We start from the raw sequence: 72,089 nt of genomic DNA, 5'->3' as shown, positions 1-72,089 counted from the left end.
TGTTTATTTTTGTTGTACTTGTCTGGTGTGAAGAAATAGGAAAGAGGAGGATTCCCGAGGGAAGTATAGATTTGCAAGGCTGGAACAAAATGAGTCGTGAAATCAATATAAAATAAGTTTCCTTATTTTATCTATGGTGGCACATGTAGAGGCCAAAGGCACTGGACTCATGCTGAGAGTACCTTTATCTGTTGAGACATCTTGCTTGGCCTAAAATGTTGAAAAATGTATCCAGCACTTTCATAAACTGAAGCTCTGACTTATGTGTTCAAACTAGAAAAATGATCACATATTTTATTCAATAGATGCCTGCTGTTTTGTAGAAGATACTTACAGAAGAGTTGTTAAGTGGTTACTCAACAAAATGTTGACCTTGGTCACTTGACCTAGAGAGGTCAGAAGCAAGGGCTTGCTAATCCTGTTCACTAAGACCTCTGCGGCACTTATGGTACTTTACTTTTATAAACTGGGAAATGTGCTTCCAGTGAAAACTTTAATGGTGTCAATACACTCCTTAGGTTGCAGAAGAAGACAAGGAAGAGAGTGAGGAAGAACTGATCTTCACAGAAAGCAACAGTGAGGTCTCTGAGGAAGTGTGTACAGAAGAGGAGGAGGAGGGACAAGAGGAGTCTCAAGAGGAAGAGGAAGAAGAGGAAGAGGAAGAAGAGGAAGAAGAGGAAACCACAGCTGAAGCCACCAAACATATTAACGGAACTGTAAACTACAATAGCATTAACTCAGATAACTCTAAGCCAAAGACATTCAAAAGCCAAATAGAAAATATAAACTTAACCAATGGCGGCAGCAGCGGAGGGACACAGAGGAGGACGGAGTCGCCAGCTGCCATTCACCCTTGTGGAAACCCCACGGTTATCGAGGATGCCCTGGAAAAGATTAAAAACAATGACCCCGACACAACAGAGGTCAATCTGAACAATATCGAGAACATCACCACACAGACCCTATCCCGCTTCGCGGAAGCTCTCAGGGAGAACACAGTAGTGAAGACATTCAGTCTGGCCAACACCCATGCCGATGACGCTGCGGCCATCGCCATTGCGGACATGCTCAAGGTCAACGAGCACATCACCAGTGTCAATGTGGAGTCCAACTTCATCACGGGCAAGGGGATCCTGGCCATCATGAGAGCCCTGCAGCACAACACGGTGCTCACGGAGCTGCGCTTCCACAACCAGAGGCACATCATGGGCTCCCAGGTGGAGATGGAGATTGTCAAGCTGCTCAAGGAGAACACGACGCTGCTGAGGCTCGGGTACCATTTTGAGCTCCCGGGACCAAGAATGAGTATGACGAGCATTCTAACAAGGAATATGGATAAACAGAGGCAAAAGCGCATGCAGGAGCAAAAACAGCAAGAGGGATACGATGGAGGAGCTACTCTTAGGACCAAGGTCTGGCAAAGGGGGACACCAGGCTCTTCTCCATATGCATCTCCAAGGCAGTCTCCTTGGTCATCTCCCAAAGTCTCCAAGAAAGTTCACACTGGGAGAAGCAGGCCTCCATCTCCTGTAGCTCCTCCCCCTCCTCCACCCCCACCTCCTCTCCCTCCCCACATGCTGCCTCCTCCTCCTCCCCCTCCTCCTCCTCCTCCACTCCCAGAGAAAAAGCTCATCACCAGAAACATCGCAGAAGTCATTAAACAACAGGAAAGCGCCCAGCGGGCCCTACAAAATGGACAGCGAAAGAAAAAAGGGAAAAAGGTTAAGAAACAGCCAAACAATATCCTAAAGGAAATAAAGAATTCTCTGAGGTCAGTGCAAGAGAAGAAAATGGAAGACAGCTCCCGGCCGTCTACACCACAGAGATCAGCTCATGAGAACCTCATGGAAGCCATTCGAGGGAGCAGCATACGACAGCTACGGAGGGTAAGTGACCCCAGATCAGACCTTAAGGTGAAATTGATTCAAAGAATCAGCCTCCATGGATGGATGCTATCAAAGCCACCTCTCCAAATTCTTACTAATCTTTTAATTATTTGTGCATGTGAGAGCAAGCATGCCAACCAAGTGTCAGCATTCGGGGCGGGTACATTGAGTGAGAGAATGAGCACATTTCCATTCCTGCCAACTTATTATCTCAGCTAGGACCATCATTTTACCACACTCCAACATATTGGTTACTTGTCAGAATTTTTTACCACAAAACCACAAGTGATTCGCCACCAAATTTATAAATGTGGATTCCATACTGTGATCATAATCTATATTCAAATCCTGCTTAGGGAATAATGCTAAAGGTAATCCCTATAGGTGGCGGCAATGACAATGATGATTTACTTTAACTTGCCTGTTGCTTCACTGAAAGGCAATGCCCTGTTTTTGTAGGTGGAAGTTCCCGAAGCTCTGAGATAGAACCGCTCTGTAGAAGAGGACCCGGAACTGTTTAGTGGTGTGACCTGAGGTGCATCGTAAGCTGTTTCCAAAAATGCCTTCTTTAATTTGAAATATTCCCCGACTTCAAAGATAGTGTCACTATGGAATTCCAAAGGGAATTCTAAGAAGCATGTTCCTTCTGTAAATATGAAAATAAACTTTTTTTTAAATGTCATAAGATTCATATGGGCAGAAAAGCCTTAGAAGATCTCTTTGCATCTCTGGTTTCTTGGTGACTGAGCTCAAATCACTTAAAGAAATGTGCTATTATTTTTGTAATCCCAATAACCTTAAAGTTTTTTCTTTTTTTAAAAGAAACTAATATTTTTGTGAGTTAATACATCTGCTGGCTGTGTATGCAATATTGCTAAATATTAAAATCATTATGTTCTCACACCAAAAGGGCTCATGCCCTTACCATTTGCCTTCTTTCTTCATGTCCAAGAAATTCTGACCAAATCTCTTTCCGGAAGATAAAATTAAAGAACTTTCTAAAGAGGCTCTTTGGGAAGTATGAGACAAGTTTGGGGAAAGACTCCTATGTGGCCATTTCCCTGGGTTCATTGATACACAAATCAGATGGCAGCATTGGTCCCAGTGTTTTCCTAAGTCCAATTGACAGCCAGAAGTCAGTCTAATCACACCATTAATCAACAATTTCTGGAAAGGATAAGGTGGGATGTTAGAAAGTTTTCTTAGGGAGGAAATGAGAGCTCAGGAAATGACGAAAGGTAAACATGCAGGAACCCTGGCTCGGATTCTGAAGAGGAACTTTGGCTCTCCCCTTGACATCTCTGGCTCCACAAATCTCTGCTTTGTCTTTTTTTTTTTTTTTTTACCCTTACCTTCCCCATGCTCTCCCTCCTAGACTTTGTTTTCTTCCTTCCCCCATCCCTAATCGCCTTTCTTTCCTCTGTCTCTCTTTTCTCCCCATATCTCCTCCTCCTTTTTCTTCCCTCCTTTTCTTTTCTTAGGCAAATTTGAGTGATGACAACATCCACAAAAGTGCACTTGGGGACATAGGCATGTTTGTTCATAATTCAAACTTCAAGCCCATCTCTTCCCATCATCCCAGAGGCATCAGAATGCAAATAAGAGAAACATGCTTTGCAGATCTCCTTCCCTCTGGGATACATGCCAGCACTCCCGGCCTGCAGGTGCTCTGAGCTGTCCGTCTAGTCAATGCTTTGCTTCATGGGCAGATCTTTCAGTTCTTTCCAATAAGACTATCCCTTTTTGCCTTACAGGATCTCTAGCAATCCTCAGGACTATTTCTTCTGCTCATCCCATCTCTTAGTAAGAATAACTGGAATCAAAGAAGACCCCAGAGGCTGTAAGTTTAGCCAGGGCCTGAGATTCACATTAGGAGGCAGTAGATGAAGGTCATTTTCTGAACTAAGCTAGTTAGTGCATATTTCACGGCATTAAGAAGCTCGGAGGAGCAGAGATTAACGTGAAGCTGGGCATCACTAACTACAAAGCCTAGGCTGTTGTGCACTGCTCCTCACTGCTCTTACCCAGATGCTAGTCTCCTCAGGGCCCTTACTCCTAGACACTCAGTGTAAACTGCTGTTTCCTGGGGTAGTGTCTACACTATTTTTACCCTTTCCACTATCGTGCAAAATCATGTTTTATTTAAGGTTAAAGCTGTGTATGTTTATGTTCCTGGGCATATGAATTCAGAAAGGCAGACTTTCCTTTTTCCTGACCTTTGCTTGCAGAGACAGGCTCTGGTATACCAAAGGTAAGGAGTAAGAGGGAAAGGAGAGAAGAGGAATGGGTCCTGATAAACCACACCATTAGTAAGACCACACAAGGCCTTCCTAAAGGAGAGAACAGCTAATAGCATTTGTGTTACCAGGAGATGCTTAGCTTGTGGGGGCTAAGTCTTCTCCCCAGAAGCAAGGGACGTAGTGACAGGTTATTGCTTTGCACTACAAAAGCCCACCTTGCTGGATCTCTGTGAACCCAAGCGTACAGAATGACTTATGAAGTATGCCACAAAAATGGAATGCATACATATGGACCCACAGCTCACAAAACAGTGCATTACCAAGTTTAGAATAAAGACAAGTATGGTGTAGTTAGGTACCAAGTGAGCACATTAATTATTAACAGGAAGTACTTGTGGAACATGTTCTGTCTGGGGCCAGTGCTACAATAGGCAGGGCATGTGGCAGTCACCATTCAACAGCCTGAGAACTCACAACACTGATGTCAAAACTAATTAGCTCATCTTCTATTAAAAAAAAAAATTCAGCTCCCCGAGGGAAAGACTACCCAAGGTGACGTGTTGAGGTGGTGATTTATAGGGGCACTGATTTGCAATGGGGCCAAAATCACCGAGTCTCTCACTGCTTCCCAGGCAGTGCTCCATGGCTGCAGGTGTTTAATAACTCTCTGTCAGCAAGGTCTTGACTTGCCTCTTGCCCTGAGATACTTACTACCAAGTGGTGAGGAGGTAGTAGGAAGACCCTTCCACGTCTACACTGAGATGATCCAAAGGCTGGAGAAAATCAGTATGTTCTTGGGAAGATTTCCTAACCACGACTTCCTTTTGTGAATAAGCCTTTCAGGGTGTGTGTGTGTGTGTGTGTGTGTGTGTGTGTGTGTGTGTGTGTCTGTGTCTGTGTGTTGGTAAGTTAACACAGTCTCTTCCCTTCTATGAGGGTGTAGGGAGTCACCCTAGCCCCGCCCAATAGTTCTGGGGCAGGTACCAGGTGGACCTGGGGACTCGCCCATAAGGGCGTGGTGAAGGAAAGCCGGGATGACGTAAGGGAGCTTCTTAAGGGGCTGCACGTGGGGACGCGGGCCCCTTTTTTGTTCTGGCCGCGCTGGCTGGGTTCTTAACCTAGCTCTGGCCTGTGTTTCACCCTGCTGTCCTCTGAAATAAAGAGACCTTAATCCAATATGAGGGTCTTAAAGCAGACTTTCATTTCCATTAATTACCCAATAACATGATCAAGGATAAGGATTGCTCTGAAACTTCAAATAATGGCACCAACATCCATGCACTTGATTTCCACCAATGTCTTCCAAGTGCTTGCTACATAACCAGACATTCTTCCACACACTGGAGTTAGAAGCCAATGAACTAACACCTGCATCTAGTGTTAAGGGGGCACTTACAGCCTTCCTCACACACTGTGCATTTATGTACCCAATGGGTCCAAGCATGAACTACTCTGTCTGTGCCGGGATATCACTAGGTCAGAAACACCTCTAATTCAATGTGGAAATGCCAAGGACATCAACCCTTTCAAGCCCTTCTTAATTGACAAGTTGTTGGAAAACAGGCATTGGATGACTTTTGTTGGTGAGCCACATTTTACCAAGGACCCTTTACCTAAAACAGACATGGACAGAAGGAGAGCTTCTCAGACAGGATGACAATTTGTATTTTTAAGTACAGATGTTCCCAGGCTCTCTCTCTTTTAAGTGCTTCAGATTTTCTTTTAAAAAATTTTATTTAACTTTTTTTTATGTGCATTGGTGTGAAGGTATCAGATCCCCCTGGAACTGGAGTTACAGTTGTGAACTGCCATGTGGGTGTTGGGAGTTGAACCCTGATCCTCTGGAAGAGCAGTCAGTGCTCTTAAACCCTGAGCCATCTGTCTAGCCCCAGGCTCTTAAAAAAAAATATCACAAATGTTCAATCATGTGGGGTGACATTTCGGTTTGAGGGTGGTATAAAAAGTGGTCAAGATTTTACGTTAATCTATAAAACAACTTGATAAAAAGTTAATGTTTAAGTGGATTTTCCCCACTTAAACTTTAAATGGCAGAGGGGACAGTTCAGTCAGAAATGTGGTTTGGAACTCAGCCTGCACAGAAAGCCTGATGTGGTCATTAGCACTGAGAGGCAGAGACAGGGAGACCCTGAAGGCTTGCTGGCCAGCCATACCAACTGAACCAACAAGTCCCAGTTTGCTTCTAGGAAGATATTCACAAACAGCAAGGCATGAAGTCCAGAGCAAAATCCATCCCTGTCTCAGTTGTTCAAGAGCAAAGAGCTTTGAGCTCCTTGTAGCAGCTCAGTTCCTCACAGTGGAGGTTAGAACGGTACAAAAGGAAGAAAGGTGCAGAGCCAAATCTTGCTTGGTACATCGTGAATGACCTGAAAACAGGTCAGTCGTGTTCAATTCACAAATTTAAAGTTATTACGCTGGTTGAAAAGGATCATGGCTGAAATATGAGGATGTAGGATTTACCCAAAGAGGGTAAAGGCCTATTGACCCCCGTTAAGTTTTCATGAGAGTGCTGCAGAGAGCAGCCAGGTGGGCATTTCTCTGCACATGGTTCAGGACCCTTCTCAGTGACTCCACCCCGCTTCTACGTGTGGTCTAGAGCAATGGTCAGGATACAGCTAGGAAGCTGTGTAGGTTCCACTAGTAGAGCAGGGAGAGACAAGCTCTTTCAACTGGAAAATGAAAATCTTGATCTCCAAGGAAGCCATGCTGAGGTAAGTTAACATAGGCTTCACAGCCTTATGTCTTGAGGTCATTAAACACATTTGCACCTAGTGCTGAGGCTTTTGACACTGGCTCTTCTGCACTTATTTTTTAGAAATAACTTTGTTCCCAATTGAAACACTGTAATAAGCTGGAGGGTAATTACCCCAAGTCAAATGTTTGTTAACAACATACAATTTTGGAATCACACATTTAAAATTTAAAAATTAGGCACCCAAATGAAAAGCATTCCAAACCACTCTCATCAGAGTAAGCAGTTGCTGCTGGCAAGAGTACTAAATTTCTCTTCCTGAATGAAATCTGATGATCCATTACTCACTGTTACATAAACAGCAACAAATGGTCTAAAGTCACTTTAGGTTACAATTTTACAAGTTGTCTTCTCTAAGTTTATCAAAGAATAATCCTCATTCAAGATGGGGCTTGAAGTGCCAATACCCAAGATAAAAAAGCAAAAAAATAACAATATACATATAATAAAAATTAACAAGACCTGAAGATTCAACTAGTAGTCCAATGTTGTCTTTGACCTAGATGGAGAGCTGGAAAGTAAATTAGATTAAAAGAGAAAAGTCAAAGAAAAACACAATTGTTTATATCTATTCGGGAATGTCTTCCTAGAAGTTGACTTGGCCTTCTACAACTTGTGCTTTTTCAACACACCTCTAGTTGGGAGATGTTCAGGCTACAGGAGACCAGCTGACAGCAGAAAAGCACTCAGGAGAATCCAGGCACTATCAACATTTCTTCTCTGGATGTTGCCAAGAAGCCCTGGTGACTCTTTTTAGACACTCAGGACACTTGACTGTAATCTTAAAATGTCAGATCCTGGAATGGATTAAAGTCATTTTCCTACAGAGGGTGTCCCTATGTCCCTAGTAAAAACTGTTTTAAAGAAATACAACCCCCACCCCACCCCCAAAAAAAGCAAAACAAAAGGAGTCCTACAAACCCCCAAATAAACCAAACCAAAATCAAAGCAAACCTTTATGTAAAAACTGGCATTTAGTTGCTTAAAAATATGAAATGGGTAAACAAATTCCTAATATATACTGTCAGGGTTTACTTTAAATTCACAAGAAGGATCCTGAGAAAATTCTAAATAACCAATTATTAGGCATTTGGGATCACTCAAACATGACAGTTACCTAATCTGATATTTCACATGGAAAATGTTTTAATTTCAATGGAGGAGGAGAGAATAGGGGTCAGGGATGATCCAATCAAAGATAAAGTATTTAAAAAAAATTCAAAATTTAAACATTCAGTGGATGGTGGTGGCATTTTAATCTTAGCACTCAGGAGGCAAAGGCACTCAGATATCTGTGAGTGTAAGTCTAGCCTAGTCTACAGAGAGAGTTCCAGGACAGCCAAGGCTACAAACAGAAATCCTGTCTCCAAGAAAAAACAAAAAACAAAACAAACCCAACAAGAAAACAAGGTAAATATTTTACGCAGTCTAATATGGGCCGTCCTAATCTTAGAACTTGCTTTTGTTTGCCATTAGAGGCTGTTGGTTTAAGTTGCATGGCTATAGCATTTTCTCCTTTCTGCTGCATTTTGTTGTTTTGGAAACAGTACAATGGCATTTAACCCAGGTCTTTCTATCTGCAGAAGCATGAAAACCCAAAGCTCCCACATCTAAAGGTACTGAAGTAACATTTTAGTTTCTTAGCCAGATCATTACTGATAGCTAATATTATCTGTGCTAAGGTCCCAAGGCAGTCAAGACCCAGCTTTGCATTGACTAGCTATTTAACTTTGAACATATTATTTAACTTTTGCAAGTTTCATTCACTATGGCTGAAAACAGGTTTTGCCACCTCAAGGATGCTAAGAGAACAATTTACACCAAGAATTATGTTAGCATGACACTAACTTCAATGTATATCTAATATTTAGTGTCTCATCTTCTAACTTCACTAATAAGTATCTTTTTGTCGTTCTTTCTTAAGATCATGAGCACACCTTCAAACCTGTAATTTGCTGTTACTAAAACCTGCTAAAGAGCAGGAAGTAATTAAAAAAAAATGAGACTCAGTAGGCTGGGCGCACGCCTTTAATTCCAGGATTTGAGAGGTAGAGGCAGGAGGATCGCTGTGAGTTCAAGGGCAGCCTAGTCTATATATCCAGTTCCAGGGACAGCCAGGGCTTTGTAGAGAGACCAAGTCTCAAAAAACAAAAGGTCCTCAGTGGGATTAGCATTATATATGGCCAAATGAATTTGATCTTATAGAGCATCAATTCTACTGTGGGTCATACAACCCCTTAAGGGTTAACAACTCATTCACAGGGGTTGCAATCAGATATTCTGCATCTAAGATATTTACATTATGATTCATAATGGTAGGAAAATTAGTTATGAAGTAGAAAAAGAGTAATTTTATGCTTGGGGGTCACCACAATATGAGGAACTGTACTAAAGGGTCGAAGCATTAGGAAGGATAAGAACCACTAATACAGAGGTGAGTACATGGAATGAGAGAATTATTCTGGTGTTCACTCTCAATTGTAGTAACTGTATCATTTTAAATAACTTGTTTCACTAATACTAACATGTATGTTCAAGTACATTTGTCTTTGGTTTAGAAAACATTTCAGACACCTGGGAACTTATAAAGAGAAAAATATGATATAAAATGCTTCTTGATGTCTCTGTTTCTTCTTACTTTATTCACTAGTTCACCATGTTAAAAGGGAGAAGGGGAAATGGAATAGGAAGGATTCGATGGAGTGCAAGGGTAACGTCGAGGAGGGAATATGGGGATAACTTACCACTAAAGTTGTCTTGAGAAAAGCCATATGGAAACCTACTACTGGAGAACCTTCCTAAAATATACACATATGAAGTGGGAGACAGTACCCTAAGTAGATACCATATTCTGCCCCCAACCAAATGCCTCGTACAAATGAGTTACCTGTTTTGAGTTGTTGGCTAATGGGGTCCCATAGACCTCCAAACATGACATGCCAACATACCACCAACACTATTGGAAACCCTCCAAAAGTTGATGGTAAGACCCTATTGCTGAAGACACCATGTACTTGGATTATAGTGAATGGAGAAATTGAGTTCATACTCACCTAGCTCTAAGTGTCATCCCTACTGACTATAGTGTTTATAGTGCTGGAATGTGCTATGTAGGCAATAGAGAAAAGGAGTTATCAGTCTCATAAACTATAAACGATGTCAGTTACAAAAATGCTCAACATGTCAAAGTGTACTCACTGATGCAATAGTGGCATGGATGATACGGGAACAACCACTTTTTGAACTCATTTAGGGCTTGCTTCATGAGACTGAACCCATACATGTATACTGTCAATGAGGCCAAGAACCTGTTAGATATGTTCATGGGCCCCAGGAGAAAACCCATTTACTATTATTCTACTAAACAGACTTAGATCACACATCCCTCCATCCTCATCAGACAAGCTTTTTTTTTTTTTTTTTTTTTTTTTGCAACAGATGGTAACTAATGGGAAAAAAAAACAAAACTCTCAACTGGTCAACATATAGAGAATGATGTAGAATACATACTCCTAAATGGTATGTCTACTCCTACCCCACGAGGGTCAGGGATCTATGCAGAGGAGGGAGCAGAGAGGTGGTAGATGACTTTAAGAAAAACTCCAGACACAACAGGGCAAATACACATATGAACTCAGAGATTGGGATGGCATGGACAAGACCTACAAATGCACACCACTATAAAAGTACTACCCCTAGCCAAGGAGCCACTGGGAGAGGGAAAGCTGGTTTTCAATGCAATGGCATCTGGTGCACTCATCACCCCAGTTGTTTAGTTAGGGTTTCTATTGCTGTGAAAACACCATGACCAAAAGGAACTTGTAATCACCTACAGATTACAGTCCACCACTGATACAGCAGAAACCCAAGGCAGGAACCTGTAGGCAGACCATAATTCCTTTCCATGGCTTGCCCAGCCTGTTTTCTTGTAGCACCCTGAACCACCCACCCAGGCGTGACACTGTCGTCTGGGGGATACCCACCCACAGCAATTAATCAAGAAAATATCCAATAGGCTTTCCCACAAACCAATCTGGTGGGTGTATTTTCTTAATTGAGGTTCCCTCTTGGCAAATGACTATCTAGTCTGTGTCAAGTTGACCTAAGAATTAGCCAGCATACCATGCCCAGGAGTTGTTAGCCATCACAAACTGGACTCAATATATTTTACAAAAGGGTATGTGTGTGAATATGATGTTAGGTTGGTAGGATCTTGTAGTTGGTAGAGGGGCATGAATAAAATTCTTTTCTAGTAAACTCGAAGAACATGCAATCAAATCAGAATGTTCCTTCCCTCAGGAAAACTAGGACACTGTGTTTACCATGTTGTCCCTGGAAGAACTCCGAGTCTTACAGTCCCTCTGTTGATTAAAAATTATCCAGATATTTGCACTTGCAAACTATTTTTCTTTTAGGTCAAGTTTATATAAGAGTTCATAGAATACTTAAGTCCAAGTAAAAACAATGTCTATAAAAAATGAAAGAATTTGGATGTACAATCAAAAGCTCAGCCATATTTCAAGCCGTAAATACCTTGTGATGAGTAAGCTTCCTGGCAATGCAGGGTGACCATCATTATTGAGCCAAAACACTACCACATGTTCCAGGAAAAGGCTGATTCCTTTAGCTTTTGGGGGGCAGAGATGGGCACAGGTGCTGGTGGCTTCTATCAAGTCAGTAGATGAGGAAGATGAAATCTGTAGCCACACACCTACACAATTAGAAGAGTATGTGCCCCATCATATCTATAAAAGGGCTGCTTACCAAATCTTTCTCTCGTGGCTTCCCAGATTTAACTTCCTTTAAAAAATCACTTCTATGTAGTCTTACATGCATGGCGTTTTGCTGCATGTATGTTTGTGCACCACATGAGCCTGGGGTCCAAGGAGGCAAGAGTTTGTCAGATGCCTTAGAACTGGAGTTACAGTTGTGAACTTCTTTGTGGATGCTGGGAATTGAACCCGTGGCCTCTGGAAGAGCCAGTCCTCTTACCTCTCTAGCCATGAGCATTTCTTTTATTTTAAATCCCAGATTAAACAAGTAATGAGAGAAAACTGTACTGTAGAGGGAGATGTGTCAGTCAATGTGAAGTTTCTCAACTCTCCTGCAGAGGATTTCCTGTTGCACAGACCGTTCCTTATCAATACACTTGCCCTCCAGGAACCCCATTCCTAAAGCAGGCACTTCAGGATCTTCATCTAGATAAACACAACAGGGCAGGATAATTCTAAGGTACACTGCGCCTTGAAACAATTCTTCTAATAGTTTTATATTTGTTCATATCTGTACAACAGAAACACTTTCATAGAACAAAGCTCTTGAAGGGTGGCCTGTAGCATTCTACACTCTGGATTCCAAGCACAGCTCCATCTTCAGGCTCCTACTTGGGCCAAGGTCAGTGGAACAAAACATCCACTTACCAAAAACTAAGCTTCTGGTTTAAATGAACATGCCCTCTAATACTGTTTATTAAAAAACTATGTCTCACATAAACTGCTGTTTGGTATTTACTAAACTCCCAAGTTTAGCCTGGAAAACTTGAGCATTTTTGGTCTCAAAGAGTGCTAAACACTGACCTTGCACTATAAATGCTGTTTAGAGGCGCTGTACCACACAGGGCTTCACAGTAGATGCTGAGCAGCTGTCGGGATTCCTAGAAAAGGCTGCAGAGATCTTTTACTCACCATGTTTATTACTTCATGGTGTATTCTACCTCTCAGGGCAACGCAGTACTGTGCACTCTTGGCTAGACTCAACAATTAAAAGTGTTTGTTCTAATGTCTTAATAAACAAATAAGGCACACTATTTTTACTATTTGGGTCAAATTAATTTTATTATGCTCCATGATGAATTGCCACCAGTGCAACATCCTATTCACTATACATTTCAAAAAAAAATTCACATACTAAACAAAATTTCAGTCGATAAATGGAATTGAATGATTGAAAATCTTTATGAATTTCATAATACAATATGTGGCTAGCTGAAATTGTCTATCACATAGCATTTAGATATAAAAGGCCTCATGCTAGTTTGTTAAATGCAAAGGCTACCAGACAATCACGTAGCTGATATATCAGTGAGACTTGCAGATGATGCACAGGTATAGTGCCACCCATAGTGCAAGATAGTGAGGACTGAGACGTACAACTGGTACCTTACTCGGCAGAGTGGATTTACTCTTCATGCCTGTACTGAGTTCCAGAGCTCCTATAATTTAGACTTTGCACAAAAATAAGAAGCAAAACAAAAACAAAACACTTCTTCTGTATGAAAAAAGAATGAACTCAACTGCCTTTGGCAAATAATATAACCTCCCATGTATATGCAACTCAAAGAATTGAGAGTCTCTAGGCAAGCTCCTGGTCAAATATCAAATAAGTTGGAAACAAATCCCAAACTTCTTGGCAAAAGGTAAGGGACATCAGAATTGGCATTATCTCAAAAGACATTTTTAGGAATTTATTACTTTTTATTTCAACAAGAAAAAGAATATAAAAGCTTGATGTTATTTATTTAAAAATAATCTGCTATTTGCATGAACTCCCAATTTTATGATAGGATTGTAGTTGTCCAGCCTCATCCATACCAGTCTCACAGAGCTCAAGCCACGTGAAAATGACAGTAAGCAGAAAAAGGTTCCTAGCAGCAGAGAGCACTGTGTTTTGTTGTTGTTGCTTTTTTTTTTTTTTAACAAGAAACACAAAATTGAGAATCTTTCCAATGTGCTGTAATTACTCTTGCAAGGAAGGTAACGTTCTTTGAATAACTTAACCGTCTTACTGTACCACTTAACTGCTTTCAGCAACTAAACCTTTTAAATTATTCCTGACAATAACTAGATGCATGATCACTAAAGATTATGTGATAAACTGTTAAAATTCAAACCATATCTTGCAGGTCCAGCCTGTCAAGATCATGTCAATACTAGATTTTGGTCGGTATACTTCTAGATATCATAATTTTTAGTTGGATATTGTGACTATAATGAATACATTTGAAGCTACATTCTGCATACAACTCAATATGAGAAAAATATGACTATTTAAATCAGATAATTGTCTACCTAAAATTTAAAGTAGGTAGGTAAGATAATTATCACTATAAATATGAAATGGCCATCTTTAGGCAGATTAGTGTACTGTAAAGAGGCAAGGAAAACCTAATTTTAACACACCATCTAATATGCATAACAAGTGTGCAGGCTGTAAAGTTATTTTTTTAAAAAAATCTATCAAATTAGTTATGTATTCTAAGAAATTTGCCATTGGTACCATCAATCTTTTAAGAAAAAATGTTACTTTTCATCAGATTTTTGAAAAAACCTGGAGAAACCATCAAAAGTAAAAACATACGGTGTACGTGAGGTTTAGCATTTGTGCATACTGTTGCCCAACAATCTGACACTTACAATTTGCATTTCTGAATACAACAATGCATACAATCTACAAAATACAAAGATAACTTCACACCATTTTATCATTGCTTTGATACCACTTTAAGTCAAATAGGGCGTGACTACAATTGTTTATGAGGCACAAAGCAACCTCCATAAATGTTAACTGGAACTACTTTGGAGAGTGATAGCAAAAGCGTTTAATTCTTTGCTGAAAAGAGCCTGTCACATTTGCCACAACATGAAGCCCCTTTGGTCAAGTATAGATGTGTGAGGGCTCACCAGGATTCCTGCCTGCAGATGCCACTGCTTACAATGGCAAGCAATACTACAGAAGAGGTGCCTACTGTTTCTCTTCACTAGTGTCTGTAGTGATTTTTAAGCAGAACATATTGCTAAAATTTGAAAAACTTCATCAGTGTAGTGATGTCTAGAGAACTGTGCAATGTATCAGCTTCAACATTCATATGTGGCATCATATTCAAAATGAAGGGGCTAAAGAAACTAAAGTTTACATCACTTGAAAAAGAATGTAGTGCTATGCTAAATTTTATTAAGAAAATTTAGGTACAGAAAAAGTAGGGTATGAAAATAGTGTTCTCCTTCTGACGTTCTAACTAAATTACATTAAGGTTTGTGTCAGTCTCACACATAATTAAACTCCCTTGTTGATGGAATGAAAATATTCACAAAACGTGAGCATCCTGCTGTAAACTTGCACACAGTAACAGGGAGTAGCTTTGTAGGATTATAACAAACCTTTACAGATTAAATGAGGTATTGCACAGATTAATTTAAAAAAAAAGCAAAAGGCAACAAAAATATACAGCAAATTGGTAGAACATTTACATGATAATTTTACAGATCCATAGACAGAAAGTAGTGTTTAGTATTTCACCTTAAAAATATATATATATAATATATAGATCAGTCTTCCCACTCATCATCGTCCTCAAAATCTTCATCATCATCATCATCTTCATCTTCATCTGAAACCCAAAACCAAGAGTTAAACATACATGAATAAAATGACATAACTCTCCAGTGACTTCTCCAGCTAGCTAATTCCTGAAACAAACATTTAAGTTCTGAAATCTAGTTACTAAGATGGTTTAAAATTAATCCAATGAAGTCAATCTACAGACATGGATGGGATCAAAGATGAGATCCAATTCTTAGGTTTTAGCCCCTCAGTACCTGCTTGTTTTAATGTGTCAAATGAAACTTCGGTTAGCTTTTCAGGAGTTTGGATTTACAATTACTTTTACATTCTTTACATAAATCTGTAACCCTGGAACTTGACTTTTTTCCTCTTCCCACAATCTGCTTGTCTTCATCTTAATGACATCATCTTTCTCTTAGGTTAGCAGGCTTTCCCTCTCCCTCCATCAAGTGCCTTCCTTTCCACCACAGTCCATACCTACTGTCAGGTTTTGCCTCAAGTACTGCTGTTCTCCAGGAAGGAGGTTCACCTCAGAGAAGATGGAGAGATACTTAAAACTCTAAGTTTAAAATGTCATGTTCTTCCTTCAAAGGCCTCCTGTGGCTGGCTACTGCTGCCTGAATGTACTCTGAACTCCCTCTGAAACATCACACATGACTTGTCCAGCCCTTCTGCCCTGTTCTAAGTCTCCCACCTGCCCTGTCCCTCCTCTCACTGTCTTTAGTACAATCGTCTCCCTTTCTGTCCCTCCCCCTCACCCAACTGGTTCCTTCATGTCAGAGCATTTGAAGTACTCTTTCCCTTTTCTGGCCGTCTCATCATTTACATCCCACTCAGAAATCACCTCTTGAAAGAGGCTTTTCCTGCCTATCCTGTGTAACCCTTCTCCAGAAGTGGGAACTGTCTGTTCCATTCCTCTTTCCTTAATTTTTCAGAATGCCTGTAAACTTAATGTATCACACTAGAGTACAAACCCCACAAAAGCTGTGTCTTGGTCTGTTACATACCATAGGATCCTGAACAGCAGGAGTTATGTGCAGAGGCTGTTCAATCATTATTCTGAGTGAATTCAGGGTTTAATGTCATCTAATTCTACCAGTGAACATTCACATTCTATCAATTTTCCATGATATCCATACCTCACAAAAACCTACCACGGCCAAGTATGTAAACAAAGATGGTGTTTAATACTTATGATTACAATGATAAAGAGCCAGAAAGTAAATTGTATGTGACATTATATATGTAGGCTAGATAAAAACAGAATATCTTCTGTTCCCTTATAAGACAAGTTTCCTATAAGGAACTATTTCAGTATTAGTATCAGGACTTGAAAAGTAACAGAAGGTAGAGAAAAGTGAAAGAAATCTAATCCCCTCTCTCCAGAATTCCATGTTTTAAATTAAGGAATTTTGATCTAGTTTGAACTGATTTTTGTGCAGGGTGAATGAAAGTAGTTTAACTGCATTCTTCTGCAAGTGGATATCCATTTGCCAGCATCTTCATTTAGTAGGCTGCCCTTTTTCTCAGTGTGTAATTTTTGTTCACTACTGTGTGTTTATCTCTGAATTCCCCTATTTTGTCCTATTGGTTTGGGTGTCTATTTTTGTAGCAGCACTACACTGTGTTGTAGAGTATTAGTTGAAGATGGGTTACATTTATTTATGCTGTGGAACATTTGTTTAATGATGTAAAGATGTGTTGCATTCTTTTATTTTTTGTTTAACTCTGCAAGCTGTGTTACTTTGCCTATCTAAAACACCTGATTGGTCTAATGAAAAGCTGAACGACCAATAGGTAGGCAGGAGAAAGAGGCAGGGCTGGCATGCAGAGAGAATAAATAGGGAGGAGGGAGAGGAAGGGAGGCAGAAGAGGGAAGGAAGGAAGGAGGGAGGGAGGAGGAGGCCAGGGGCCAACCAACCAGCCAGACACAGAATAAGAAGAAAAAATATACAGAAACAGAGAAAGGTGAAAGCCAAGAGGGAAAAAGTAGACTAGATAATTTAAGAAAAGATGGTGGAAAATAAGCCAAGCTAAGGCCAGGCATTCATAAGAAGGCGTAAGTCTCAGTATAATTATTTGGGAGCTAGATGGCAGGCCCCTCAAAGAATAAAAAAACCAAGCACAACACTGTTTTGTTACTATAGTTCTTATTACTAGAATATCATAGAAATGGTACCGAGAAATCTCAAAGTCTTATTTAGAGGCTGTTTGTCAATGATTCTATAGTGTTTTCCAATACAGAAAATGAATTCATCACTTTTTACAAATTTTTTTCTTCTTGTTTCTGTATGGCTGTGGTGTCCTGGTATCTTTCAAATTTTAGGAAGACCAGTCATTGAGGACACAATTTGATTAAATATGCTGTAAAAACTCTTACCAGTTGCTAGTACTCAGGCATCTGTACTGGCCTGTCCTTGGGGTTCTGACAGGATATGCCCTCAGCTATAGTCACTAAGAGCACCACCTGTGCACATTCACTATGTTCCCTTTTAAAAGGGCCTGTTCTGTCCTGCCAACCTCCCATTTTCCTCTCTTTCTTTCTCTGCCTGTTTCTCTGTCTCTATCTCTCTCCTTCTCTTTCTTTGGCTGCTCCTGTCCCCATCCCCCTTTCCCATTCACTTTTCCCCAATTAAAAACCCCTTCACCCAAGCTCTGTCACATGGCATCTTTCTCTCAAGCTCTGCTTTTTAAAACTGCAACACCAAATGAGCTGCATAATTATCAGACAAAAATGTAACAAAGAAAATCATAAAAACAAACAGAAAATGCAGAGCTTCACATATCAGGTAGACACACTTCCACCCCTCCCAGAGCACGTGAGCACCTGAGGAATGAATGGCTTTGCTCCTTTTCTGCATCACTTCCATCAGTGCACCCACAATCCCTGAGGTGGGAGCAGGTGCGGGCGGTGTGGACTCTTGGCCATCAGACACCTTGGAGAAGGAAGTATCATAACTCAGTTAGAAATCCTTAGCAAAGAATCTGTGTGCACAGGGGAAGGCTCAGAGGGCAGAGGACTTGCAGTAGAAGCCTTAGGATCTGGGTTCTGATCTCTACCCCACATATAGCAAAGTCCAAGAGCTCATCTGCAATTAAGGTGCAATGCGGGGAGTTAAAAAGATGAAGAAATGATGAGAAAATCCAGACTTATAGACCATCACTGTGATGAATTCTAGTGTTGGGACCGCTTTCACTTTTCTGTGGAGTCTGATTTTTAATTTCCAAATACAAAATTTTAGTGTTTAAGAGTATGCTTCCATTTTTGTAAGTTTACTTGTTTGAACTTACCAAGACCCTGAAGCTGCTTCCAAGAGGGCTTTTTAAAATTCCCTTTAGTTTATTAAGTAGTTTCTTTAAAGAATCTTTTATTTAAAGTCTAGAACAATAATTATAAACATATTGTAAGATTCCATCTTTGTGATATTTAGAATATACAGAAGTATCACATAGCAATCAGATCATGAACTGTTGGGAGGAAGCACAAGGCAGCTTTCTATGGCGACAGATATGTCACATTTTTATACTAAGTGTGGACTACACAGCTACAGAGTGTACACATCCAAAATGTGTATATTTCATTGCGCATAACCAACATCTTAAAAATTATAAAAAGAAAAAGAATAACCCTCAAAGTTAGACATCTTATAATGGGGTATGGTAAAAGCCTGCAGTGCTTAAAAAAAAAAAATCAAAATGAAAAGGACACATTACTTACAGACTTCAGTTGAATGCCCTGCCGTATCTGGTCTAAAAGCGCATCCCTTCCTGAGCAGGACGTGGGCCGACTGTTCTGCTCCACCTTTTTAAGCTGAGCACCCTCTCTAATTTGATCCAAAAGAGCTGCTTTGTTTCCGGAAGGAGCGGGAACTTGATGGTCACCATCAGAAGGCAGGCCAGAGGGAGGAGGTGGCCCTGGTGGAGGCGGAGGTGGGGGAGGAGGTGGTGGTGCTGCGGTCCCTGGCATAGGTGGAGGTGGTGGTGGGCCTGAAGGTGCTGAAGAGGGCAGGGCTGGTGGTGGCGGAGGGTACATCCTGTTTGGAGGGGGTGGAGGAACAGTAACACCAGGCCTGGAAGGAGGCGGAGGGGGAGGTGCAGCTGTGGGAGCTCTTGAAGGTGGTGGGGGAGGAGCCCCCCTTCCCCGGGCAGGAGGAGGAGGAGGGCCTGAGCTATGAGGAGGGGGAGGAGGAGGTGGCGGCCCTCCCCTTGAGGGTGGAGGAGGTGGTGGTGCTGAAATAAGAACAGAGAAAAAAATGAGAGCATAACATATTAATAAAACAATTTACTTTAACACACATAAACCCAGTATAAACCAAAGAGCACAATCAGGAAAACTTTGCAATATATTTTACAAATATGTGATTGATGGGGGATGTCCTCCTTTCTCTATGCTGTAAATATTGTTTCTCTTATTGATGAATAAAGCTGTTTCGGGCAATGGACAGGCAAGATGTAAGCAGGCAGGAAGTATAAGTGGGGCTAGCAGAGTAGGAGAATACTGGGAAGAGGAACGAAGAGAGTGAGTCACCAGCAAGATTCCATGTAGCCATCAGGGAGGTGGGATGCCCAGGCATTCTCAGGTAAGCCAAGACCATGTGGGGATACACAGATTAATAGAAATGGGTTAATAATTAAGAGAGAGCTAGCCAGTAAGAAGCCTGAGCCATTGGTCAAACAGTTCAATATAACCGTCTGTGTGTTTATTTGGGACTAAAAGGCTGCAGGACTGGGCAGGACAAAAACTTCTATCAACATATGAGCATAGGTGGTATCTTACAATTTTATTTGGAAACAAATATTTAGCTTAAAGATCACCTTCCTGTTGTCAATATACAACAGAATCTAGTTATGAGGACTCATTATCTGTCCTGAAGCTATAAGAAAAATACATGGTTGGACAGACAGCTCAGGAGTTATAAGCCATGCTTGCTTTTCGCAGAGGATACCAGTTGAGTCCCCAGGACCCACATCAGCCAGCTCACAACTGCCTGGAACTCCAGCTCTAGAGGTCCCAACTCTGGACTCTGTAGGTACCCATATATGCACGCACGCACAAGAAAATACTCTTTTTTTTACAGTTTATATAACAATATCCCCCCCCCCCCCCCCCGACAGGGTTTCTCTGTATTGCTTTGGAGGCTGTCCTAGAACTTGCTCCGCAGATCAGGCTGACCTCGAACTCATAGATATCGGCCTGCCTCTGCCTCCCGAGTGCTGGGATTAAGGCGTGAGCCACCAATGATGTAATTAAACACATTGCTTGTAAGCATTATTGTACATTTTGATAGCAATAATGAGTATCTCCCCTTTAGAATTAAACATGTTTATATTTTATATAAAAACAATTTGGAAACATTTTATGGTGTGGCAAAGCTTACTAGAATTTATTAACATTAATCAGAGTTAAACCCCAACATAATATACTTTCTGTCAAAACATAAACTTTCATCATCTAATTTACATACGTCCTTCTGCTTTATAATACAGTGTTTTACATTACCCACAACTGGTCAGCAGTTGTAGTTAAGAGAGGGTGGTTTCTGGGTTAAATGTTTGTTTATTTAGATCTGAATTATTATAAAATAGTTTTTTTTTTTAACTTACAAAATTACAGTGCAGTTAATAAGTTAGTATTACCCTATTCTTAGTCTACTTAGGTGAAGACGTAAATTACATTAAGGAAAACAAATCCAAAAGATTATAAGAATATACTGGGGACTATGAGTTAATCATTTAAGGATTAAATCATGTATTTCTGGAGACATGGTTTCACTAATGACATATACAAATCAATGTAACATTAAGCACTGCATCACTTCCCATTTGTTTAAAGATTGATCAGAGAAACTGACTTTTAGGAGTACACAGAGATCTTAGAACCCATAATAACTATATTCTTAGACACTGAAAATTTACATGGTACCGAGTAACATTATTAAATTCACTGTTACAAATATCTGCCTTATTACAATGGTACAAAAGGAAAAGAACACTTACACTATTGGCATTTCTATTTTCTTTTGTTTTTTAAAAAAATATTTTGTTTCATGTGTATGAGTGTTCTACCTACATGCATATCATTCATACACAAGTGCCCAGGAAATCCAGAAAATTGTTGGATCCCTGGAATTGGAGTTCCAGCTGTGAGCTGCCATGTGGGATGCTGGGACTCAAACCTTAGTCCTCTGGATGAGCAGCCGGTGCTTGCTTGCAGAGCCATCTCTCCAGCCCCAGGACTTCTGCTGTCTTAAGTGACAGCAAACTTCACTGTATTTTCTTAAAAAAATAATCTCTTACCAATCCTTAGCTTTTATCATCTGTATGCTAGCTAACACAAAGAGCACACTACATCACAGACAAAAATGTGGAAGAATTAGCACGGAAGAGTAAATGACACACTGTTTGGACAGTCCAATGCTCCAAGATGCGAGCCAAGCAGCTCGCATGAGAAGGACTTTAAAGAGTCATCACAAACACCAGAAGGAAAATGACAGCTACTTGTTAATTTTTTTAAAAAGTAACAGAGGAAAACATGAGAGATAAAATTTATAAAAAAGGATACTTTTATATATATATAATATATATTAAATATAAGTACCCTTGGTAAATCTACAGGAATACTGAATCTTACAGAAAAAAAAAAAAACTCTTATGTTCATGGTACATAAAAAGGCTAAGTTATTTGAAAATTACCATTTCAAAGAAGTATCAATATTATTAAGAATACCAATAGATAGTTACATATCCTGTATATAATTATAACCATAAGAATTATAAGCAAAAACTATTAAAAAGGCATATAGTATTATAGAATTCATAAAACATTTAGGGACTGATATCGTGTTCTCTCATGAAAATTTAACAGACAAATGTTATCTAATATAATTAAATTTATGGGAATACTGTCAAGTCCCTAAGTGGACATAAGACACTGTGCTGACTGACATTACTCCATCCTCCTTACCCTAGTCAATATAAACGTATCTTACACAGGTTAGTGAAAAACAAGGCATAAAACAAACATAATCAATCATTATCAGTGAAAACAAGATGAAAGCTGTGGGCAATAGGTATTTCCTAATAAATATAGAGAACTTCAATAAATTAATCTAAATTATAGACAATATTTATGCTCTGACTCACAGAAATATATATATTTCTTTACAAATGAATTTTAATGCTCAAAACATTAGTTTTTGACAGAAGAACATATGAACTCTAGCTACTCCAAAAAGCAACACAGCAAATCATGCAAAACTCAGGGCAGCGGTTCTGATACTGCTCAGCATACATACCACACACACCACTCCACTGTGGTGGACCTAAAGAACAGATCGTCGTTAAGTTAATGGACTTCAAGAGCTACACACAGAGATACGGAAATGACAAATTTGTTTGTCTTTATAAATCTTTTTGCACAATTTTATAAAATGACACAAGATTTAATTAAATAGGTTAAGACAAATTTCACTAACATCCCCATCTCTGTGTTTTCCATACTTTTGAATATTAATTTATGTATGTGATCTCTCTAGAAAAAAATCTGTTAATTAGAAAAAAAATTAACAGAAAATTTATGTTTTTGATCTTACTTAAAAAAAAAAATCTATCTGGGTTGGAGAGACGGCTCATTGGCTAAGAGATTGAACTGTTTCAGAGGACCTCAGTTCAGCTCCTAACCCATGCTGAACAGCTCACAACTGACTGATGAAACTCACACACATAACCACCCCACTCCCACCATATACAAGTTTCTAATTACAAATAAAATACAAACAAAATCTTTTAAAAAAAAACTTACATAAAACCATCTTTTGATGCATAGTAAGTTCCACACTGAAAAAGTTAGGTTCTTAAAACATAAAAATCTTTATCTTGACATTTTGAAAGCCTGACTTTTTGTTTTTAGGCTAACAATTAAGGAAAGGCCTTGTCTGTCTTTAAAATAGCTGTAATAAAGTTTAAAGATAACTCAGTCTAGTTAGCCTGATCCTCTTTTCTTTAGGCATGAAGGACACAGGAGAGCAATACAGCCAATAATGCTGAGTGTAATTACACAGAGCTGAGTAGCCCTTAGCACCAGTGGGCGGGTCAGAGAGCAGTCTTCAAGACCTTCCTTCACCTGGACCCAACTAACAGTCTTCATGAGCATACACACTTAAAATGACACTGTATTCATAGTATGCCTTAACCATCCACCGCATCTGAAGTGTAATTTCTCTGCTAGGAAGATAAACTACCACAATGCTAGTTTCTATTGAACTACCTCTGGTTATTCAGCAGCAATGTGAGCCATAAGCTGTTTGCTTCCACAGTTGGTGCTAAAGACTCTAAGACCTTACTGTCTATATCATTTGGAAGAACATATCCCATCAAAGATCAGTTGAGTGTCAGCAGTAAAAATGTAGACAAAGGTAAGTTAAATACCCACTTTCAAATGACAATCAGATTCAAGAGCACATAACTGGAGCTTTAGCTCAATTACACTGGTGTGAGCCCAAAGAGCAGGAGAAGCTTGGTTCCAACTGAGATGGTGCTGAAATGGTGACCATGACTGCAAAGGCTATCTATGCACCTGCCTGTCATAAGTGTTGGGAGGCAACCAAAACACAAAGTTCTTTAAACTACCCAACCATCACAAGGCTGGAAACAGTGATCACAGGAACCAAAAGAAAGTTTAATATTTTGGACTAAACAGAGAAAAAAAAGATTTATATTTTAAAACAGAAAGTTTTTACATAGTTTATATCCTAAACATGTTTTATTACAGATTACATGACTTTTTATACTAATAATCATGTCAAACTATTGTCCACTTGTTTTAAAGACAGGGTCGCACTATGTAGTTATCTATATAGCCCTTGAACTCCACATAGACCAGGCTGGCCTCAAACTCACAGAAATCTGCCCACTCTGCCTCCAGAGTACTGGGATTAAAGGCCATCTTACCATGTCTAGCTCAAAGCTTTAGTCTTACCAAAATAATGAAAGATGTAGTGATGCTGGACCAAATTTGTCATCTATAAATTTAAACATTCTGCTCAAGGAACGATGCACAGTTGTCCACCATAAGGTTAGAAAATTCAAAAGGAAAAATACAGCCAAGTGCCAAAATAGATTAAAAGTTACCTTGCCTTCGGAGTTCATTTTTAACAGCTTCTACACCTCCTGTCTTTTCAATAAAGTCATAAATAACTTTTGATGTTTCTCTGTCTTTAAGTTGGGCCTCGGAGATCCCACACATATCAAAAAGATTCTTCAATTCTGGATCCAAATTATTGAGCTAAAACAGATAAAACAACTTTTAATTAGGCAATTCTGTTCCAAAACATAAACCCAGTAAAACAATTTACCTGTGTCTTTCTGAAGCTAAATTCAGACATTTAAAATGGTTATGTAACTTAAATGCTAACACAACATTCTCTTTTATGAAAAGATAAGAACAAGAGAGATTTTTCTATTTCATCTCATCTTTTCCATGCCTTAAAAGAGGGCGTTCTAGTCCTATTTTTTCTTAATCTACTTAAGACTAGATCTTGTGTTCATCTATTCCAACCTGTCCTAAACAAGATTTGGCTTTAATCTTGAATTACCGATTAGTTTGAAGATCTGAGGGCAAGGACCTCTTTGTGCTGTCACAATGCTAATCAAATGAGTGACAACAGGGACTCAAAGAAGAACCACAGTTTAGAAACAAGCTGGATAATTCTATATTTGGATATTAACAATTTTGTTATACTAGTTTTCAGTAATTTGGCATACTTTCCTAAAATTATTACTTTAAAAAATAACATTTTTCTCTTTGCATTCAAAACACAAAACTATTTATTTAGCACATAATCAAGGAATACAAGATTTTTTCTTAAGGACTTAGCAACTGTGACAGAATAATACTATGGATTCAAACCTCAGCAGCACACACAAACATAGCACATTCAAATTCTAATACATACTAAGTTTTCAAACTGTAAATAAAAATCCAAAGATAATCCATAGCATTTCTATGTATTTTTATACAGCTTAAAAAGATACTTACATCAAACCCTGTATTTGGATCCCAGCCAACATGTCCAATGTGCCTAAGGTAGAAAATAGAAAAAAAATTAGAAGATTAAATGCATAAAAGGGCTTGTGCAAAAATGCATAAAAATACTTGAAATCTATTATATACAGCCCAATTTCTTTTGCTTCTAGACAATTCTTGCAGGCGTCTTCCATATTATTTATACATCAAAGTTAAAAGAAATCATGCTCAACAATTAGTTGAATAAACAAATAATTACATCTAACTTTTCTTTTCAGATGGGCAGAAAAAGTAAACTGTCAGATTCATGGAACAAGCCTGGCTTGGTAGGTAGTACCTGCATGCCTGGACACTTGAAATTCTAGGCCAGCTGGGACCACAAAGAAGATCCACACTGTCTTGAGAAACAACATAAATACTACAGCAACATCTCTAACTTTTAAAGAGATGAATGTGGGTATTCTTCCCTGGAAGCCTTACCTACTCCTTTGGAGTTCTTTCTCATTTTTCCCTAATAAATCGATTCATTCCCATTGTTTAAGTCAAAACCAACCAACCAACCAAAGAAAAAACCCAGTGAATATATACATCCTTCCTATATAAAATATATACATATATTTTAAATATTAAACCCCCCCTCCCCGCCACCTCCCCCGTTATAGGCTCATGTATTTGAACACTTTGTTCCTAGCTAGTGGTGACATGTGAAAAGTTGTAGAACCTTTGTGAGGTGGAATCATGCTAGAGAAGCATGTCACTAGTGACAGACTGAGGTTTATAGACTGGCCCCACTTCCTCTGCATCTACTACACTCTTGCAGCCACGACGGCTTACATCCCCTCTGGAGAAGTAAGCCAACGCAAACACTTTCTCTTCTAACTTGCTTTTTGTTGGGATATTCTACCACAGCAACAGAAAACAAATATTACATAGAACACCTCCAAACCAAAATTTTCTAACAAGTTAAAAATCAAGAGCAGCACAGTATACCTAAAAAGAATGAAGATAAAGTCAGGTGTAGTAGTGCACACCTGTAATCCCAGGTACTGCTCTGCAAGCTGAGGCAGAGGATCCTAAAGTCAAGGCAGCCCAGGCTATAGTAGAGCAAGAGCTGTCTGTTTTTAAGTGAAGAGAAGACAAAGGAAAGAGCCTTACTGGAAATTGCTTGGTGTTCCAATATCTGCCTTGGTCAATCTCTTCTTTTTAGCCTTCCCTTTCTTCTTTTCTTTGGTGTGGGAGATGTTGTTGACTTGTGAACCATAAAACCTATTTGTTGTGATTTCTGGATTTTTTATGTCAACTGTAGCCATGGGTAGATTGGGACCTATAAAGCGAAGCCAAAATGGTATGAGAGGGATATAATTTAAGAAAATAATTTTATACAATCATAATTTATAATTTTCTGTATTTTATTTTTTTAACTTATGCCTGCTTACTTATATTTCAACATTAAATATCACTGGTATCTATAAAATTAAATCAATCTGATTCAATTCTGGTAAAATGATATATACAAAACAACACTTATAAAAAAAAAGTGATGACATCCTTAATCCTGTCTTGTTTCAACCTTATTTATCCATAAGAAAAAGATACTTTACCACCTTCCCTGCAAACTGCCAGATTTAATTCCACTAAAATTTTCCCATTAGTATATATGTAAGTTGGCTATGAGAAACACCAAACTCAAATACTTAAAGTGGAAGAAATTCTAACACTCATAACCTCCTGCAAAGATCCAATGGTAAAGGTACCTAGGGTCCTTCAGATATCTGTCAAAAATATCTGCAGGAGCAACACTAAATGATGTATCCCATAACTTGTGTACAATAAAAGATATGCTAAAGAAATGAAAGTCTCAATGCAACGGATTGAATTAAAAATTCTTATGCATCTCTGAACTTAAAAGTCAACACATGTTCTTTCAACATCCCATTTTAGCACACAATTCTCTAACAAAACCTCCTCTCACACCAAGTTCCTTTCCGATCATTTCATTAACAATTTCCAAAAAGTATCAAAATATCACCACTACTTATACATAAAAATCAAAGCTTGAGCCGGGCATTGGTGGCGCACGCCTTTAATCCCACCACTCAGGAGGCAGAGGCAGGTGGATCTCTGTGAGCTCCAGGCCAGCCTGGTCTACAGAGCGAGTGCCAGGATAGGCTCCAAAGCTACACAGAGAAACCCTGTCTCGAAAAACCAAAAAGAATTGAAGCTTGAGATATGCATGTTGGTTTGAATGAAAACGGCCTCCACAGACTTAGGTTTGAATACTTAGGTGGAACTATTTGGGAAGGATTAGGTGTGGCCTTGTTGGATGAGGTGTGTCACTGGAGGAAGGCTAAGGTTTCAAAAGCCCATGCCATTCTCAGCTCTCTCTCTGCCTCTTGCTTTTAGATCAAGATGCAAGGTCCCAGCTACTGCTCCAGTACCATGCTGGCTTACTTGCTGCAATGCTCCCCACCATGACAGTCATGGACAACCCCCCCACCCTGCAGTTGGGCATGGAGTTTTATCACAGCAAGAGAAATGCAGTAACTCAGACAGACAAATGGCATCTTAGCTAGTGGGGACATAAACTTCTTTCCTGAGAAGGTGGACTCACTATGCCCAAGCTTTGTGCCAACAATTACACTTAATATTGCATTCTTCATGTAGGAGGGTCTGGACTCATGGTTATTGGCTGTGTGAAAACACAAGCATTGAATCTCCAATGGGCTCTTCTAATGAGTCTTTCCTTTAGACAACACTGCACATACTTCCACAATTCATACTGGAAGATACAGCCCACTGTCTGTGGCTCCAGAAGGAGGCCTATAGAATTCATCCCTTGCAGCTTTCTGTGCTTATTTTGCTTGTTATCTCTTCACTACACTGGATATTTTCAATAAAAACAACTACATATCAAGTCTCATGAGTTCTCCTAGTGAGTCCCTAACCATGAATATTGTCTTGGGAATCCTCAACAGAATTATAAACATCAAATAGAAATCCTAAGCCAGGCTGTGGTGGTATATGCCTGTGGTCCCATCACTTGGGAAGCAGAGACAGGTAGATTTTGATGAGTTTGAGGCCAGCTTGGTCTACTGAGTGAATTCCAGGCCAGCCTCTAAAGTTACAAAGAAATCCTGCCTCAAAAACAAAACAAAACAAAACAAAAACAAAAAAAGTCTCAATAAATTATAACAGTGGTTCTCAACCTTCCTAATGCTATGACCTTTTACTAGAGCTCCTCATGTTGTAGTGACCACCAACCATAAATTTTCGTTGATACTTCTTAACTGTAATTTTGTTAGTCCTGAATAATATCTTTGGAGACAGGTTTCTCAAAGGGGTCTTGACCCACAGGTTGAGAACTGTTGAATTATAGGCTGATATACAACAAGTGATCACTTAATGTCAATTTGACTGCAATTCTTCAATTATGTTGAAAATCTCCATTGTACTGGAATTATTAAAGTTATCTGAAAGCCTGGTTAAATCTAATTTGGAAGGGTGACAAATGTATTTCTGAAAAAGGTTTAAAAATGAACAGGAAGCCAGGGAGGGCAAACCTGGCTACATCTTGAGCCAGACTGTTCTACATGAACAGTAACAACAAACAAACAGAAAAACAAAAGTAAACAAGTGAAGAGGATAGGAAGATACAAACTACCCCTTCCTAATTCAGGACAACTGTCACAAGAAAGGAGTCTCACAAGAAAAGGGTTTTAAGTATTCTTATAATAACAGATACTTCATTTTAATTTTAATCTTAATTTCAAATTCAAATCTAAAAGAACTCAAGTTTCTTTTTAATTAAAATGAAAGAGAACTACATACTAAGGTAAGATACTGAGAAACAGGTGACACAGAGGCCTACTGAGGAAGAGAAGCAAATTACATTTTAGGGATATATGTAACTCCTATATAAAGTGTCTTTTTAATAGTTACAATTTGGAAAGGTCTGATAAGCGGACGCACAGCAGACACAGGCCATGGCTAAGGTGTCCACTGCCACCTAGTGGTGACACATCAAAACACAGTAAGCTGTAACTGAACAAAATTACTACTCTCCACACAATGGACGGAGCAAGACTGGCAGGACTGGAAAGCCAAAAACAATTAAAACTCTCATAACATATCTCATCGCTCACTACTATATATGTGATATATAGGTACACTTATATATTTTTATAAATTGAAAATTATGAATTGAAAAGTATGGTAATATTGGATGCATAATTTTGCTATTTAACAATACTAATAAAAAAACAGCTTCCCTATTTATTTAATGAAAACAAGTTGGACTAATACAACACAAAACTAAAAGTATAAAACTAAAGATTACCAAGAGCAACCTTATTCCCAGCACTGGAAGGCAGAGGCAGGAAGACCTCTGTGAGTTCGAGGATAGGCTGGGCTACAAAATGAGTTCCAGGAAGTCAGGGCTGTGCAGAAAACACAAAAAAACAAAACAAAACAAACAAAAGACCCCTAAAACAATCACCCAACTTACCAACAACTCAAACCTGTCAACCAAAACCAAGAGCAATTCAAGAAAGACAAGACAATTGTGAGCAACTCAGTACGAATATTAAAACTGTATCGTGGATCTCTTGAGTTCGAGACCAGCCTGGTCTATAAGAGCTATTTCCAGGACAGGCTCCAAAGCTACACAGAGAAACCCTCTCTCGAAAACCAAACAAATAAAAGAGACAAAATTAAAAGGTAATCTATCTGTGTCAAGGGTACAAACCTCAATAATCACCAATTGTTTATGCAAAGCTCCCTGAACAGTCTTTCCAGTTCTGAAGGGAGGATGTGGAATGCATTTAAAAATCGGCAGCTAAATCCCCTCTTCTTGGAGCAATAGGATTTTACTTTTAAGGTTCACATTTGAATGTGACAAAGTATTGGAGCTTCTCTCCAGAAAAAAGAACATGGAGGACGACGACGAGGAGGAAGACAGACAGTAATTATTTATCACATTTAAGAGTTCATTATCAAACTCTAGAGGGCTATGTGCATAATAGTTAAGACACATGTAAAGACTTAAGAAAGTGTGTCATGTAACACATGACAAATATTAAACATTAAATGCCATAAAGGAAGTGTTTTAAAATGAAAAAAAAAAAAAGTAAATCTTGGAAAGAAATGAACACATATACCAAATCAAATGAGATACTCTGAGGAAAGTCTTAAGCACATGCACTTTCTAAACAACCAATTGGGAGTACAGAACAGAATAATACCCACCTTCACACTAGACTTTCACTCCATGTTAGGAGACAAATTAAGAATAGTAAATGCTTAAGTTTTGCCTATCATTCCAAAATTTGAAAATAAGAATAAATTAAACTGTAGCATTTGATCACAATTATTAAGCATTAACCCATGGTACACATTTCTATAATAACTCTAATTTGAAAACTTTTTGGTCAGTAATTACCAAAAACTTACCATTTGGAGCATCTCGTCTTTTTTCTGTTAAAAAAAAAAAACAAAATATTTATTAGGTACATAAAATATATTATCAAAAAAAGACACATATATACTTGATAAAAGTAAAATCTTGATAACATACTAAACATAAATTTTTACTCTTGAGGTGATATGTAGACAGTTAAGGAATCTTTCTGAAGATTAGATAATTATGCAGATACCCAAATAGAAGATAAACTAATCCAAAAGTTTCAGATTATAGTGTAAGGGAATGCCATGATGACTGTACTGGACTGGGCAGAGACAATCAACAGGCCAGGGATTTATCATGGATCCACCCATAGTGGAAGGAAGGTGGCAACTGAGTTTACTCAGCTCACGACAGAAATCTACCAAGTGGTAGGACAAGTGACATAATGAAATCTACATTTAAAGTATAGTCTCACTGTGTGTAGAGATGGCAGGGAAGAAATAGCAGCACTGGGAAATCTGGATATTAACTGTGGATATTATCAATGATACACAGCTACCATCCATACACAGAGGAACCAGAGAGGGAAGGTGGAGTAAGGGATTAGAGGGAACAGAGAGATCTCATTAGAAGAGCAAAATATAATACATATTGATGAATGGATGGGTGGGTGGGAGTTACTGGGAGGATAAAGAGGGGATAAAACGGGGAAAGGAAGTCCTGGAAGGGATCATGGAGAACGACTACTAAAATTAAGAAGCGTTTGAGGGGTATACAAGTGAAATTGCAAAATAAAGGGGAAGATACAGGACCACCCCTCTAGAAAAAGCAGTTTAACAATTTTTTGTTTATTTGTTGGAGGCAGGGTCTTTCTAGGTAGCACTGGCTGACCTAGAGATTGCTATGTAGGTCAGGCTAGTCACAAATTCAAGGACAATTCTCCTGCATCTGCTTCCCAAGTGCTGAGGTTTCAGGCATGCCCCACCATGACTGGCCATGTTTAAAAGACTATAATTTCTACATATTTTTCTAATATAAACTTTTCTGAAACTGTAAGAGAAACATTAATGACTAATGTAGTAAAATAATAAGCTAATAAATAATAACAAACCCATTCAACTAGTGGACAAATTAAAAATCCTACCAATAGGGACCACAGATGTAACATTCCACCTCATGATCAGATGAAGCAATAATTTAATCATTTAAAGGAAGCAATTTCTATACTGTCAATCTTTTAGTTTTCAAAATGATATTAATCTCTGTATGCAGAGTGGTGACCACTTAAATATAAAATATACTGAGGTAAATAAAAGGTTCAAAATGTAAGTTTTAAGAGCAGTTCCTGAAGAAATATATCCGTGGCCAGAAGCCATTTATGTAAAAAAGAAAAGAAAAAAGCAGAAAACTTTGCCTGAACAGAGAGTCTGAGGCTCATGTGAGACACTTGCTAAAAATATCAACAGAACGGTGTGTCTGAAGTTTGGGATGTTTTAGTATCATTGGACTATTCATACCACAATGTGGAGTACTATGTTCAATACATACAAAAAAAAAAAGATATAACCTAGTGAACTGCACGCACAGTACACAGCATGATTCAGTCTATAAACTGTATAACAGAACTACTTTAGAAACTTGGAACCAGTAAGACTAACAATCCTTAGAAAGTATGTAATAAAGGGCTACAAATGGTTTATAGTGAGGGAAAGAAAACAGATTAATCTACTGTTACTCATCTGTGTCCTTAATGTCATGCTCTCTGTGCAACTGAAACATTTTACCTAAAAGTTTAGATAGCCACTACATGCAGGAGAATTCCTATATGAGGTAAAAGGCATCGTGAACTCACCTGTTTCAAGTAAATTATGTTTAACAAGTGCTTTGCACTCCTTTTCACTTCAAAAACATCACTTGTTCTGACTACAAATTTTCCCAAAAGTCCACTAGATGACCATCACAAAATGTCACTAAAAATGACATCCAACGAAAGGCCCAGACACATAGGACTCAGTGGATAACTCCAGTGGATAAGCAAATATGAGGCTTGGAGTTAGAATTCCATAATTCATGAAAAAGCTCTGCAGATGTGGACAATAATCCAAACATTCAAGAGGCAGAGACGGGGGACCTCAGAATATGCTGGTTAGCTGGACTAGCCACAACTGACCAGCTCTGGGTTCAGGCAGATACCCTGACTCAATAAAGAAGAAAGTGATCAAGGAAGACACCCAAAGTCACAAGACACCATTTTCATGCCTCTACACACCAGGATCAGAACACTGAATGCTTTCTGAACCAGAGACAAGAAGTAAGCAGGTCTTGACCATACAATTGCAGGGCCCTCATTATCTTCCCATTTATTCATAAATACAAGATAGAGTGAAGCAACAGTTTGGTTACTTCAACATATTTTTTTTAAAAGTTTTTTTTTTTGTGTGTGTGTGTGTATATGTGTGTGTGGGGAAGCGGGGGGTGGGGGGGCATGAGCATGTATGGAAATTAAAGGACAACTTGTAGGAGTTACTTCTTTCCTTAAACCAAATAGGTCTCTTCCTTCCTGGAACTCATTAAAGAACAATAAAAATACATAAAATAGTGTGTTCATTTCTATTGCTATTTCCAGATTCAATGCCTTCCTTAGTCTATTGCTAAACACCTTATCTTCAATCTGGGGTAACATGTACCCTTATAAGCACAAAGATGTTCAGAGCGGCAAGGCATCTGCTCAGCTGTCATTCCTGTGAGTCCCTAAGACTGATACACTTAACAGCCTTTATTTCACACCAGCAAGGCTGGGGACAGTTGCCAAACGATAGTTCTATGCTAATTATCCCGGATCACTTTCTAACTGGCATGGATATGTGAAGAGTTGTTTTATGCATCAAATGAAGCTCAAGACTGCACAGTGTACAGCACTGGAACAAAAAGACAAAGCAACATTTGCAAATTTAGTCTGCCATTCTGCTTATTTGTTCTTAAGCTTCTTAAAAGTATTCATGTGCAAAACATAAAAGTACTTAAATTTGCTTAAAAAATGCCACTAATAATGCAAGTTTCAGACTCAGTAAACATGGAATTTTATCAGCAAAAAAGGTTACTGGAGTAAAGATATTTCTTTTGAGGAAGGTATCACAGAGCTCTGCTGCGGAGAGGGCTAGACAGTAGATACTTCAGGCTTTGATGACTGTATGGACTCTGTTACAACACCTCAACTGTGATGTGACAAAAACTAGCCACAGCTTGTATGCATACAAACGAATGGAGCCAGATTTCTACAGTTTATAAGTAACAGCCAGTGATTCACATCTGCTCGGTAACCAGTTTACTGGCTCATTTTATGTACAGAAAGGAAAAGGAAAAGCAAAGAGGTGTTTACCAGATTTCCGTTGTCGTCGGCCCAACAAGTCTGTAACTGCCTTGCGGAACTTTTTTGCTTCTTCTTCATTGGCAAAATTAAGAGCAACTTGACAAGTCTGAAGTATTTCCATCAAAAATAACAACAAAAGTACATGAATTTAGCCTATGTAATAACAATAATGGCATAATGGCAACCCACAGAAATACTTAAAGGAGGAAAGTTTTGCTTTCTGACAATTAAAAAAAAATCACTTTATTATTTAAGTAACCTTTTTCCTTTGTTTTGCTTTTTTTTTGAGACAGGGTTTCTCTGTGTAGCTTTGGAGCCTGTCCTGGAACTTGCTCTCACCAGGCTGGCCTCGAACTCAGAGATCAGCCTGCCTCTGCCTCCTGAGTGCTGGGTTTAAAAGCATGCACCACCAGTGCTCAGCTATGATTTAAGTAACTTTTAAGCAAAAAAAAAAAAAAAAAAAAAAAAAAAAAAAAGCCCAGAGAAGGTAAAGTGAAACTATTAGAAAAACTTCTTTACATGGCAGAAACTTAAACAACTGGATACTTTAACTTCAGAAAAAAAAAAAATCATCAAGATTGATTTCAACAGAGCTTTATAAATAACACAGATTGAATATGGGCAATTGTCGCTGGGCAGTGGTGGCATATGCTTTTAATCCCAGCACTCGGGAGGCAGAGGCAGGCGGATCTGTGAGTTCGAGACCAGCCTGGTCTAGAAGAGCTAGTTCCAGGGCAGCCTCCAAAGCCTCAGAGAAACCCTGTCTCGAAAAACAAAAAACAAACAAACAAAAAAAAAAAGGGGGGGGGGCAACTGTGGTGGTTTGAATAAAAATGTCCTCATAAGCTCATAGGTTTAAATGTTTGGTCCCCAATCAGTAGAACTGTTTGGGAAGGATTAAGGAAGGATGGCCTAGTTGGAGGGGCTGTGATACTTGGGGTGGGCTTTGAGGTTTGTGTCATTTTCAGTTAGCTCTTTCTGCCTCTTGCTTGTGGGTCAAATGTAAGCTCTCAGATACTGTTCCAGAGCCATGCCTGCCTGTGGCTCCTGTGATCACCACCATGGACTCGATCTCTGAAACTGTAAGCTCCAAATGAACTCTTTCCTCTATAAGTTGCCTTGGTCATGGTATCACTTTATAGCAACAGAAAAGTAACTAAGATGGCAGCTAGTAGAGTTATTATCAAGATGAAGAGAAAATAGGACTTACATCTCCAGCAAAGGTATGAAAATATCCTCTAGGACTATTATATACAAAGTTATTGTATAGCTCTTGTTCCCACAGTAATTTCCCATCCTAGAAAAAGAGGAAAAGTTAAAACTTACAAAAAATACTTCTAGGACTAAAAGCAGACAACTCATTAAAAGAACTGTTTCTATAAACAAAAACTTTTAGGGACATATATATATATATATATATATATATATATATATGTAATGTACACATAACACATTCAATACAGTATCATACAACTTAGTGAACCCTGGATATAAGGTGGTTTCATTCAACAGGACAAGCATTTCCAAGTACACCACTTAGCCAAGTGCATAACTGACTCACTGGATTACCAGCATCATCAGGAGCAAATGCAGTGCTCCATTAGCCATGTTTTGTTAAACACTGCAGTAGTATCTTTTCTCAATTTCCAGATGCAGAATAATCAAAGATATCTTCTCTGGGCTGCTCAATAGTAAGTTTAAAAAACAGATGAGATATCCACATAATACAGCCACAGCATAAGAAATGTATTTATTCTTCACGCCAAAGGTGACTAATTATGAGTAGTAAGCAATGGCTATCTTCAATCAGAATTAAGTAGTGAGAAAAATGTAATCATCGCCCAATTCTGAAACCCAAGACTCAACCTATATTATAAATTTAAAATATGAAAAATCGACCACTTGGGTTGGCCAGCACTAAGGAGCTTTACTCATGTATATACATCACTGCTTCTAGATGGAAAGTGCTGGGTTTAGCAGCTGCAAGCCCTGCCAAACCTCAGGCTAAGGAGAAGAAGCTGCTGAAGAAGGCAGGCAATGCATGCATCATTGAAGAAAACACTGAGGACATCTCATTAAGGCCCACAAGGAGTACATAAGGGCGCTGGGATTTAAGATATGACATGGTGGCCTACTTTGTGAATGAACAGTCCCCGAAGAATGAAGATTAAATATTTTGGAAGTTCTCTGATGACTTTGATAAGTGGAAAGTATAATTTGTTAAAAAATAAAATGAAAGAAAAAATATAATATATCTGCTATAAATACATTATGACCATTACAATGGGCATTTTTTTTTTCTTAGTATAGTTGTATAGTCCTGTTTTGAAACAGTTCTTAGTGTTGATAAGAAACATAAAGCTACTTTCAGGGAACTACTACAGTCTACTTTACAGGGGAGGTACACAGTCTCAGACATTCCACTCGTGTCTGGAACCTATGTATAGCTTTCCCTTATAAAACATACTTACAATAATGTTTAATGATACTTAAAGTATAGGAACAACTGTAATAAAACAGACCAACTACAGTAAAGGTCTGTAATAAGTCATGTAAAACTAATGAATTGCTTGCTTCAGGATTTGTTTTCTCACTTTAAGACCATGCATGACAACAGATAACTTAAGGACAGACAACAAAGCCATAGGCAAGAGATGGGTCACAATATCCTTATCTGGGTTCCCACTCAGTTCCATTATTCTTCAGTGTCTACGATGAATTTCACTCTTCTAGTTTATCAATTTCAACATACACAAGGCAATCAGAATTTCTAAACTAAATTATAATCAGGGCAGATAAGCACCTACAAGTTAAAATGAAAACAAAACTTACCTTAATGTCAAATATTCTTAAAAAATAAGACCTCTGAGGATTGTCCTTAACAAGACAAGCAACGCCACTGCACTTCTTTGACCACATACAGTTTCGATCAGCTGCATATAACTGCACCACTGCCGAGGACATAGTCTGCAAAATACCAACAATGCCCACCCATTACCTTCAAAACAACTAGACTCACAGTCCTTGTTGATTCTGACTGCAACCTCCCAAAACACCAAGTCAGGACCACCCAACTGCTTCCAGAAACAGAGACAAGGAACATTTCATTATGTTAGTTACTTCGTTTTGAAGTTATAACTAATATAATATCCATACCAATAATTACTGAAAAGTAACATTTATTAATTCTTAAAATATTTCTGGCAACATGCACTTAAAAATACTAACCCCATGTAATCATTATTGCTATTCTAAATTCACGTTACACTCAAGAACAAAACACTAATGAGGAGGATAAATAACGTGTCTGATAGTGCTAAGTGAGGAAGCTGAAATTTGTGACTTTAGATCCTATATTTTCACATCTCCTTAATTAACTGCATTTTGAGGACACGAACATTTAAACAGTGGAACAATCCTATTGGGGAAAGCTGACTTCCATAAAATAATTGACCCTTTATAGCAAAGGAACTAAACCAAACCTGAAGCAAGATTTGGGATTACTACTACTAAGTGTATCAAGACAGATGATCATAATCTTTTAAAAATGGTAAAGCAATGGCAATGATGTAAAGTGACTTGCAAAGGTAGTACAGGGATTAGAAAGGTTTTCTAAGGGTACAAAAATCAATCTGACTGACCACTGTCTGGATCTCCCATGAACAGGACACCGTGGAGCTCTTAGATGACAGGAGAGGAGTTACTGAATCACTTGCAAGGGACATCTTGGGCTGACAGGTATTCCAGGGCACCTGTTGCCACCTTTCCTGTGGTTATGAACCACTGCAAACTCCCACTTATTCTGAATTAAGTTGTTTTTTGAAAGCACCTATTTAATCTATTTCTCTTAAAGTGGCACTCACAAAAAGACAGAATTAACAAGTCTGAAAATAACAATTATAGTTTAGAGACCACTAATTGCATTCCTAAATCAGCTACCAAAAGAATTATTTTTCAATGTAAATATAAAAGTAAATTACTTCCTGAGTCATTGTTTCAGTTTTAATTAGCACGTATCATACACAGTAATGGTTTTCATTATGGTATTTTCATACAGGCTCATAATGTATCTTTATCCTATTTGCCTCTTATAGTCCCTTCTTGCCCTCCTCATCCCAATGACCCTCTTCTTTCCCACCAGGCCCCTTCCACTGTCACGAGTCATGTGATTTTAAACATGTTCAATCTAAATAATCAAAATCAGAATCCGATTAAGTAATTATGATATTTATGCTCAATAAAATATGGGCACTGTATAAACTTAGCAGACTATATTAAGACTTGGAGGTGTGGTATTTTGGTGTCATCTAATTATGGCTGGGGAATGTCCTCTGGCAAAAGAATTCCTTTGGAACTACTATATAAATAAACCTTTAATTATTTCAAAATCAGGAATGTGAGATCAGTATACTACTAGGGACCAAAAGTTCATAAAGACATTCTGGGTTACAGTGTTCAATGTTGTATTTTTAATAAAAATTTTTTTCACCTGAACTTCATGCAGGGAACTGGGAAATTTTCCACAAGAAATGCTAGGGACATGAAGAGTATGTGCTCTGGGACACTGGTTTAAATGACAATACTGAGGAACAGGAGTAGACACTGGCCCAGTGAACACATGCCTGGATTGCTGTGTACCATAATTACAGGTTGACAAGTCCAGCGGTAGCCGCTACATCAGCAGTTCTAAGCCACGGACACTTTGAGGATCGCATCTAATGTCCTGCATATCAGATATTTACATTATGACTCATAACAGTAACAAAACTACAATTATGAAGCAGCAACAAAATAATTTTATGGTTGGGGTCACACAACATGAGGAGCTGTATCAAAGGGTCACAGCATTAGGAAGGGTGAGAAGCACGGGCACCTTCAGCAAAAACAGAAAACTTCAACAAAGAAAGGAAGCACCAAATACTACTTGGTTGGTGGGTGGGTGGGTGGGTGGGTGGGTGGGTGTGTGTGTGTGTGTGTGTGTGTGTTTGTGTGTGTGTGTATGAAAAACAAAACCCAAACCAAAGAAAAAAATACTAGAATTTGTATTCTAATGAAAATTTATAGAGGTTATAGCCCTTTGATGTAGTGCTGCCCAGACATATTTCTGGTGGGGGGGGTTGGGGGGGACACAAAACAAACAAACAAAACAGGATACTAAGACATTTGACAATCTTTCTATTTTATCTGGTACCAAAAAGTATTAGAAAACTAAAAAAGAATCTTCTTCCTAGAGGTTTGATGGGGGATGTCCTGTATATATGTTTCTCTTACTGGTTGATGAATAAAACACTGTTTGGCTAATAGAGGCAGGAAGATAGGCAGGGCTAGGAGTCGAGGAGAATTCTAGGAAAAGGTAGGCAGAGGGAGGCCATGAGAGAATGCCATGTAGAGACCAGGAGGATAGGACGAACCAGGAGTAAGATAAGGCCATGTAGAAATACATAGATGAGTAGTTAGGGGTTGAGAATTAAGACAGAGCTAGCCAATAGGAAGCCCCAGCCATCAACCAACAGTTTTATAATTAATTTAAAGTCTTTGTATTTATTTGGGGTTGAAAAGGACCTGGCGGGACAAGAAATAACCAGCAACTGAAGCTGAAATCTACTTCAGAACCCTTTACTGAAGCGTCAATACTAATACTGCAGAACATCATCTGGATGTGTATGCAAACACAAAGAAAATAATAACAAAAGTTTAAATACTGACAAAACTTAAAACATCTGCTTATGCAATGAAGACTTAACTATGTTATAATTTTCCACACAGAGTTTCACACTATATAAAACTAAGGAAGAGCCAACAATAAGCAATTTTCAGAAATATTTTTAAAAATGTGCTATAAGTATCAATTTATCCACTCCATTTTCTACTTTAAACTGTCAAAGGTTGAAAAGACACATTATAGCATTTTATAAAGCCTTTCTGGAATAATTTACAATAACTACAGTATATGCACAAACAGCTTGGACATAAAACATTAATATATACATTTCAGACAATAAGATAAATCACCAAGTATTCCTTAAATTAGATTGACAGTGGCTTAATTAAATTTGCACAAACATTCCTACCATTCCTTTAAAGCCACTGAACTCAATCAACTGTATTGCTCTTGTCTTTTATAATCAAGAAGGTTTTAACGAAAAACAACCTAGGGACAAGTGCTTTGGAACAGAAATCCATTTCTTAATAGTCCAATAAAAACCATGAAGCTGTTAAACAGGAGACAAGTGTACTATGATGATGGTTACCGAGCTTGTGCACGACAGACTAATCAGCACTGAGACTCAGCCATGCCTACCCGCCCGCCCTCTCAGAATGTCAGTGTCAGAGGCATTGAGGGGGAGGTATATCCTGGGAGGTATACACTGTCACACTCCAAGGCTGGCTTTACAGGCTGCCACCATTGCCTGCATGATCTTCCTTATGCCTCTCCAGAACTTTCTTGTGTAGCTACTACTTGTTATATCACAGTTCTCAATCCAAGATAGATAACTTTCCATACTGATTTTTTTTACTTGGTAAAATATTATAATTTCCCATAGCACCTGAAATACTTTTGCAAACCTGTATTTACAGTCTAGCCATACTCTGTTCACAAACAAATACTTAATTAAAAAATGCATGTTTTATGGGGGAGGGCCTAGGCCCTATCCCAAATGATGTGACAGACTTTGAGGATTCCCCCATGGAAGGCCTCACCCTCCTTGGGGAGCACAAGGGGGATGGAATGGAGGGTTGTGGGGAGCATGGGAGGATGGGAGGGAGAGGGAACTGGGATTGATACATAAAACTGTTTCTAATTTAAATTTAAAAAATCTAGAAAAGAAAAAAAATTGCATGTTTTGATTTTGACACTGATACTTTGCTTGACGATTCCACATGAAATAAACTCAACATTGTTAGGAATGAAATTTTACTCTATGCAGTATAAAAAGCAGAAAAGTGAAAAATACAAAATATTTGGTTGAATTCTTAGAATTTTGATGTGATCTCAATAAAGAAGTTTTAAAATAACTACTTTTGCTCAACACCAACCTCAAAACAGAATCTGGAAATTTAAAACATAAAAACAAACAAAAGTAAAGCTGAAGCTATGGTGGGGAGAAGCGGACATCATCAGCAAAACTGACAAGTAGGATTCCAAAGGAAGAAAATGGAGCCGTAGGAAAACAGCCATGAACTTGGAACCAGACACAAGGGCAAAGAGATCTCCAACCATTCAATCACAGCATATTAGCTATGTTAAAAACTACTGTGGAAGAATACTGAGTTAGCAAATGTTTATTAAGTATCTACTACATACGAAGGATGGTAACAGGAATAGGTTAAGGCAAGACTCAAAATTGAGAAAAGAAATGAACTGAGCAGATTGGTCTTTGTGAAGCCTGTAGTCTAAGAGCACTGAATTGTTCCAAAATGATAATACAAGAAAAAGATAAAAACCTAAATACCACAGGATTTCCTAAAGTATTACTTTACCCCAAAGATGAAAATAGATGGATCAGGGAAACAAGGCACTTTGGAGCACCTTGTGGGGTTGGGAAAAACTAAAGACTTACTATTAAAATAACATCAAACTCAGCTAACTCCATAGTTCTGACTGACAATCAGCCATACACAGTTTGGTAATCTTACTGGAGATAAGAGTATTGTAATGGCCCCTGGTGCCTCACTAGTCAAGCTCCCACCTGTCTTCCTTCATGATCACTCTGTAACTGTCCGTATCACTTGCTTTGACCAAAAGTACGTCAGCAAATAACCCAAAATTTAGAAAGTGTTTGTGCACTGTGATCTGTTTTTCTCAAAGGCAGTATTGTGCTAAAAACCTGAGATCAAAGTCTAGATGCCACCAATCATGAGCTTATTTGCCAAATGGTGAGAAATGGATTTCTGTTGTTTCTGAGAGGTCTGGGGAGCCAGACAAGGGCCATGATAGCCCTCCCAGATACCAGGCCTTAGTTTCAGTTTACTGGAACTGGCTGGAGCTGAGCCAGTTGGGAAAAGCCGCAACCCAGGGGCAACCAATCAGAGGGCACCCCACAGCCTTGAGCAAGTTTAAAAGAATTAAAGATAGCTTCTCCCACCCTGCAGCTGAAAAGCCCCTAACTACTGAGACACCAACCAATCCTATAGTAATCTGTAAACTTTTGTTTGAACCCACCAACTAGCCCCCAGACTAACGCCCCCTTCCCGGAATTCTTCTAATCTTGCTTTAAAGGAGCCTGTAGGCTTCTCTCCTCATTGCCATTTGCCACCCCAGCATGTTGGAATTTTAATAAAAAAACTCTTGTTGATTGTATATATGATGGGTGGTCTTCTGTGGGACTTCTTGTGGACCCTAATATTTCAAGACATAAAGCAGTAAGGTAACTTGTTTGTGCAATGGGTCACTGACACTGTTAAGACTGCTTACACCAAAGAACCTATCACCTGAAACAGGCAGTTATAGTTTTTTTTTTTTTTTCCTGTATTTTAGTTATAACAGACATGTACTTTAAACTGGCAGTGAATCATAAAAATTTTTGGCCTTACTATCATTACCAGAAAAGCCAGGACTACACAAAGAAACCCTGTCTCAAAAATAAAACAAAATAAAAACAGACAACCAGCAACAAAAAGCCCCAAACACTTTACAAAGTCACACTGACAGGAGTATACTGAGTGGATCAAGGTCACTCAAAAGTTACAACCCTTACTCAAGTCTCAGGAGGTGCCTAAAGCACAGTCATCTTGCACAGATTTTTAGAATTATCTGAACTCACAATGACGGTCACTGTAACTACAAATGGCAAGGCCTGCTGTGGTCTCCTGAGCTTCCCACTAGAGGGATAGTCATCTGTAGACACAAGTGAGCAGGGCACTGTACCCATTAGACTCCAGGGCCTCTCTGCAGTGGGTGAGCTCAGACACTGCTAAGGTGCACAGGTACAGATACTGGGTGCTCTTCTCTTGCTCTTTCTTTCCTGTAACTTAAACAGATCTGTCTAAAAAATTTTTTTCATCTGTTTCCTCTTCTGCCTTGTCCTTGAAGTTTGTTGGGTTATGGAAATGCTCAATTTGGATTGAATGTTTCAGGGAATGAAGGTGGGTTTCCAATTCACCAATGGCTAGCATTACCAGCTAGGATTTAAATCCTGGTAACATGGAAGGAAAAAGGCTTACAAAATGTAACTACTACTGTTTTTCCCATGCATTCCCAGTGGGAACAGTTGGGACAACAAAATGGAAAGGCAGGCAGCATGGGGGCTGGGAGGATTTGCTTATTGCAGAATTCCAAAACTGTTTGGTATCATTTCATCATAAATTTTACCAAGTACATAAGTCCATTTCTATTTAATAAGAACAGTGATATATTAACGGGTTTAACCCCCTCAATTTTGAATTTGTTTCTTATTTGTTCTAATTGTTTCTTATGCTAAATAAACACTTTATATTTAACTTGGTACCTTTTCTTGAGATTAGTCCCTCCAAACTATATAAACTTCAAGACATGAAACCTACATTGGCTTAAGACAAAAATGATGCAACCAGAAAAACAGAATTTTGTATCTAAAGAAAAAGCTGAATTACTATATTCCACTTTCCAAAGCACACTTAATGAAATGACTCTTGGCACCGAGTGACCTCACCCACTCAGGAAAACAGCGGCCAGCAATTTCAAAATCAACTAGACAAGGACAGACAGGAGCCACGGATGGGTGTCTGTAGGAAGGGATTGACTCTTCCCTACTTGTGTAAAATCTTTTTAGTGATTACACTGCAGTTGCTTAACTGCTTGATTTGTATCAGAAGGAAAATAACTTTCTGTTTCAACAATATGAGTAGCAGGTTAAGTTAGAAAACACTTACTATTGAGTCTTTAGTTGTTTTCTTGGCAATCCCCACCCACAGACATTATATTCTTTATTCCTGTTTACATTTCTATAGAGCATCTGCTCTGTGACAGGAGTAGTTGCCGAGGCTTAACAGTCCTCCTCTCTTTACAGCATGTTTCTTATTGTGCAGGCGATACATGTGTTATGAATGAATCCTCTACCAATCTGGTGGTCCTTATTAAAATGAATTTTCATGTGTCTGGTAAGCACATAGTACGTGCAAAATGATAAGGGAAAACAATTAGCACCCAGTCATAAAAATAATTTTATGTTGCAGTCCCATTCTAGGATGCAAGAAATTTTATCAGGGGTCATCAAGGGCCTCTCTCATGTTCTGATCTTTCCTCTCGAGGTATGTGCTCCCAAATGTGAAACACATACCCTTATGAAGGCTGGGAGATTTGTTCTCTGTGCTCCCACAATGCCTAGCATCATCTTTATTATACAATCTACCTGCTTAGGACTTATTACCAGAGTGTCATCTCCTGGAAGATGGGGGCCCTACTGGTACACAGCATGCAATTACACAAAGGTTTAAGGAAATAGAAAGAACAAAAAGCATTAGTACTTTTGTTACACCAACATGAGCCTGTCTAACAAGACAATTTAATCAGCTCCAATCACAAAACACCAGAAAGTTCTGCTGCAGCCCTTGTGTGCTGCTTCCTCTGGTCTAATGAGCAAAGACACTCAAGACTGACTACTCCCTGCTACATTAGTGGCCAGTAAGGAGCGCAGTAACCTCAACTCTCTTACATTTCTCCTGACTCAAGCCTAGGACCACCTGCTCCTGTACATGCCTGCCACCACCCCAAGAGGTGAGTGATCTGGTCTCCTCTAGGAAATGTCTTCTCTACCTGGAGATATTTGAGGTGACAACCCATCACCACGAAGGCTAGGGGCCAGAGTAACTGCAATATTCTAAGCTTCTCTGTTACACAAATAATTCCTATAGCCCTAGGACCAAGTCTCTTTTAACAGGCCTTTCAGTGGCACTCCTCCCTTCTTAGTCTGGTGGTTTAAATAAGGAACATCCTCCACAGACTCAGGTGTTTGAGGACTTATTCTGGATCTGGTGGCTCTGTTTGGGCAGGCAGAGGTGGTGCACCCTTGCTAGAGGAAGTACAGCACTGTTGGTGGGCTTAGGGAGTACACAGCCCTCTTGTGTTAACACTTCCGGTGAGCTCTCAGCTCCCTGGCCAGCCACCACCCTGCAGCTTTCTATTATGCCTCCCTGCCGTGAAGGACTCATCCATCTGAAATCAAAGGCCAAAATAAACTCCTCCTTTAAGATGCTTCTGGTTATGGTGTTTTATCAGGCCCAGGATTGGTGGCCGAGACACTTCTCTGGTAGGATCTGAAAGCCTGACACAGGGTGGCCCTCTGCTCTTCACCTATACAGAAGGGCTGACTTATTTTTCTCTGTCAATCTCTGTTCTCACTGTGCAGACACTTTTCTACACCTGATCTGGTTTCATTCCTATTGCTGTGACAAACACCATGACCAAAAGCAATTTAGGAAAAAGCTTTACTTGGCTTACAAAAGGTCACAGTCCACATCTGAGAACCCAGGGCAGAATCTCCAGCAAGACTATGAGCAGAAACCATGGAGGAACATTGCTTGTGGGCTTGCTTATTGGCTCATGCTAGCTTTCTTAGATACCCCAAGACCACCTATGTTGAGATGTTACTGTCTGCAGTGAACAGTGAACCATCCTCCAGCAATTAACAATCAAAGACAATCCCCTAGAGGCATGCTCATAGGTCAGTCTGATCTAAGCAATTCTCTCAGATGACTCTAGGCTACATCAAATTAACAAAACTAACAAGGACAGCGGCCTACTACAATGTGTGGAGTGAGTGTACTCCAGTATGAATGAGCATTCATGACATGAGCATTGCCATGTCAAGGATGTCAATGCCTCATATAGGAATGGCAAGGCATTCCCTGGTCCTAGTATAGATGTTGACAAAGAGTTGCCTTTTAGCTAAACTCAGAATGTGATGGAACCAGTTTCCTGGTCCAGAAGACTATGTGGTCATGTTCTCCTGAGGCTATTTCACCTAGAGAAAACCCCCACTAAGATTACCTAACCTGCTTTTTTATTCATGTAAGCATACTGAGTATCCAAGCAGCTAGTACATCTTCACCCAAATGCATGGCCCACCAGATCCCAGCTTTATGTTACTTGTATCTTTCTTAATCTCCTACAACACCCAGAAAGGTGTCTGTCTTTCTTAATCTACTACTACTCTCAGCACACTTTCTAGACACATCAGCTAGAGCACTGTAGTTTCTCTTTTTCTTCTGGCCAGCACTCCTGAGACTGATCTTGCTCATCCAAGTTCTTGCCCAGGATGGGCATCATATAAGGTTCAACATTTCCATCTCCAGATGATGCTTTGATTAGCCTGTTAAGTCCCACCATGGGAATTCCTAGATCCCTTAAGTTTCCTGGGCCAGCTAAGAAGGCATTCTACTAAAGTATAGTTCTTTTTTTTCTTTCTTTTTTTTTTTTTTACAGATCCCCATAGCCCTTGCCAAAGTTAACAAATGACAGGGAGGGATGGCCCTGTGTTGCCCCTGCTCAGTTCCAAGAAGACACCAAAGAAAACACCTCCAATCAGCCTCCTTAAATTGTGCTCAATACTCTGTTGGAGGGATGGAGAACAGCAGCTGCAAATGGGCAAAACAAGAACAAACCCTCACCAGGAAGTTTCCATCTGCGTTTGTCCAGAAAGAGTCCCTAAACACAAAGCAGGCTTCATTACCACCAACTCTGAGCAGCTGAAGATATAACCATGACCTGTTATCACAGAATTACCCCGTCTCTGCCCCCAAACAAATGTCCACCCATCAAGACTGTCCTCTTTTTCATGGCAGAGACTGTATTCAGGAGTTGCCTGGTGGACTTTCCTAAGCAAAGAGGACAGTTCTTACCCATTCTCTCTCAGAGGCAGTCCTGCTATGCCTTTGCCCCTACTTTCTTGCAGCATACTCAAAGAAGGGGAGGGAGGAAAGGGGGGAGAAGGAACACAATTGGAGAGGGGGAGTTCCTCTTTCCAGGGAACTAGGAAGGATTAGGATAAGGTTAGGCTAAATTTTTAATGGGTAGGAAATATCAAGAAATAGATGAGACAAAAAGTTATCATAGAGAAATAAACATACTCAGAAACATAACCAATTTCATTTGGGGAAAAATGATGATCACTGCAAAAGCCAGCCAGGGTTTTCATACTGGGAACACGGACACTAGCAACTTCTGGGAACAAGGTACAATCAAGAGCTTGTTGCACCTTACAGCCAGGTCTAGACTTCAGAAAACACAGGCAATCATGCTCCAACAACACTTGTTTTTATAGGAAAGCAGTAAAACTACAAAACACTTGAAATTGAGGCTTCTGAGAGATGAGAAATGTTACACAAGCAAAATAACATACAGTATATATAAAAAAGGGTTGTGACTGGCCACCAAGAACCCTAAAAGGCAAGTCATCATGGTCAAAAAGGAATAGACTCAAAAAACACCATGATAAGACAGTTTGTGTCCTAAAATAAAAAAGGACTTTGGATCAAGTAAATGTTTTATAAAATGGATAGTATCCAAGTATTTACACAATGTAGTCTTATAGAAGTGTTAAAATGAGTTCAATGATGTGGTCTATTTAAGCAAGGGTAAATAAAGGGTAACCCATTTTAGAAAGATTTTTAGCAAAATCATTATGGATTTAAAAACCTTACACCAATTTAAGTCCTTAAACCTTAAAATTATCCAAAATTATAGATACAATGGAAATTTTCCCTACCACAAGGAAAAATATTTGCTTACTCCTTTAAACATACCAGTTTAGTCACAGAACAGGATATTATATAGTGACAAGGGAGGGAAGGAGGGAAAGAGGGAGGGAGGGAGAGAGGGAGGGAGGGCTTCTTAAATAATGATAAAGGTGGCTATGTGAAGAAAGGAAGATGTGAAATAAGAGGCAAGAATATGCTAAACAATGTAGAGGGGATGAAAGAAGTCACTTGTATTTGCCCAAAGTAAGCATAAAGGTGAAACACCTAGTTCTAGGTGCCACCTACCTAGTCCTTTTGTGTGTATATGTGTTTAAAGAGGGGAAGAACAGACAGGAAATGCTGACTAATATAAAAGAAGCTTTGTTAAATTTTACATAACTATTTTTGCTTTTAAATCAGGTGGATATTTTAGCTTTCTAGAACTCAATGACATGTTAAAGTCACATCATGGTATTAGTTTTGGAAAAGACCATCTTTCTGACAGACTGCAATCTAGGAAAATTTTAAGTAGCTTTTAAGCTGCATCCTTAGAAATTAAAAGTGAGGGTTCCTTAATACCATGCTGTGTAGCCACAGGACGTCCAGTCACATGCAAACTTTGTCTTCCACAGGGGAAGGCCATCTACAATGAAGGCCAGTCTTTTCAACTCTTAAATGTGGCTAACCAGCACGGTTAAAACTGACTGGCTTTGTATTCCAATTCTGTATTTGCCATTCTATGTTCTTTAAGGACTATCCAAGCCCTTAAAGACATTACAGACACGTACCTATGTACTGTATGTACAACCATGTTTAATTTGTTGGCCTTCCGTATAAACAATCAAAGCGGGAGGCCACAGAGAAGTATGGTTAATCTAAACACAAATAACAAAATCAGAGACTCACTAATGGCACTGAATAAAGGTAAGGGTTTGCTTTCTTCACCCCTTTTCTTTCTTTCCGTCAACTCAGTTCACCTCCTACGAACTTATTCTAACAGTGATGGGTTTTGGGAAGTGACAGAGGGAACTGATAAAGGTTCCCTGATTCTTACTGTTTTGTTCACAACATCCTATACTTTGCTGTTGCTGAAGATTTCATTTCCTATTGCTTTATTTTGGATTCCATGAGGTCCTCTGGTGACCAATAAATTCCTTTTTGATTAAGCCAGTCAAAATCAGTTTCACTATTTGTTTAAAAAAATACCTTACCTAACACTACACTTCTTAAAAGACTCCCTCAAGTACACACATTCTTTTACTTCTGAACTCTTGAAAGAAACCAATGAGAACAAAACACCTTTACATTCCCTGTCTGTGCTGCTTAACTTTACTTCTATTTAACTAGCAGCCCTAAAAAGAGCAAACTTCACACAAGAGGAAATTAAAACAGATGTTTAGTAATTTGCTTGTTGTCATAGAATTACCAACAAAAGGGAGTGGATCTGACATTCAAACTGCCTCATGATGGAGCCCACAATGCTGAGCACTGTTCTACCTCAACAGACATTATCTACTGTCCTACTTTATAAAAGGGAATTAGGAGAAAATTTCAGGTCTCCCCTAAGCCGAATATCACTTATCAATGAGACCTGAAATTTATACTTTCTTTTTCCAGAGGTATCATAATAGTCCTTCCAGAGACACTCTACTTCTAATTTATTCTGCTTCATGATTTCCTCTTGCCCGATACCTATTAATATACAGATTCATGTTAAAAAAACAACAACAGGTATTATATTTGATAACAATGGGTTTAAAGGAAGTAAAGGAATTAAATGAAAAACATGTCATTTTTATTTTCTTCCTGTGGTGCTGGGTATTGAACCTACAGTCTCAAGCCTGTTAGGCAAGTGCACTGCCATTGAGGGAGGATACAAACCCAGGTACAGAAAGTGAGATTTATATCCTGTTTACACTTAGGAAGCACTGTTTTTAATTTACTTTGGGGTATTTCTAAAAAAAAAAAAAAAAAAAAAAGAAAATTAATAATAATAAAAGAAGCTACTTCTTTGAAATATGACTTTCTTCTCTACAGAATCCCAAATAAAATTATTTTTTTTGCAAAGAGGAATTTTGTTTTATTTAAATTAAAAACAATCTTATTTTACATACCAATCCCAGTTCCCTTTCCCTCCCATATTCCCATGCCCATTAACCCCCCCATCCACGCCCCAGGGAGGGTGAGGCCTCCCATGGGGGATCGTCCAAGTCTGTAACATCCTTTGGGGCAGGGCCTAGGGCCTCCCCTGTGTTTCCAGGCTGAGAGAGTACTCCTACATAGGGAATGGGCTCCCAAAGTCCATTTGTACACTAGGGATAAACAGTGGTCCCACTGCCCGAGGCCCCATAGACTGCCCAGGCCAACTGAAAGCCATCACTGGGACAACCCAGGAAGACACCAGAAGTGCACACTCCTAAGTGCCGCCATATGTTCAAATACACAAAGAACGGCTATAAAGCATTACAAACAGCAGGCAGGAAAGCCCAAATGGCCAGTAGCCATATGACAGTGGTCAACATCAGTTGTCCTCAAGGGAGGACAAATAAGAGTCATTTGAGACCATTCCACATTCACTACTAGCAACCAAGTCACAGCCCACACAAAATGCTGAAGAGAAATTAGCTCCAAGTCACTGAAAAGTCAAAATTGGCAGGAGTTCTTTAAAGATAAATTCACTCCAACCCATTGATAATGCAATTCTTCCAAGCATTCATTGGAAACAAAAGATGTGCATACACAGAAGAGTGTAACAATTATGTCAGCCTCTTCTGTAACAGTCAAAAACACTACAAGCAACCCAACTCAAAACTATAAATTATTCAAATATGAGAATAAATATATCATAGATTCATCAATATTACTGAGCAAAAAATGAAAACCAAGGTATTAACATAGATGAGTATCAAAATATGCTGAATGAAAAATGCTTAAACAGCCAAACAAAGTGATAATGACAGAAAAAGAAAACAACTAGATAGAAACACAAGTTGTTTGAGATACTCATAAGCTTATTGTAAAGGTAGTGGTTATATATCACTTGTCAAACTTAATATTTAACATCTGCATATTTACCTTACATAAAGTATACCTAAAATAAAATTTTGCATGTGTGTGCAGTGAGCTCATTTGCACATGCATGCACATAGACACCACAGGTTGACATTGGGTACCTTCTTCAAACTTTCTCCAGTGTATTTAATGAGGCAGGGCCATTAAATACCTTGTTTGCCTTGGGGAACATGTTTCTGCTATTTCCATTCCTCACTTCTAATAATACATACCCACCCACCTACCACCCACCACCCACCCCCACACACACCCACCACCCACCCACACACACACCCACCCACCCACACACACACACACACACACACACACACACCCTCCCTCCTTCCCTTCCTCTTAGGAGATGGAATTACTGACAGGCCAGCCCAGATTTCATGAGAATAATGGGATGGTGTGGAATATTAGTTTAAGATGTGTTACATTCATTTATGCTGTGGACTCTTTGTTTATTGATACAAAGATGTGCTGCATTCTTTTATGCTACATTTGCTTAACTTTGTAAAGCTGTGTTACTTTGCCTGCCTAAAACACTTGCCTGGTCTAATACAGACCTGAACAGTCAATACTTCGGTAGGAGAAATAGGCAGAGATGGTAGGCAGAGATAATAAATACAAGGAGAAATCTAGGGAAGGGAGAGGGGAGCTAGAAAAGGAGGAAGACCCCTGGGGCCAGCCACACATCCAACCACAGAGTAAAAAGGAAAGAAAGATACAGAAAAAAGGTAAAAAGCCTAGAGGCAAAATGTAGTTAAAGAGAAATGGGATAATTTAAGTTAGAAAAGCTGGCTAGAAACAAGCCAAGCTAAGGCCAGACATTCATAAGTAAGAATAAGTCTCCATGTATTTATTTGGGAGCTAGTTGGTAGGCCCCCAAAGAGTAAAACACCAAAACAAAAAATCAAACAACAACAAACCAAACCAAACCAAAAAAATACCCAGGTCCTTTTTTTTTTTTTGGTCTTTTGTTCTTTGGAGACAAGGTCTTTCTATGTAGCTCTGGGCTATCCTGGAACTTGCTACGTAACCAAGGTGGCCTTGAACTCAGAGATCTGCCTGCTTCTGCCTACTGAGTGCAGGGATTAATGGTGTGCACCACCATAGCCATCTTGTACATCTAACCTTTAAAAATGAAAGGGTTAAAAGCAAATCACAGAACACGGACCACTTCTTTGTTTGATACATCATACTTCAAAGTAACTAATTTAAAGAAAGTTCTTTTTAACAATAAATATTAATTAATTGATTTTTATTTCCTTTTTAGGAAATGTAACTCCTCACATATCAGAAAAATGTACAAACTTGATTGAAAGTACACTGCCATACTCACCTCATTTGTTCACTTTCATGTTAAAATTAGGTATCTCTAAGAATGCTCAGAGGAAGCATTTCTGGCATTTAGTAAAATGCCTTAAAATGAAGAACATTTTAATAGAATAAAATAAAAATATTGGTCCTTATATTTGCTTTCTATTACATGGGGCTTAGGAATTACCAACAACCACAAAGGACACACCAGGATGTCACTGTAAGAGGCACAATCTATCATGTAGTACAATTTGGCAATGTAAAGCCAAATTTTAAAAGTTCTTTTCCTTTAACTAGGCAGGCCTATTTCTTGGAAATTACCATTGTAAAATAGTCTGTCACTGGATACAGTGTTACATGCCAACAATCCCAACAACTTGAAAGGCTGAGGCAGGAGAGTTATAGGTTCAAAACAGCTTTCACTACTCCCTCCCACCTCCCCCCTCCACCCCAACACACACCACACCTCCCTATAACCCAGCACTGTGTTTGAATGTATGGACTTAATGTTTTCCCCAGGAAGCATTAAGTCCACATATTAATTATGACTTTGTTAGTGACATGCTCACTGACATGAAACAATGCCCATAAAAGAATGATGACTGTACCTCCAGGGTGTGCCATCTGAGAATACATGTATGTGTGGGTAGTCACTTATTTAGTAGTTGATGCATAACAAAATCCATTAATAAGATTTGCACAAAATATAGTACTATTTCTGCAGCAGAGTTCACAGGTTATTACTACTTAGATCTTGACTTTACTTTGTGACTTACCTAATTATACACTGCTCAGTAGAAATGGCATAATAACAGATTTCAAATGTTTAAGTAGTTACTATGTAGAGTAAGCAAAATGAGTTTTAGCAAACTTTATTTAAATAAAATAAAAATTCCTAAAATGTTAGCATTAATCAAGTGTAATGATATAGCATGATGCATTCTTTCTGTCTTGAAGTCCAGAGCACATTTCATCTTACTCAGCATCTCAGTTTGAATTAATCACCCTTCAAGTGTCTAACAGCCACACGGCTAGTGGCTACCAGATACTGTATGGTCATCACAATAGTAAATCTTTAATACAGAGCACTGTTTTTAATAAGATTAAAATAAGACACTGCACTGCTATCAGAGCCTTTCCAAAACCTCCCAGCTGTGTATTACGTAACTTTCTGGATTACTTTAAGCTGTTTCCTAGCACTCTGTGAGGAAGCTTGTTTTTAGAAATGAACAGGTTGGGCTGAGAGAGCTTATGGAACAACACCAAATGTCAGTTTAAAATGCTACGCTAACATGAGTCCTCTGGTGATGTGGAAGTACATGCACGAAACTAATTCTGATCTCCACATATTCCAACAGTGGGTTCCTGACAGCAAAATTCAATAGCCATTGGCTGGGCACAGATTATGAGCATAGCTTTGGGCCACAAATGAAATTATAGTCAGAATACAATTAATCAAAGAAATAAAGTCTCATGAAGTTCCCTGTATCTTTCTCAAAAAAAAAAAAAAAGGAAAATATAATGATTATTGGATAGGCTCAAAAGTTAAGAGTTCCTTAAATATGCTTCAAATAATTGTAAGAGTTCACAGTGAAGAATGTTGTCTCATGCGGGACAAGGACAAGAATTACAATGAACTGTCTTCAGAAATCAGTAAGAATAATGGAAGTACTTATGTTAGGGAGAAACTTCCCTAGAATTCTGTATCCAGCAAACTGTTCTTCAAACTCAAATTAAGGGAATTTGCCACCAGTGGGAGTGACTTACTTTCGAGGAGGAAAATAATAGGACCACTGCGATCATTAATTTTGACTGTCAACTTTCTGGGACTTAGAATCTCCACAAAGGGCTGCCTAACTGGCTCCGGGGGCTAAAGGCACCTGCTGCCAAGCCTGAGGAGCTGAATCCCACCCCTGGACCTCATCCGGTAGAAAGAATAAACTGACTCCCTTATATTCCCCTCTGACCCCCAAATCCACTGCAGCACACTCACCATGTCCCTTCCCATCCCCCAACACAAAGTAAGTCAATGTAAAAATTAGTATCTTCATAGAAACATGTCTCTAGGCATGTCTGTGAGGAGAAAGACAGATGAGCAGTAGCATTCATTGTGCTGCTTTCTGACTGAGATGCAACATGACGATCCCTGCAGCCATGACACTTCCCCTTCAATGGTAGGCTACACCCTTAATGGGATGAGCCTTTTTACATAAATCACTTATGATCACAGACATAAGAAAAGGAACTAACATTGAGATGTATAGATTTTGAGTCTGGGCAAGAGCTTGTTTAAGTAGCGACGTTAATATAGCTACATGCTATTTTTTATTTGTAAATTATTTTCAATAATGTGACTCATTTTTTTTTTTTAAAAAAGGAACCAAGACAGACAGAAATCCAAATATGTACAAAGGATGCTAAATGGAATTTGTAACATAATTTTTCTCATTTTTAATTGATATAACAAAAGATAATAATTTGATTAGTAAAAGAAACATTCAGTGACTACAGCTTTTGATCATAGCTTTTAAGTAATTAAAAATAATGGCAGCTGGGCAATTTGAATAAGAATGCCCCCCATAGGCTCACATATTTCAATGCTTGAACCCCAGCAATTGAACTGTTTTGGGAAGGATGAGGTGTGGCCTTGTTGGATGTATGTTACTGGGCGGAGGGGGGGGGGCGGGGGGGGGGGGACGGGACGGGACGGGACGCGACTTTGTGGTTTCAAAGATCAATGTGAGAATCTCAGTCTCTCTCCCTTTCTGTCTTCAACTTAAGATGAAAGCTCTCAGCTACTGCCCCAGCGCCATGCTTGCCTGCCTGCTGCCAAGCTCTCCACCATGTTGGTCATGGACTCAACCTCTGAGACTATGAGCCCCCAATGAAATGTTTTCTTTTATAAGTTGCTTTGGCCATGGCGTCTCTTAACAGCAACAGAACAGAAACTAAGACAGCAGCAAATTTACATGGGGATGATAGAAAAACTCTTCATGGGATCTCCACTGCCCATGAGGCAGTACAGCGTTATGTGAAGCAGGACTTAGAAGATAACTTGTATGCTGTTGTCGAATAAAAACCCAGCACAGCAGAACTCTCTCTAACCCCACTAGTATGGGCATGAAGGCATGAAGACAAGCTGATCCCCCAGAACTCACTGTCTTGTCAGTCTACCTGAAATGACGAGCCCCTGGTTCAGTGAGAGGCCTTGTAAAAACAAGGAAAAAAGTGACTGAGAAAGACTCAAAGTGACCTCTGGCCTCCATACATACAGACACTCGCATGTACACAGTATATGTGAATGTGTAACTAAAAATAAATCATCGAAAATTTAAGGCTAATTAAATGTTCCCAAGCATGCAAGAACATAGCTCCACAGTTAAGACAAGAGCTAGTCGAGAGAAATTGGCCTTAGGATACAATCAGTAAAGGACATCACATTGCATTCCATATATTAATGCTACGACAAGATTAGACGTGTTATCAAAACATGGAATAAGAACCAAATTTAGCTTCCATATATAAAAACAATGTCTGAAATGGCAAGTTAGAAACTACAGGTGAAATATTTGTTGCAGACATAGTAACAGCTATTATGCAAAAAATGTGGGGGGGGCAGTGATGGGGGGCAGAACAGCAGTAACGTGCAGGACAACCTTTAAGCAGTCCATGACATGTGTAAATTAAGTCCATCAGGACAGGGTGGCGTTTAAAAACAAAACCTGGCAAACTTCCAAAGTTGACAAACCAGTTTAAGTCCATATACCCAAGAAACAAACAACAATCACCCAGGACAAAAAAAAATCAAGCAAACTATACAGAAATACACCATTATCAGGTCCTTTAAAAATACAACTAGTAACAGAAAAATCCAGAAAGTAGTCAGTAGAACAGATATTATGTGTGGAACAAACCACTCTTCCACACATATTAAGGATAACTCTTAGCATGCCCACAGGAAACACATCAGGATGAAGACACCAAGGTTGAGGATGGGAGAATACAAAAAACTATAACTCCATGCTAAAGAAAGCTACAGTGGTTATATTACCTTCAGACAAGGCTGATTTTATAGAGAAATATTATGAGGCACAAAAGAGGTCACTTCACAATAACAAAAGAGCCAATTCACCAAGATGTAACAATTAAATTCCTACTAAAAAAATAATTATTTTATCTTATGTATTTGCCTGAGTGCATGTATGTGTACCATGTGCTTGCAGAAGTCCAGGGAGGTCAGAAGAGGGCACTGGATCCCCTAAAACTAAAGTTATAGGTAGTTATGAGCTGCCATATGGGTGCTAGGAATTGAACCCAAGTCTTCTGCAAGATGAAGTACTCTTAACTGATAAACCAGCTCTTCAGCTCTATACTTACGTTTTAAAAATAAACATTTATCAGTTTAATAAACATACACCAGTTTAAAAATTGCTACCTTATGAAAACCTGGGAAATGCAAATTAAGCATGGAGAAATAATAGGACCACAACAGAAATTAACAGAAAACAACACTGTAAAAATCAATGAAACTAAAAGCTGATTATTTTAAAAGACAATCTTAATAAATCTTTCACCACAATCACTGGGTGAAAGACATATGATGCTGAAGAGTCCCTTTAAAACAATCTAGGGGACACACAGCACAATCGAGACAGGCCATCTGTTGACAGCCATGGTACAAGTTAGTTTTGTTACTCTAGCCTACTTTTCTTCCATTTAAGACCCCAGAACACAAAAACACAAGATAGATATAACTGTTCTTCACAAAATCTTTAGATAAAATGCAGATACACATACACATATGTAAGTATACACAAGAAAGAATGGGATGCAAGCCACTTAGAAGAGCTTAATGTGGAACCTAATCATACTAGGGAAAACCAGGAAGAATCCTGTTAACCCTGGCAGTGCAGTGTGAGCATTCATACATACATGCATGTTTAAATATTATTTAAACAAGCATATCTGAGCAATATTCTTGTACTTAAATGGCTAGTGCCTAAAAAAATTATAAAACTGTAAAGGAAATTCAGAGTTTTAATTATCAATTTGGCACAATCTACAGTCATTTGAGAAGAGAGTCTAGATGAGGAATTATCTAGATTGGTTTGGCCTATGGACATGTCTATTGCAACAATCTTAATTATGTTAATGGTATGAGAAGATGGTCTCAAAGTAGGTGGCACCATTCATTCTCTGGATCTGGGTCCTGAATTAGGATAGAGTAGAAAAAGCAAGAATAGTTAGTTTGCATGCACTTATTTCTTTCTTTCTGCTCTTTACTATGGATCTAATGTGACTAGCTGCTTTAAATAACTGCTGACTTGACTTCCCTGCTATGATGGTCTGTAATCTAAACTGTGAGCTAAAATACATTCCCTTTCCTTAAGAATGCTTTTTGTCACAGCAAAACAAAAAAACAAAACAAAACAAAAAAACAGGAAGCCTCACTGTAGCAATTCCTAAGTAACCCTGAATCCAATGCTATTATAAATCAAAACAACTATTTTGTGGTAATGGATAGTTTACTGGGTACTAAAAACGGACAAAATAAAGTAATAGGAAACACTGAGGTAATAACAGCCTTACTCTAATCCAGTTGCATCATCACTGTAAAGCTACACACGGAAACTGTGCACTAGACAAGCAGCAGGCAAAAGGACAAAACAGAGAATGTAAAATTGGCTTTAAGAACACCTGGAAACTCAAAGTACTATTTTCAAACAGGTAAAAGTATAAATTAGTAAATATATTTAATTAATCATTTATAAACTTGATATAACAAAAAGTTCACCCCAAAGTCTTAGATCTGTGTCCTGTTTCAACAGTGTTTCTATACAACAGACCTGGGGACTCCCTCCTAAACTTTCAACTGCCTTCCAATCTTTCCAGCAGCACCTTCTTGTCAGCCCCAGAAACAGCCACCATCATCTATTTGTGATTATCTCCCACACTGCTGATCACCCATGATCAGAACTGGAGGCTACGGCAATCTGCCTGGTTATTCTGAATCTTCAGGAACCCTACAGCTGCTTCTTCTCTCTGGGCAACTATTTCTTTCAGGCAATGTAGTTCTAGATGGATGGGTCACTTCTTTCTAAACTTCTGAGAAGAAGAGATGGCTCCAAGATTGTCTATACACAATGCAAAACCAACTCCATAGCTGAGCGTTTCAGGAGGCACAGAAGCTTTCTCAAGATTGAGTGGGGTAAAACCAGAGTCTACGGAGGTGGCCCTGGGGAATATTAACCTGAACCAGGGCTTTCTGGATCTTCTTGTCCTAGGTTCTGCCCTAAGGATCTCTTATCTTTGTGGCTTCCATAAGAGCTACTTCCAGATGAGGAGTTGAGGCTTATTAAGAAGACAGGGTTGGCCGGGCCCCAGCTGTCCCTGGAGAAGTTTGAGAAGCACACTTTGAAGTACTAGCAGAAGTCCTAGAAGCCTACCAGAGGCTCCTCAACTCTGTAGCAGTCCGCTGATACTTGAGCCTCTCCTGCTACTGAACAACTCTGTAAGTGTCCAGGGATCCCTCACTTCCAAACCTTGAACTAAATGAAAATAAACCCTTTGAAACAGATGGAGGGGTGGGGATGGTTAACAGGCTAATACCCATAGGAAAATTTAAGATTTTTTTTTTTAGTTTTTCGAGACAGGGTTTCTCTGTGTAGCTTTGGAGCCTATCCTGGCACTTGCTCTGGAGACCAGGCTGGCCTCGAACTCCCAGAGATCCACCTGCCTCTGCCTCCTGAGTGCTGGGATTAAAAGCGTGTGCCACCAACGCCCGGCCTAAATTTAAGATTTATACAGTGACCACAAACATAAAGATCATTTTAGCAAAAGGTAAACAAGTTTCCAAAATACTATGACATGAACTATTATCCAGTACTTATAAACAGTTCTTCCAAATAACTAAAAGAAAAATAAATGGCCTAAGAACAATATGCATGCTCAACAGATATGAAGCTGTTCAACTTTACAGAAACTACAAATAAAACAATGTGGCTCTTTCAGCAGTAAGACATTTTTTAAATACCCAGTGCTGATGAAAGTGTGGTTTGCAACTACTGTTTGGGGGGCAGTCAGGCAGTTATCTACCCACATGGCACTTTTGATGCTTGTGTCCTCATTCTACATAAATACTGGAAAGGACACATTTGAATGTTTATCACATTACTGAACATTTCTTTTGAAAAGTCAAAATACATACTGGTATTAAGCTGAATCGTACCATCCAGAAAGGCCCCTTGAAATCCTAACCCTCATACCTGTGACGGTAATCCTACTTGGAATGGGGATCTTTGCAAATATAACAAGTTAAAATGTGGTCCCAATGCAGTGTCTTCATGAATGGAGAAGACAGAGTGAGCACACCATGCCATATTATCTGTACAGGAAGAAGACTGGGTCAAGGAACCAAATGCACTGCCAAGCTGCTATAAGCTAAAAAGGGAGGTATGAAATAAGAATCATTCTCGGTTTCTCCTGAAAGGAACAAACCCTGCTAGTACTTTGATTTTAGATTTCTAGGTCCAGAACAATGAGAGCATAAACTGTTCTAAAGACTACCTGGTTTCTGGTATTTGTCATAGCATTTGCAGTATTATCAGTACAGACTAATAAATTACATGTAACTGTAACTTCATATCATGTGGTAATATGGCATTAAATGCAAGAATAAAAAGAATGTAATAGGTATAAATGGACAAGGAAATATACTGCTAACATAAAAAATGTAAGTCACGCCGGGTGGTGGTGGCGTGTGCTTTTAGTCCCAGCACTCGGGAGGCAGAGGCAGGTGGATCTCTGTGAGTTCGAGACCAGCCTGGTCTACAAGAGCGAGTGCCAGGACAGCCTCCAAAGCCACAAAGAAACCCTGTCTTGAAAAAACCAACCAAACAAAAATGTAAGTTGTACAATATATAAAATATTGCTTTTTTGGTAAACTAAGCATCTCTCCTCCTTCAACTCCTTATGGAAAATGACTTATGATTGCTAATCTTCACTGTGACCTTCACTGGATTTGGAATGATTTAGGAGGGACATTCTGGGCATAGCTGTGAGGGCATTTCCAGATAGGCTTAACAGGATAGGGAAGAACCATACTAATTGAGCAGCAACATCCAAGGGGACGGGGATCCCCAAATGAATAAACGTGACAGAAGGAGAAAGCAAGCCAAGAAACAGCATGTGCACACCATTCCTCTGCTGCCACCGCTAACCTTGCTCTGACTGAAGCACCTTCCTCTGATGGGCCAGAACCTCACACTGCTAGCCAAGGGAAACTTTCTGTTCTGCAAGGTATTTCTGTCAGGCATTTGTCACAGCAAACGGAAAAGGAATATGCCATCGTTCTCCAATTTTGGCCAAGTCAAACAGGGAATAGTCAGCAGTCCTCAGTCACCTTGAAACCGTCTATACATCAACAATCAATACTATGGAAAAGATTTATTTTTAATTTGGAACTACAGGTCTGGTAAGTACTCTGCCTGCAAATAGCTCTAGCTTCTTTAAACCTAATATAAAAATTTAACTTGTTAATAAAGAGACTTTTAAACTGTTACTGAGCATACAGCTTTGTGATAATCCCAATACATTATCATGTATTCCTAGACTCCTTTTTTCATTTCCCCTTTGCTTCAAACTAGCAAATGGTCAATGAGCATTTCTTTTATAGATATGATTCCTTTAGTAAATCTTCAATGACAAGTTAAAAATAAGTCTTAATGAATTACTACTATAAGGAAATCCTAGGGTGTAGGATACTGAATTAATTGTTATGATAATTAAAATTCAAACTTACTAGGTAACTTTCACTTGACCCTACGTTCTACAGTGAGTTTTCCTGACGATTTTGGCCATCCTAAGAATTTACAACCTGCCATATGTTAGGCAAGTTACCACTGTGTCACACACTTGCAACACACAACTAAAAAGCGAGGTTGGAATTTTTTTATTTTTCACTATCATTTATGTTACCATTAAAATGATGGACTCATCCACTACTTCTAGGATGATTGACAGTGATGCAGTCAATAAATATGAGATTTATTTTGTTATGTAGCAAATATGAATATAGTTGAAGATGTCAAACAGCTTCTAACTAATAACTAGTAACAGTTAAAGAATTAGTATTTTAGGCTGTTTACAAATAGCAGTGCACTCTTTATAAAGGTAAATAAAATGTTGCCTCTAAAATCTTTACAGTAAAAATGAAGTGCATTCCTAATACTAGGTTATCACATGTGGGGGGAAAAGCTGTGACTTCTAGACTTAGAAAATAACATATCACAAAGCCTAACTATCTGCTCTTTAAAATTATTTTCTACTTAAAACTGAAAAGGCTAACATCATGCTTCCATTATTTATTTATGTGCAATATGGACAGAAATAAAATGAGATACTGCCAGCATGTTTCATCTGAAGCTTACTTTTCCCACTGTTTTTTTTTTTTTGGGGGGGGAAGGGGTTCGAGATAGGGTTTCTCTGTGGCTTTGGAGGCTGTCCTAGAACTAGCTCTTGTAGACCAGGCTGGTCTTGAAACTCAGAGATCTGCTTGCCTCTGCCTCCCAAGTGCTGGAATTAAAGGTACTCATCATCACCACCCAGCACTTTTTATAAACGAAATAAATTATGCTTTACCCCCCCCCAAAAAATTAGGGTATGAATGTACTTATCAGCAATCCCATAACTCTGGAGCTGGAGGCTTGATCAGGAATTAAAGTCCAGCCACACCTACATTGCAAGTTTGAGACTAGACAAAGACCTTTTCTCAAGAGATACATACTGTTTCTGAAGGCTACAATGCTGGTTTCATGACAGAAACTGCTCAGCAGCCCTACAGGGGAACTCTTCTCTTTAGTCTCCAGCCAACAGATTCTAACATGGGTGATAATGAAGGCCCTGGCCAAGCCTGCTTATTATTCTAGAAGACTTCACTTTATTGTCAGATTGGATAAGCTGGTATTAACTGTTAAGTAGTATTACAACACTAAATAAAGACTAACCTTTGTAATGATATATTTTATATAAAACACCCAACACTGGCCAAACGGTGGTAGAACTAGTGGGCAGGGATGGGCTTATGAGGGAACAGTACAGAGGTTCTTCAGAGAGGTGTATCCAAAAGCTCATTATAGACTTCACAATTAATTAAACTTTAAACAAAATTGTTAGAACTGATTTACCTAAATCAAAATCTGACCATCAAAGGAAAATGTAAACCAACACTGAATACTATCAATAACAACTTTCTTCATATGCTTCTACAAATTCCTGAAGACTTTCATAGGTGGTGGCCATTCTTACATGATTTACCTAACCATGGAATTCTTTAAATCCTTTGGTAAGACCCTTTTAGAGATCTAGATGCTTGGGCTGAGAAATGTGCCCACTCTAAGAACTAAAAATGACCAGATTTACAATGTAGGCTATATTCTCCCCATCTCTTCTGCTCACGTAGTCCACACTGCATCATTCTTTGGTGCTCACTTTCTTCCTACACCAGAGGAAGGCACTTTTCATGGCTGTGTATTACAAGTCCAGTGAATTTTAGTGTTTTCTCTCCGCACTGCTCAAGGTAAGAGGCATTTCCCACTTTCATTCTACCACTACTGCCTTAATTAAATTTTCAAGAAGGTATCTTTTAAGTACATTTTTCCCTCTATACCTGTTTAAGAACTACTACATACAAGGTGACTTAAAACAAACAAAACAACTGTTAAACAGTCAATCCTACCACCTGTATTAGCAGGGGAATGAAACCATTTTGCTTAATGAAGAAAGACTGAGCTCCAGGTAACATCTGTCGAAAATAGGAAGTTTTTTCAACTTGATCAAGCAGCAGGAAATGTTGACTAGGTCCCTTAGTCTGAATCAAATGAGTAATTGTAATTATTCAACCAAGAAGTATTCACTCACCTCTGATAGATGTGAAAATTACAGAAATGTACCAAGGTGTTAGGTCCATCTCTCAGAACTGCATACAAATCGAGGAAACAATTTAACTAATGAAGAAGAGTAATAAAAACAAGGGCTGAGGAAGTAACAGGAATGAATGTAAACACTAATAAAAAATTCTAAGAATCAATAAAAGTGAAAACAATACAAAACAGAACCAAACCAAAACAAAACAAAAAATAAAATAGGTGAGTATGGCAGGAAAAAAATGGCCAATCCACACCAGCTTCAATCCATTCAGAACAAAGAAGGCGGGATAGAACTAACTACAGGTTTTATTTTCCCTACTCCCTACTTTTTTGGGACTACACATATTAAACTCCACATGGCAAAAATTACACAAGTTAACTATCACTCTACCTGAAAGTCAACAGAACTTCATAATAAGGTAAATGAATTCTGCTGGGCACAGTGGTAAATAAACACTACCTTTAATCCCAGTACTCAGGAGACAGAGGCAGGAGGTCTCTCTGAGTTCCAAGACCAGCCTGGTCTACAGAGCAAGTTCCAGGGATGCCAAAGCACATAGAAACCTTGTCAAAACGATAAGTAAATCTTGCTCTTTAAGTTTGAGACAATACTCCAGATAGTGATACCACCAGAACTATTAACCCAATGTTAAGTTATAATATTCACATAGTACATTTAACTTTACATGAAACCCTAATTTACATGAAGTCTAATTATTAAAACGATACCATAACAGTAGATGTCTAAGATTCACTTCCAGCTAATGAGATTAAGTATGCTTCTACCTACTTTTCTCTCTTCATTAATGTCTCCCTTCATTGCAATTCCCTCCCCTTCTGCTTCTCAGTGTGACTTAGTCATTCTGGGCATCTTTTTCATCATACTTGAATCCTCTACCCCCAAACTGCTTTAACTCAGCCCCCCTTAGTGTTGTATGGGGTCACCCATAAACACCTATGGGATCTCCTTTGTCACCCATCTCACCACCAGCAGTCCACCTCTATATAGCTTCCACCCAACCCCAAATACACTCTCAAAGTGAAACCTGGTCTGTGCTTCCCACTAATAGTGCTCCCTCTACTCTCTCTCTCTCTCTCTCTCTCTCTCTCTCTCTCTCTCTCTCTCTTTCTGTATCTGCCTCTTGGTTATGAAATACATCTGACATCTTGAAAGACAAAGAATGCCATACTAAAAGAACCTGTTCTAACTTTAACTCACAAATACAAAGTCGATCAAAAGAAAGCCTATTGTCACCAAGGTGACAAATCTAGAATTAGCCATCAGAAATGGACTTCTACTTGCAAACTGTAGTGCACATTTGAATCTTCCCATAAAACTTGATAAAAACAGAAGATCAAGCTCTACCTCAGACCAAGAAATGTAATTATCAAGAAATTATACAACTAACCACACATCTAATAATTTCTACCATGATTTCAATATACATACATGTGAAGATGCAGGTAAAACCTCTGTTCCCTAACAAAGCTTCCTAATTTAACAAGCACTTCCTTTATCAACCTGTTAATATTATTAAGGTATTGCTGATTCTATGAAGCTTTCATTTATCTACTCTCCCATCCATCTCCCTGAGTTCCCATCCTTTTATAACAGGTTTTCAGACATCTGTATATATTCCTAACCAACACGCTCACTCCATCTGACAGCACTCTAACAGGTAGGAAAAGCAAATACAGAACAGGAGAGTGAAGGGGCTTAGCCAAGCTCTGAGCTTACACACCCACATCTCCTGACTACAGACCTAGAATCCTGCTTGTGACAGGCGCCTCTTGCATATTTATTTCTTAAGTACTGACTTATTCATCAGTTTATTTGTTGTTTCCTTCATCAGACACTAAACTCCCCGAGGGCAAGCATCAATCTTGACTTTTGACCTCAACGTTCAGTTACTCAATACATGTTTATTTGATGAAACAAGGGATGAAGAACTTGCTTAAAATCCGGCACCGTATAACTAGTTTCATGCCTTGACTTCATAGACTGAGCTCTGAATGTATCAGTTTACTACATTTGATCTGACCTGTAACTCTACTGCTTGATTTATGAGACAATGCATTTCACTGTTGTTTTAAACAAAAAAAAGGGAGCCTAAGTCTATAAAAATTATTCCAAAACATTGAGTTTACATTGCTCTCGATTGAACCAAAATCTCCAAAGTTTAATTTTCACAATTTCATCTTACAAGAGAAGGCAACAACAATGTGGTTTTAAATTACAACAATTCAAAAGGTAAAGTTGATTAATAATATATGACGTAAAGAAATTCATCGCTGACTGCTTGCAACCAATTCAGCAACCTACTTATGCTTACAGTGAGCCATGCTATCTTTGTCTATCAAAATACACTCCCACGTCTGTCATTTCCTTGAAACCCTGGGTAAACACTACAGTTAAGCTCTGAGCAATGAGTACACTAGGCACATACATGCAATGTCCTCCATGCCTGGAATTCATGGGTCTGGTATGTGAACACAGAAAGCTCCTTAACTTTTGGTAGATTGTACACTAAATGTAATAAACCAACAAAGTTGGCCCTGTTTGCAGGCAGCTCATTAAAAAAAAAAAAAAAAAGCTGGAGACTTTCCCAAACTGAAAATATGCAAAACATTGTTTTTAGAAACTCACATTTTAATGATATCCATTCTATGTAAAAATGAAGTAGTTATTCCCTTAACACCACTTTGACAACCAAATTATTAAGGGGGAAAAATCCTCAAGAAACAACATGCTGTAGTGGAAAGTACAAAGGGACTAGACATAGAGTTCCAGTTACATTCCTAAATTACTGTGACTTGGGGCCAAGGGCTCCACTTTCTCTTTTGTTTAAAATACTATATACCAGGAAGGACTTCTTTCATTTTTAAAGTTGTCTCCCCAGCTTTCTTTCTTTCTTTCTTGAAACTGTTTACTACTTCTGGTTGTAGACTTGGTGTTCTTTAAAGTCTAAATTTTTGAACAAGAAATACATCTTAAGTCCAGAAGTAGATATAAAAAGTAAGCTCATAAAGTTAACAATTAAGCTGGTAACTTTCCAGAAACTGTCTACTCTTAACTTCTTAAGCAGGTGTAGTCTGGTTTGACATATCTAACATTGCTAAGGAAAAATATAAAATGGTCCTACTCAGCTGAAACTTCTCAGCGTGTTTCCTGGGTTCCAGGGGCACACACTCGGCGGGTGTTAGCAAGAGACTAGTCAGTATTTTAACAATCCCCCTTTCAACTCAAGAGTCACCTCAGTAAGACCAAGATAAGGCCTTCACCAGGGAGAGCCTTCCAGCCCCAGAAGCGAGTCGTGAATGCCTCCGTCAACAACAGGCATTCCCCCTTCCCACAGAACTACTCGCTCCCAATCCGCCATCTGGGGTTGGGATTGGCCCCACAGGACCAAACTCAGAATCACTTTTGACTCCAATGGCCAGGAACTAGTAGAAACTGCGGCGTCTCTATGCATGGCTGCGGTGAGAGCAGCACTCTCTCTTACCAATGCAAGGAAGAAAAAAAAAAAAAAGAACAAAAAACCAAAATAAAACAAAAAACAGTGGGGCGGAGTGCAGAAACTAGGCCTAGGCGCAAACGCTGGGGAAATAAGCCCTGCTTCTTTGCAGTGGGGTGCAGGCGCATTTCCTGCCCCTTCCTCGCTCTGAGCCGGTGTCCGGGAACCTGCACTCCACTTTACCCTTCTCACGGAATCCTAAAGGGGGGATCGATAAAGCCGATGCGCGCTTCTCCCCTCCTCCCCGCATCTATTCACTCCTAAAGCCCCGAGCATTGTTAACGAAGACAGCCCAGATCCACAAGTAGGAAGTAAAGCAAGGCTGGGCTCCCGTTGGGAGATGAAGCTACTGATGCACCCAGAAAAATTCCCTTGTGGTCTAGAGTAAAGTTTGAACCTGCAGCAAGGGCGCGGACCCCGACTTGGACTTCTGGGCAGGCCCGCAGAGGTGACACTCCCTGGTTCTCCAGTAGCTCAGGGAGGCGGCTCCCGGCCGGGCAGGGCCGGGCAGGGCGGCCTGCACCCGGGGCAGCACCCGGGCCCGGGCGAGCGAGCTGGAGGCCTGGCCCGCGGCGGGACCCCGGCCGCGCGCGCCCGCCCGCCCCCTTCTCCCTCCTAACTCTCTAGTGCCCCGGCCCGAGCCCGCCCGGGGACGCGGTGGGTGGCGACAGGGGTCTCGCTCGGCTCACTGACCACACATTTCTTGCCGAGGAAGGAGAAGAGCGACTCGTTCTCCTGCGGGGTGAGCAGCAGGGAGCCCACGTTGGTGACTCTCCGCGGAGGCTGCTGGCCCGAGCTCATGGTGTCGCCGGCGGGGTGCCGCGTCCAGGGCTGTCTCCTCAGGAGGTGGGCGAGCACTCACTCACTCGGTCCCGCTCGGGGTGACAGGGGCGCGGGGCCGGCGCTCACAGGCGGCGCAGCATCCCGCCGCTCCTCCGCTGCGCGGAGGCCGAGGGAAGGAAGGAAGGAAGGAGCCGACGGCGGGCGAGCGCGCGCGGACTGCGTGCCGACAGGGAAGCTCCCGGCTCCCGCCCGGCTCGCCTCGGGCCGGATGGTCGTCGTCCTCGCACTCCGCGGCGCGGCGGCGGCGGCGGCGGCTAACGCGGCGACTCCTCCTCCTCTGCGGCGGCGGCGCGGCGGCGGCTGCCGCACAATCCAACATGGCAGCGGGGGCGGGCGAGACCACGGGACGCGGGACGCGGGGGAGCGCGCCGGAAACGCGGCGCGGCCGGACACCCCTCCTCTCGCTTGCTGGTAGCCGGGGCGTGGCCGCGCAGGCCCCACCCCCTTCCGGGAGCCAGCGGAGGCCCGCGCACCCGCTCAGCCCGGACCGGGGCCGCCTCGCGCGTGCGCAGAGTCGGACCGAGGCGGGGCTGCAGAGTCCGGCGGCGCACCGCCTTACCGCAGCGCGCACCGGGCCGCGCGTCCTCCCGCCCCAGTGGTGGCCAGGGTTTGACATTTAGCGAAGTGGGACTCTCAGGCCTCCTGGCAGGTCTAGATTAGCTGCAAAGGTCGGCCAGCGTGGTTGCGGGCGGAGCCTCCATCAGGTGCCCCCCGGTTCTCGAACTCACGACAGGCTGCCACTGGGGGCGGGGCGGGGGCGGAGGAACAGACCTTTGCCAGGATCAGGGGAGGCGTCTTCATAGATGTCAAAATCGGACCCGCTTTCAAAAGACGTCCACCACCCCACCCCCCCCGCCTGGCGGATCTCGTGGGATAAGTGTGTGTAGTATTTACACTCGAATTTTCCGACGAGCCCCGAATGCCACTTTTTTTTTTTTTTTTCTTATCTTGTGAATTGGAAACTAACCCTCTCTCCATCGTCCTCAGTCTCGAATTCCTGTACAGGATTATGCCTTACCTGTTTTATCCTTTCGAGTTAATTTTTCTAGTTGCTGGGACCTAGGCCTGGGGTGCACTCAGCCAACTGATCTACATTCCCAGCACAAGTCAATACGGAGAATTCTTCATGACTGTGTTTCAGAATATCAGAAGTTATTATAAAATAATACGGTTGAATGGAAAACTAAAAAAAAAAAAACAGTATTTAAAAACTTGGGCGTATAGAAATGATAAATCAGATTGCATCGAGTTATATAAAATGTACATTTCACCATTCTTCACATTAAGGATAATTAAGGATACACTTTATCACATAAATTGTACTAACGATGTTCTCCAATCATTCAGTTTCAATTAAACACTTGCATATTAAAATTTTATGACATGATAACTCTCAATGCATTGGTAAACCATTACCAAAAGTAATGAAAATATAAAAGTTTTCAGGCTGCCTACAATCCCCATAGTGAAATTAGGTGACCAGGAAGAAGTCTACAAAGGAAGATGAGATCTTACACTCTTAGGAGTACTCACATAATATGTAGATATTTCAAATTAAACAAATCATAATTTTAAGGGGACAATCTTTAAAAGTGGCAAAGACAAAAAAAGTGGCGAAGACTATAAGATAATTAGGCTTTAAAAAGGCACAAGTAGAGGTGCAAACCACTTTATGTCAGTTTATGTTTTATTAAAAATACACCTCTTATTAACTCAAAGCACAGTGACAACTGAGATCATCAGAAATTCTTGGGACATGATTCAGCCGTGATGTGAATTTTAGTATCCAAAAACATAGGCTGCAGTTGGTTCAAGGCTAAAGTTCCTGTTAGATCTTTTCTGTCTCACTTTCTTCATCTGTAAAATGAAATTGCTCTTTCATAATGTTAATATAGTAGAAGTTGGGACAGTAACACCTACTTTAGAACTGTAAAGTAAGATAACCTGATACTCAGTGGTCACTCAAATCCTGCCTGTCATTTGCCATCATTGCTTATGATCTGTTAATTGGTTCTTTGAGTAGAGCAGTGGTTCTCAACCTGAGGGTCCTGGCCCCCACAGGTATCAGATATTTACATTATGATTCATGATAGTAGCAAAATTAGAGTTATGAAGTAGCAATGAAATAATTTTATGTTGGGGGGTCACCATGACATGAGAAAGTATTAAAGAGTTGCAGCATTAGGAAGGTTGGGAAACACTGGTGTAAAGGATCAAGGATTGAAGAATATATTTTTGAATTTGTTGTTTGTAACCCTGATCCTTCAAAAACTCGTATTTACAGCTTTACACAATTCTCAAATTTGTGTCAGTGAGTTGGGAGAATAATCTCTTTTCAGGCTACATATTTTGCCAAACAGGTTGTTTTATCCCATTATGCTCAAATACCAAAATGGTTAATTAATACTATAATTCTAGACAGGCCTGTTATTTAGTAAAATCCAAAAAGCTAGGACCTAGCCCAGAGAATGCCTGCTTAATGTGTGCAAGGTCCTGGATTCGATCCTCTTCACCAACAAAGAAATGAACAGGCCAGAAAAAGCAATTGCAAAATATTTTGAGAGTGTCTGTCAGTAGGAGGGTGGGAAGGGAGGGGTTGGAGGGGAGATACCTGGGAGGGGCTGGAGGAAGGGAAGGGAGAAAGTGATGCAAATCTATTTTCATTTAAAATTGTACACAAAATTAGAAAGAGCAGTTTTTGAACTAAAAATACTAGGTGTCATAGAGCAGTGAACTGCTTTGAAAACAGATGTGAGAGAAAATTGTGGAAACAAACAAACAAACAAAAGCTGTAGGTATGTGTCTCAGAACATGCGAGAGACCTATTGAGTGCCAGTCATTTCACACACTTTTACTAGCCGGTGTTTCCTGTTTGTATTGTCTGCCTTTTTCCTTCTCAGGAAATCTTTATGTCTTACCTAAGTACAGCTTTCATTCACCACCGTTTGTTTTCTTTAGACTTGAAGGTTAAAAATAATGATGATCATAATGCTTTTTCCTCAATCCCAAGTTATTGCTTTGTGTCTTCCACACATCTTCAAATATAGTACTTTGTCCACAAAATTACAGCTTCAGTTCTTATTTCCACTACTTTGTTTTTTCCTCGGGACTTTCCCCAATACCTTGATAGTCTTAACACATGAAAATTTAAGCGTGAACATTTCATTGGAGATGAGACTTCCTTACTCGTTTGAACATATGCATAAAGCCTTGGCCAAGTTCCTCTTTACAGTACACAAACTATACTCTTTTCCACATTCATCTTGACATCAAGAAGTATTAGCAAGATTTGTTTCCAAAAGCCCAGCAAGTCAGGACTTACTCTTGATAGCATAACTTCTCTAGCAGGGCACATGACAGCTTTCATTGTTTTCTTTGGCAAGCCATTTTCTTATCTCAAATTCTTTTTGCCCAGTTGCAGATACTGGATTTGGTCCAGGAAATAAGCATTTGCTTCTCCTGCAACTGCATGTTTTGAACTTTATTAGCTGGTCTAAAAAGAGTAGGGTTGTTTTATCTTCATGTAAAAGACATATGCTATATTAAAATGTGTAGAAATAGAACAAATAAAAAAGTAACTCTTGCATTTACTTCTTTCATGTGGTTTTCCGTCCCTAACCTAAAATTTCTTCTAGTGCTTCCTTTTCTGCTGTCTTGCTTGGCTATAACCCTTTAAGGTGAACCCTTCATTTTGTCAGAGAACCTTGGAGTAGCATATTTATGGAAGTGAAGGCATATTTTCAGATGTCTCCCCTGCTACAACAACTACACTTGGCACGTTTTTCTTCCTCTGTTCTTCAGTTATCCATTTTTCCTCTTTGCAGATGTCAGTGTGCATGTACTCTTACAAGTCTTCTGAAACACACTACTGCACTGGCTAATGTTAATAATTTCAAATGTACTGACACCCTTCTCTGTGGGAGAATGGGGTAATAGCAGCACACTGGGATCTATGGCATTCAGCCATTGCAGCCATAATTGCTGGCACTGACATGCTGCCTAGCTGTGGGAGAATGATTTATAGAGACAAAGCAGCAGATCCGCATGCTGCAGAGAAGATGAATACAGCTTCTTTCACTGCAGCACCCAAGTGGCATGGGTGCAAAATGTCCACATTGTAGAATTCCTGTGCACATTTTTGTTTAAGCATTGTATGAGTGGGGATGCTTGAGCAGATTTGTTCTAGCGCATATTTTCTCCAGTTAAATGTGGAATGTTTGGCTATTAAAATAAAGCTGACAAACTATCTTTTCCTACTGTTCAAATTCATTTCAAGTACAAGTCACTCTGTGGGTTACGTTTAAAGAATTGATGGATTCTCTGCAACTCATTCACATTGGTCATTGAATTTAGTGGGAAATTGAAGTCTTACTTAATGTTAGTGAATTACCTATGGTAGCTGTTGCAACTGTATGGCCTAGTCCCCAGACACCTAAAACATACTTTTACTCATGAAGTGATTTGAAGTGCTAAGCAGGCTATAGCTCCCACGATGCTGCTTACTTCTGTTCCAGCTGCTGGTCTTTAACTTTAATGAATATTCAATAGCTGTTACTTTAATTATTCCAAATGAGAGAGGGGAGACATTAGTTCTTTATTATAATGTGCTCAAGGTCAATTTACAGTTGAGTTAGCAAATGGGTTCTTAGGTAACTTGAAGATGCCAAGTGTCTTCATAGCTTCACTGATAGCATTAGGTAAAAGATATCTCATCTGCATATAATTTCTATTTTTTAAAATGTTAT

The 72,089-nt window shown here is 39.5% G+C and overlaps 2 protein-coding genes across 2 annotated transcripts in view; one reads left to right on the top strand and one right to left on the bottom strand.

The window, feature by feature from the left end:
• Positions 1 to 3,031, top strand: part of Lmod2 (leiomodin 2) — a 7,820-nt gene extending 4,789 nt beyond the window's left edge. The window contains exons 2-3 of the mRNA XM_035451394.1: positions 519 to 1,886; positions 2,867 to 3,031. Coding sequence (XP_035307285.1) covers positions 519 to 1,886; positions 2,867 to 3,031 — 1,533 coding nt within the window. The remainder of the gene's footprint in view (positions 1 to 518; positions 1,887 to 2,866) is intronic.
• Positions 3,032 to 12,711: 9,680 nt separating this feature from the next.
• Wasl (WASP like actin nucleation promoting factor) lies at positions 12,712 to 67,505 on the bottom strand. Its single transcript, XM_027390010.2, has 11 exons — positions 67,195 to 67,505; positions 36,864 to 36,998; positions 35,242 to 35,328; positions 34,041 to 34,137; positions 30,709 to 30,732; positions 26,416 to 26,584; positions 25,273 to 25,315; positions 24,366 to 24,519; positions 18,955 to 19,466; positions 18,064 to 18,172; positions 12,712 to 15,282 (listed from the first exon to the last, which is right to left on the bottom strand). Exons 1-11 carry the CDS (start codon positions 67,300 to 67,302, stop codon positions 15,221 to 15,223), a joined length of 1,500 nt encoding a protein of 499 aa, XP_027245811.1. The 5' UTR covers positions 67,303 to 67,505; the 3' UTR covers positions 12,712 to 15,220.
• Between the last annotated feature and the right edge of the window lie 4,584 nt (positions 67,506 to 72,089).

Source organism: Cricetulus griseus (genome assembly GCF_003668045.3).
Source record: "Cricetulus griseus strain 17A/GY chromosome 1 unlocalized genomic scaffold, alternate assembly CriGri-PICRH-1.0 chr1_0, whole genome shotgun sequence".
NCBI classification, from domain to species: domain Eukaryota; kingdom Metazoa; phylum Chordata; class Mammalia; order Rodentia; family Cricetidae; genus Cricetulus; species Cricetulus griseus.
Note: the sequence above shows the minus strand (reverse complement) of the source record. Positions and strands in the feature narration are given on the sequence as shown.

What these genes read in the sequence shown, in the direction of transcription:
- Wasl (XM_027390010.2), bottom strand. Translation starts at nt 67,302, where the DNA reads ATGAGCTCGGGCCAGCAGCCTCCGCGGAGAGTCACCAACGTGGGCTCC. An exon ending in CCGACGACAACGGAAATCTG is followed by an intron (nt 30,733 to 34,040) that starts GTAAACACCTCT and finishes TTTTTTTAACAG; the next exon opens with AAAAAAGACGAGATGCTCCA. An exon ending in AAGACGAGATGCTCCAAATG is followed by an intron (nt 26,585 to 30,708) that starts GTAAGTTTTTGG and finishes TTCGCTTTATAG; the next exon opens with GTCCCAATCTACCCATGGCT.